This window comes from Chenopodium quinoa, unplaced genomic scaffold (assembly GCF_001683475.1).
Source record: "Chenopodium quinoa cultivar QQ74 unplaced genomic scaffold, ASM168347v1, whole genome shotgun sequence".
NCBI lineage: Eukaryota > Viridiplantae > Streptophyta > Magnoliopsida > Caryophyllales > Amaranthaceae > Chenopodium > Chenopodium quinoa.
Window position 1 is genome coordinate 185,352 of NW_018743616.1, and position 72,089 is coordinate 257,440.

The 72,089-nt window shown below is 34.5% G+C and overlaps 5 protein-coding genes across 7 annotated transcripts; 3 read left to right on the forward strand and 2 right to left on the reverse strand.

Moving 5' to 3' along the window:
• Positions 1-8,372: 8,372 nt before the first annotated feature.
• On the reverse strand, positions 8,373-17,212 carry LOC110682964 (tubulin--tyrosine ligase-like protein 12). 2 transcript variants are annotated; one of them, XM_021859303.1, is made up of 15 exons: positions 16,850-17,212; positions 14,950-15,204; positions 14,721-14,845; positions 14,216-14,426; positions 13,838-13,963; positions 13,493-13,749; positions 12,636-12,743; positions 12,012-12,153; positions 11,397-11,559; positions 10,620-10,777; positions 9,900-10,223; positions 9,707-9,781; positions 9,481-9,550; positions 9,207-9,364; positions 8,373-8,870 (listed from the first exon to the last, which is right to left on the reverse strand). In XM_021859303.1, the coding sequence occupies exons 1-15, from the start codon at positions 17,114-17,116 to the stop codon at positions 8,721-8,723; spliced, it is 2,589 nt and encodes an 862-aa protein (XP_021714995.1). In that variant the 5' UTR covers positions 17,117-17,212; the 3' UTR covers positions 8,373-8,720. The 2 variants fall into 2 exon arrangements, with proteins under 2 accessions (XP_021714995.1, XP_021714994.1); XM_021859302.1 differs by having other exon boundaries at positions 9,192-9,364.
• A 10,186-nt stretch (positions 17,213-27,398) lies between these two features.
• On the forward strand, positions 27,399-30,474 carry LOC110682965. Its single transcript, XM_021859304.1, has 5 exons — positions 27,399-27,616; positions 27,703-27,859; positions 29,396-29,548; positions 29,874-30,049; positions 30,172-30,474. The coding sequence occupies exons 2-5, from the start codon at positions 27,719-27,721 to the stop codon at positions 30,278-30,280; spliced, it is 579 nt and encodes a 192-aa protein (XP_021714996.1). The 5' UTR covers positions 27,399-27,616; positions 27,703-27,718; the 3' UTR covers positions 30,281-30,474.
• Positions 30,475-31,617: 1,143 nt separating this feature from the next.
• LOC110683101 lies at positions 31,618-32,256 on the forward strand. Its single transcript, XM_021859455.1, has one exon. The coding sequence runs from the start codon at positions 31,618-31,620 to the stop codon at positions 32,254-32,256; it is 639 nt and encodes a 212-aa protein (XP_021715147.1).
• A 7,511-nt stretch (positions 32,257-39,767) lies between these two features.
• On the forward strand, positions 39,768-42,575 carry LOC110682967. Of its 2 annotated transcripts, none has more exons than XM_021859306.1 (9): positions 39,768-40,331; positions 40,553-40,754; positions 40,864-40,916; positions 41,400-41,436; positions 41,528-41,593; positions 41,792-41,896; positions 41,982-42,135; positions 42,283-42,359; positions 42,443-42,575. In XM_021859306.1, exons 1-9 carry the CDS (start codon positions 40,225-40,227, stop codon positions 42,506-42,508), a joined length of 867 nt encoding a protein of 288 aa, XP_021714998.1. In that variant the 5' UTR covers positions 39,768-40,224; the 3' UTR covers positions 42,509-42,575. The 2 variants fall into 2 exon arrangements, with proteins under 2 accessions (XP_021714998.1, XP_021714999.1); XM_021859307.1 differs by having other exon boundaries at positions 40,232-40,331; positions 40,563-40,754.
• Positions 42,576-42,911: 336 nt separating this feature from the next.
• Positions 42,912-48,008, reverse strand: LOC110682966 (F-box/LRR-repeat protein 14-like). Its single transcript, XM_021859305.1, has 6 exons — positions 47,341-48,008; positions 46,131-46,558; positions 45,808-45,969; positions 44,952-45,027; positions 44,681-44,836; positions 42,912-43,372 (listed from the first exon to the last, which is right to left on the reverse strand). Exons 1-6 carry the CDS (start codon positions 47,980-47,982, stop codon positions 43,232-43,234), a joined length of 1,605 nt encoding a protein of 534 aa, XP_021714997.1. The 5' UTR covers positions 47,983-48,008; the 3' UTR covers positions 42,912-43,231.
• Between the last annotated feature and the right edge of the window lie 24,081 nt (positions 48,009-72,089).

The window sequence follows — 72,089 nt, forward strand, 5'->3', positions numbered from 1 at the left end:
GTGTGTGGGAACAATGAGATGGGTCAAAAAGGTGTGCCTTGACCCTCCCTAATTTTGGATAGCGCAATTTCGTCAAGCTAGTGACGTTAAAGAAGCGCTTCCGGGAGGCAACCCGAATATTTTTGTAGTGGATTAACTTAAAAAAAAAAAAAAAAAAAAAAAAAAAAACAAAAGAAGAAAAAAAAAACAGCACAAAGTGCATGTCTTCCAACAACAACCAACAGGAACAAAGGTACCAAGGAGGTTCAAGCGTCGAAGAAGACCCGATCCTTGAGTTAGTCTTCTTTCTCCTTTTTTTTATGAGCTTTTATTGCTTATCATTGAGGACAATGTTTATGATAACTTGGGGGGAGTCATTTGCATGCCTTCTTGCCATGTTGGTTTGTTTGGTTGCGTTTGTTTTGGTTGTTTCATTTCCCTAATATCCAAGACCCTTAATCCAATTTAGCTTCCTTGAAATCCAAATCTCTTGTCATGTGAATATTAGTGTTCCCTCTCTAGTTAGTAATGTGAATATTTTCGCTTTCTCTTCAAAAAAAAAAAATGATGAAAAAATTGAAAAATGAAAAAAAAAAAATTTCCCAAGGTTGAGACTCAAATGACAATGCTTATATGTTTTTCTTGCTTGACTCTTGAGCGATGAGTACTAGTTTTCTTAGAAGGGTGTATGCAAGAGATGGGGTCATTTAGAGGTCTATTAATCTTGATTGCATTAGTGTATATGAAATGAAAGCCAATGAATGCTCAATTGCACACCCAGTATAGGATATTGTCTAATTCGCTCAAGTAGGATATGTTTGAATTGAATTGCGGTCCCTTGTGCCCTTAATGTGCCTCCTTTCCTCCCCGAAATGAAACTCTATTAGGGAATTGGTTATACTTGTATTATGTGTAATAAGTGGCATAATAAGCCACACGTTTCGAATAAAGAAAGAGCCGCTCACAGTTAAAAGAGGCGAGGGCAATAATGTAAAAAAAATGAAAAAAAAATAAAAAAAATAAATAGAAAAGAAGGGAGAACAAAAAAAAAAAAAACTCCCCCAAAAATTCTCAAAATTTTGATTTTCTTTTCTTTAGAGGTCAACTTGTGGATGCCTCCCACACATTGTCGAATTTGTTGCTTATTGTTTCTTGTGAAATTCCCGAGTTAGAGTGTAATTAAGGGGCCTTGGGTGTGCATTTTGGGAGGTGGACTAGCATTTTGAGATTTTATAACCGAAAGAGGGCTCATTACAACTTTGGAATATCTAGGTGTGCTCTAATGAACTAGTAAAAGGCCAAAGGAAGTATCCTAGTGCAACCTTCTTTAGTTTTCCTCTCTACCCCCAACTCATGTGTACATTTGTATGATCGGTAATTCTTGAAAGTCGTTCACTTGTCTTGCTTGTGTCTCATATCCCGATGAGTTGACTTGGGCGAAAAATTGAACTTGTGCGATTTTTGGCGATGTGCTGTGGACTGCGTGAGTTGTGGGGCAAACTCATTGGAAACCCTCACGAGATAAAAACTCGTCCTCTAAGGCGACTTAGAGGTTTAAATTGCTTCTCACTTGTGCTAAAAGTGATGATGGTTGTCACCATGCGGATTTGTTTATGTATGCTTCCCCCTTGTTGCCTCTCCTTGGATTGATGATTAGCAATTTGTTTTCCTCCTTTGGTTTGACATTTTTGTTTTGCTCGAGGACGAGCAAAAGCTTAGCTTGGGGGGATTTGATAACTTGCTATTTGATACGATTTTAGGGTGTTTTGAACCTAGTTTACTTGATATAAATTGCGTTTTGGTTCATTTTTACTCTATTATTATGCAATTCTTGTGTATCCTATGCTTCACGGGTTGTTGGTGTTTTTGTTGAGATTCTAGGTTCAAAAGAACGACCAAATGGAGCCCATGGATACAAAGCCGAGGTTAGAAGCAAGAAGATGGATGAAAGAAGCCAAGGAAAGGAGCATTATAGAAGAAAAGATGAAAAAAAGGGGTTTAGAAGACCCTGCACGGCTGTGCCAGACCTTGCACGACCGTGCAGGAGGTTCCAGAAAGCTTCAGCAAGCTGCCAAGGCCTGCACGGCCGTGCTTAATCTGGCACGTCCGTGCAGAAGAGGGTGCACGACCGTGCCAGACTTTGCACGTCCGTGCAGAAGTGCTCCAGAAACTCAGAACATTCTGCCAAGGCCTGCATGGACGTGCCAAATTAAGCACGTCCGTGCAGATGTAGCTGCACGTCCGTGCCAATATCTGCACGTCCGTGCGAAACTGCTCGATTCTTAGCAGTACGTTCTGCCTCAATTCTGCCCCCTCTGCACGTCCGTGCCAAACTTGGCACGGCCGTGCTTAGCCTTGCACGTCCGTGCCAAATCTGGCACGTCCGTGCAGACCTGCAGTCGAACTCCTTCCTTGTTTTCTCCGTCCTTTTTATTTGGGGGTCATATAAATACCCCTTTAGAGCTCATTTGTACGGGGGAGGCAGTTTTTCAGAGCTTTTCTCTTAGTTTGTAGTCTTAGAACATTAAATTCTCAAATCATTAGTTAGTTCTCAATTATTAGCTTGGAATTATTCAAATTCAATCATTGTAGAAGACAAAATCCACCATTGTTGCTCACCTTGAAGCTTCATAGTAACCATTTCTTACTCATCTTTTCTACTTCTCTTTACTTTGTTGTTAATTATTTGCTAGTTCTTGCATGTTTTGGATTGTTAATTAGCTTAATCCTTAGTTTGAATTTGTTCATGAATTGCTTGAAATCTTTAATTGCTTTAACCCCCATGGATTGTGAGTAGTCTAAATTCTAGGGTTTGGGCAAAACCCTCAATGTAGTCACTAATTACTTGTTGCATGTGCTAATTTGGTTGTTGTGGGATGTTAATTAGTTGAGCTTAAGTGGTTTAATTGCTTAGTTCTTGTATATGGCCATTGCTAGAACTATTTATCCAAGCTTTCTCAACGAAGGATCGAGAGATGAACTTGAGTTAGCTCCCTTATGCTTGATTGACCCGAAATGCCATGAGAATAGGGATTACCGGTCAAGGGAATGTTTATGTCATCGTGATTATGCTTTAACACTTGTTTTATGCTATGTAACCACGAGAGTAGGTCGTATTCATGATTCAAGTAATCCCTCTAGCTTGAGAGAGTAGTTGGGTGCTTTAGATGACTTCCCCTAATTTATCCCATTAATTTACCTTGATTGTTGCATGCTAATTGTGATTTGTGATGAAGTTGAGTGGTATAACCCAAGCCCTAGATTCCTCTTAATATTGTTAACCTCCTCTTAGCTTAGTTGAATTGTGTTAGAAGAAGTTACTAAAAACCAACCCAATTTAGAATTCGTTTATCTTATTTAAACGGTAGTACTCGGTGGTTGATTCAACGCCTCTCTTGGGTTCGACCCTTTCTTACCCTTACTATTGTTAGTGAGACCAAGATAGGAATTATTATCTTTGGTAGGCTCGACGACGGCCTATCATTCACCATACTAGAGAAGTTGTTGATTGATCCAGGCTTTAGGTTGATCAGCCACTGGAGTGCAGGTCCTGATAAAGTAGCACCGAAGGACTTGCACATGGTGGGTTCAATAAGCTCCCACGGAATTGATAGCTCCACATTTTCTACTTGTACTGGGCCACATGATCTTGAGGGTTAGTAGTTCCATCGTACAGCTTAGAGAATGATGGAATATTTAACTTCGTGGGAATTCTAACTTTGGCAATTTCTTCCACGAAGGGGGATTCAGCAAATCCATCACGAGATTCATAGGCTACAGGTTTTGGCGCACTTGGTAGCCGGATCAAGAGCTTCATCATTTTCTAATTTTGGGCCTCAATAATAGCCACCTTGCCATGGGGTCAGGGTTTCCACTAAACTCCCTATCGTTCTTTTTGGGATCGTCTTCTTCCCCTTCAGATTCATCGGATGAAATCAGGGAGAACTGGGGAATATCACTAGTTTTGAACCTTCTTTTCTTGTTGCTCTTGACAGATTCAAGATCCTTGTTCAGCTTCTCCAAGGATGCCTGATGAGATTGAGATTCACTCTAGAGCTTCAGATTCTGCTCCCGAGCAGCTCTTAACTCTTTTCGGGTTTCCCGCAACTGCTCAGCAATTTCAGCCATGGTAGGATCTCGACTGGAACTTTCAGCCATGATGATTGATGGATCAAATGAGATGGGTAGAATGATCTAACTATGTCCCCACAGACGACGCCAAACTGTTAGGTCAGCTGACTTCCAGATAAGACCAGGCTCTATATGACAACGGCTAGATTAACAGGAATGCAAATGACAATGCATGTTCTAGAAATCAAGATAGAAGATATACAAAGAGTGAACAAAAAGGGAAAGGGGAGAAGAGACACAAAATGGTGACGCGGAAAACCCGGGAAGAAGGGTAAAAACTGCGGGTGGCAATGAGTCCACCAATCCACTAGGTTGTCAGGTTGAAACAAATACAATTTAGGTTTACAAGTAGATAATAACGATGCTAAGGATTGCTAAAGAATACTTAATTGCGATGAATAATAAGGCTGGAATATTTTAGATGCCTTTATACAATGCTTACTTTCCTATTTATAGCACAAGAATTAACTTGAAAGGCTTCAACGGCTTCATTCCGGATTCCATGGAATTAGGGGCTAGTGGGCTGAGGTTGGTCCTACTTCCTCGCCATTCTCCTTGAGTGCTTATCTATTGGAGTTTGAATTAGTCTTCATCAATGGCAAGCTGAGGTTTATGGTTCCTATTTTCTTGGCACCTTCTCTTGACTTGTTCAATTAAGATACCCTTGGAATATTCCTTGGAAAAGTCCTTATTTGACCTTGCTTATGGATCTGGGTAGCTGATCATATGACAACTTGCAACCTGTAACCTAACAACATGAGAACAAGCGAACCTGTGATGAAAATTTAGGCATAACACGAGATATTCACCATGTTAACAAATTGATGCTTTAAATAATTATAGTACACATGGCTGTTATATGCAAACTATAATATGGGTTTCCAATACAATTCAAATTCATAGTGTTACTAACAAACAAACAAACTTACAATCGTTTCGTTAATAATATCATTGAAAATTATTGCCCACAATATGTTTTAATTTCAATTTTAATTATCATAATAATGGACTTCAAATGTTTTATGGATTGAAAAGCCTGATGTTTTAATTTCAATTATCATAATAAGTGACTTCAAAAGCTTGATGGAATTCAAACATACTTCTTTTGTTCCACAACTATCGCAACAAGGATGAAATTATGCATCCCAAAGCACATTTTATATACTAAATATCTACAATTATATAAGAGTAAAAATTATAAAAAGTTGATATTGTGAAAGTATTTTACGAGACGAATCTAATAAGACCCCACATGTCTATATTTTACTTTACGTATAAATCATAATATGTGGTCAAACAAGCTTGATGAATAGTGTAAAAGTCCAGTTGTTGCAATATTACTAGAACGGAGGAAGTATTATGATAATTGTCGATTTGTGACCCGATCTTTCCCCTTGTCAAGCTTTGTCCGAGTAAATCCGCCTTAGTAGAGCTCCATATTTATTGTAACATCGCGGTTGGGAATTCATGACAAAATCTTCCTTCTTTTGCTTCTTATACATAGCCCTAAGGGTTATGTGTGTCATTTTCTTTTAATAAATTAAGATATGCCTAATGTCTATCCTTAACATTATTGATTGTATATTATTCTTTTTAATTTCTTTTTATTTTTTAAAAACATTGTATACGAGATCTTTACAATATATTATACCTTTTTTGTGTAAATATTGTATCATAGAATAAAATACAAATATATAATCAACAATCTCACAAATTTCTATATTTAATATTTTGTTGTTGAGAATTTTCTTATATGTTTTTGGTTAAAATATGATTATTGCTTTTGTTTCTTTAATTGATATTGTAATTTTGTGTGAAATTTACTTACATTTTACTAATAGTTTCCACATAAAAATAGTAACTACAAAAGATTTATATGTAACAAGTGTTGAAATAAAAGTTTAATTAAAACTAAATTAGTAACATGGAATCCCTTATTTTGAACTCAATTTTGTGTTTATTCAGTTATTGGGATAAATAAAAGAGATCAATGTTTTATGATTGTGATTACTACAACTTGGATCTTGTGTTACTAAAAAACAACCTAACTTATCAAACTTTGATGTTGAAAATAAGGAAAAACCGAAGAACATTGGAATTAACGATATTTCATTTTTCTTCAATGAAATATTATGTTTCAATTTATTTACATCACAATCGAAGTGGGTTGATGTGAAATAATTCATATAATGGAAAACGTCAAGTTTTATTATTAGAGGTCTATAATAAAAAAATGTTGAAGATTACAAATTTACATTTATTTTGCAAAAATAATTGTCCAGCAAATAAAAAAATCTTAAAAATTGACAAAATCGCCGAATTCGATCTCCAAATTGCTATGACACATGAAATTCTCTAGTTTAATTTGGATCATTGTGCCGGCGGTAATTGAACGATGAGGTTGAGGGCTTAAATTATCAGAATCTTCCTTTTTTCAGTACTGGAATTAAACTCCAATTTTGCGATTACGAACCCTAGAAATTGGGGATTTCAAGGGTTGTGAAAAGAAAACAAAAAAAAAACTTAAAAAATATGGAGCAAATTTTTTACACAAATCTAGAATATTAAAAATTATAAACATGTAATTTATTTTCACAAACAAATCTAGGAAAAAAATTAAAGAAGAAGAGATGAACATTAAGAACAATGGAGGAGATAGATGAACCCTAGAAATTGGGGATTTCAAGGGTTGTGAAACAAAAATAAAAAATAAAAATCGTAAAAAAATATCACAAATCCAGAATATTAAAAATTATAAAAATGTAATGTATCTTCACAAAAAAAAAAAAAAAAAAAAAAAAAAAAAAAAAAAAAAAAAAAAACTGGAAAAAAATAAAGAAGAGAATATGACCATGAAGAACAAAGGAGGAGAGAGAAAGACCCAAAAAAATTAGGTTTGTCGAAATGAGAGGAGAGAGAGTGGGGTGGTTGGGGAGAGTGGGGCCCAAGGAAAATTTGAATTTTGAATTGAAATTTCAAATGAAATTTCAGAATGTTGTTTGTTTGGGACCCAAATAAAGAGCCAATAAAATGACGACACATCACTGGTATATGTCTGGACCACATACACCTAGTGTGTGTGTAGCTTTTGCGATTTCTTTTCTAGAAAAATTTTGCCTACATTTTAGAAAATTTTATCCTCGTTTTTTTTTTCCCTCTAATTCAAGAATGAGTTGAATACAACAAAAATATTTATTGTTATATCTCCCTTGATATTGAATTGTGTGCTTTTCAACAAAAAATACAAATACAAATATACAAATTACATATTGATCTAAAACCTTTAGGCATTAAAATATGTTGATATTTCAAAAATACATATGAAAAGATTAAAAACATATAAAAGATCACATACACATGCATAAAGTTTATGATCACCAAGCTTTGATCTAGTGGAAAGGAAAGCACATTCTGGCCATAAGGTTTTGAAGGTTCAATCCCACTAATGACAATTTGGGGGATGAGATTCATTTCGCTTGCCTTCCTCCGAATCTCATCCCCCCCCTCCCAAATTGTCTAGCCCGATAACCCATGCCCCCCCCCCCCCGTCTCCCAAATTGTCTAGCCCGATAAGCCAAGCCAGGTTAACCCGTAAGGGGTTATGAGGCTCTATTCTTTTGAGCTTTTGGCAAGAGCAGAGCAGATTTCAGTAGAGCAGATTTCAACAGAGCAGGGTGAGCAGAGCAGATTTCATTATTATTATTATTATTATTATTATTATTATTATTATTATTATTATTATTATTTTATTATTATTATTATTATTATTATCGCATTATTTTATTATTATTATTTTTAATATTATTATTTTATTATTATTATCACTACTACTACTGCTACTATTATTATTATTATTATTATTATTTGGTTGTTTTTTTAGGTTTTTTTACTCTTTTAATATCATTAGAAAATGTGTTAAATAATATAAAATATTAATTATTATGATTAAATATTAGTTATTATTATCAATTAATATATTAATTATTATTATTATTATTAAATATTCATTATTATTATCTAAAAATATTAGTCATTATTATTAAATATTAATAATAATAATTATTAATAAATATTAATTATTATTATTAATATTATTATTATTATTATTATTTTTAAGCATAACAAAGCAGAACAGATTTCAGCAGAGCAAGGCAGGGCAGAGCAAAACAATTCAAAAGAACTAGGCCTGACTCGAAAAGACCCTATATCTTACATTAAAATAAAATGTATAATATTTAAGATCACATACATATACACATAAATTACTCCATGAGAGAACATCAACTGGAAGTAGGGAAATTATACATTTATACTGTCACAATTTTACGAGGTCACCACCCAAAGAAGAGATAATTACATGTAATGCTTTCATCTGAATAAGACTTCAGAGGTTATGATGACCCAGATCATAGTAAAGGATGAAATATGATTCTCATTTTTGAGACTTTGAGTATGCTATCCAGAGATCATGAACCAATACAAAAATAGTAAAATACACTTTTGAAGTACTCTTAATATCCCAAGAGCAATCAGATTAGCATACAAGCTACAAAACTCAGTGGACAACAATTATTTTATTATGAAGTCCAGCCCGAAAACCTCACTAGTCATTACAATGGTGTTACATTGGTTGTTTCATTCAAAAAGAGACAACCAAACACATTGTTGAAGAAGTCACGACCCTTGACTTCTGCTCCCTCACCAAACACGGGCTCCATGTCATATGTGCACGCTCTTGAGCAGTCAGGGCAATAAGTCACCTGCAAAAAATGGGAATAAACTGTAAAATGAAAATATTTTATGAATGTCATAATTTCCACTACAACAAGGTCACCTGTCGTAACCTATACTTGTTATTAAAAAAAACACCAATGTCTTCTTCTTTGGTTATGTTTATTAATCAGGGTTATTTCTTTTACAGATGAAAAATTGATGTATTGGTATTAGTGACAAAAAATCAACATTGTACACGACATTCTTGAAAAGTTTTCCTCAAGCATGCTGAATATATAAATGAAAGTAGAGATATTTGCTAAATCATAAACATATGATTAGAAGAAAACAAGCAAATTGTCACTGACCACTGTTCTACATACCTCCAATAGCTTAGGACAGAAAGAAGAATCAAGCATAACATCTACACCATAAATTGCCCTGGATTTTGGACTGTGCATCTCTGGATGCACAGCAACTGCTGCCTCAAAGACAGACCGGATCATATTTCTAATTCTTTGATGGATATCTAACCATTTTACTGCGATAAATAAAAATATTTTTAGATTAAAGTTGGCTCAATGGGAAAATACTATAGCTGAGATCTCACTTATAAGAAAGGCAAAGCCAGTATTGGATATGGCTAGGACCACTGACCTTGGTGCTCCTGCTCAAACTCTTTCACGAACTCTTGTGTTTGTAAATGATTTAATACCCCGCGATAGTTCTGCAACAATGATACAACAATTAAGACTTTCTCAATGCAATTAATACAAATTAAAAGCCCCCTTTTTTTTAATTTACTTTGAACTTTCTCAGGTCTTGTACTTCACTCTTTCAAGCCAATGAAAATTAACAGAAAAGGGTTGTCATCAGAACATACCATAACTGTAAAATGGGTCTCATACTCGTATAAGCTTCGCTCATCCAAAGAATATGCATTATTTGATAGCCTTACCTGGGAAAAGCCAAAGCAAGAATGAGATGCTGATAAGCAAATTGTAAACACCTACTATCATGTTTCATGTATTACAGTTGCTTGAGAATATTCATCCAAAGATTTCCAAGGAGCATACCCAAAAGACATTAGCAAGGAATATATCCAGAGGATTAATACTGCGAACAAGAACAATGTAGCGAAGATCGAACTTCTTCCCTCTGAACAAAGATGGATGTTCAATATACTTCTGGCATATTTTTGGACCAGTCTCCATTAGACGAATTATTGCAGATAAATTACTCGTGATTGTCGTATCTATAGTTCGAGCCATGTTCCAAGGTTTCAGTATCCATAAATTATCAAGACCTTCTCTTTCACGTACATAGTAATCTCCAATTAGCTCAGTCAAATGACTTTCTAAATCATATGTAGGCTGCAACCACTCAGGAGTTCCATGTGCCTGTCAGATAAGATGAAAGTTAATGCTGAAGCATATACTATGGATAACTTTCAGAGATTTGACAGCCACAAGCAGAGATTGAATATTGAATTAGATGTAAAAAATTTGTATATCGAATATTGGATTAGAAAGCTGCAACAGTCTCTTAACAAAAATAATGCATTTTTTTTAATGAGTTGTCCCAATTAAAATTTACACTTCCAATGTAAGTACAGTTTTCCTCTTTCTTCATCATACCATCTCAAATCTTTTATTCACATATAATGATTGTTTTAATATCTGTGCCAAACTCAAATGTAAAATTTTTTGAAGGACGGAGAGATTACTACAGAACAAAAATTAGTAGGTAATGTTGCTTTTTGGGTGCTAAGTACAGAAGATGAAAAAAAATCTGACCTCTTGCATAGTTTCAGCCAGATGATGTTTCATAACAAGACAGGCTTCGTGAGGAAATTGGTTTATGTACTGATCGTCTCTTATTCCAACAGCCTTTTTAGTCTCCTCATCCACCTGCATGCTGGTCCACAGAATATCTGCTTCTTTTGGTTCACAAGCTGCATGTTACACAAAAATCTTAACTTTAAAAACAGATGCACAATATGCAAAAAGATATTTTATACCAAGCACTTGCACACTTGTACGGTGTGGCAACTGCAGCCTGGATGCATGGAAAAACAAAATCACTAATATTTTTTAGTTGTTCAAGGGCCACGTTGTATCATATATGATTAACATACTCATGTAACAACAATTGTAGGTGATTTTCTAGCAGCTATAAGTATGGTCTTTTACAATTTAAACAAATTATGATATATTAGTCAATTTAACACTTGAATCTAATAGCCAGTCAAAGTATACACAGGGAACAAATTGTAGGAGCTAAGATGCAAGCAAAAGAAGACAGCGTTGGGAAGCCAGCAGCTACTACCGAACACCAAGCTGAGAGCTGACTGACCTCAAAGTTTTGCCAAAAAAAATTAAAATGAACTAAAGACAACAACCATGAGGATTATAATGAACATCACTGGCATCAAATTTCTAATACCAGAATCCAAATTGACACACATCTTAAAACCATTAGTAATCAGGAATATTAATGTGGGACAGATATTTTCCAAGGAAATTTTGAAATAGAGATACGAGAATAAACTATATGGAAAAGGCAACACTTACTGATTGCAAATTCAGGACGAGTCAAAAACTCCTGTACATGGGGTATATCAGTATATACTTGTAAAGGATTTTGATTACAGAGCAGACTTGAAGGTTTCAGTGATCCCATAGAAGGCGGTGTAAAGCGTTTCGATTGCAACTTTTGATGATACTTCTCATATCCCTAGTCAAAACATGATTTATTAACAAATTTGCAATTTCTTCCAGAACATAGGCCATGTTTGGTAAATGGCTTTTTGGTGGCTTTTTGGTTAGCTTTTGGCTTTTGGCTTTTTTATGTGTTCAAACAGCCAAAAAAAGTGTTTGGTAATTGGTTTTTCATTCAGCGAAAAAGCTGGCTTTTAAGCCAAAATGAAAAGGCTTCTTTGAGTAGCTTTTTGTGTTGGCTTTTGGCTTGTTGGCCCACAAATTATCTAATAAACAACCAATAGCCAACAGCCAACAGCTAAATTTACCAAACACTTTTATAAACATCCAGCTTAAACAGCCAATTTCAAAAGCCATTATAAACAGCCAAACATTCCATCGAGTCAAACAAGCCAAGTGAACCAGCCAACCGCCGACAGCCATTTGCCAAATAAGGCCATTATTCACCAAACTTATACTTAAACATACTTTGATGAAATAATTCTTTGGTGTGTGGAACCAAGCACTCAGTCTTGCAGACCGCTGTTTATCCTCTCCTATACCTAATAGAAAGTCACGTGTGCACTCATCTCCTTTCTCAACATCTTGGGTTGGCCACAAAATAGAGAAGCTGAGAATTGAAAGTTGGATTAGAGGCGGTACTATGCATGGAGAACAGAGACTTTCACTAGTAAAAACTAACCAATCAAGAAAGTAAAAGTTTGTTTAAACTTTAAAGGCATGTTTAGTTTATGCTTCTCCACAGCTGGTGAAAAGGATTCAAAATGACCTTTTAAGGCAACATAATAGCAACTATAGTTGCCTTAATAACTTGCTTCCTCTTTCAAAATAGTTGCACCATTTTGTTTTTCACGGTCGCCAATGTATTATTTTGACAATTGTGAATTGGTATAAATTATAACAAAATTAAAAAATAAACACACACACAAACATATTGAGATGCAATTTATGAGATCCCAACAGACTATAATTAATAAGTTTTTTAAGTTTGACCTTCAAAAGAGAAATGCTAAAACTATTCTTAAACAAAGTAATAAATACTCCATGTCTCCATGTAAGAGGATCATAAAGAAAAATTCTTAGGAAAAAAACCTGACAGCTGATGATAAATTCCCATCACGCATGTATAGAAAAGGTGCAACTTGAAAGTTTGGTACATCACTGTGTCGCAGAGCTGAACCCAGTTCATCCATCACATAACTAAAAGAAAAATTCAGAGACAATTAGTCACTTCATACAGAGTGCATGAGAAAGCTGAATATTACTAATATGATCTGATCCGATATTTTTTCTGATCTAAACTGAACTGTGGTTCGATCATAATTTTTAGAATAGATATGATAATATACATTATAACGATTTTTATTTTATAAGTCATAAATTAATACTGTACTATTTTGTAAGAAAGTTTTTGGTTCTGATATATTCTGGTCTAGTCTGAAAATATGCAACAAGGTCTTGATATTAGATGAATTAAACAGGGCCTTAGTAAGCATACACAGGCTAAGTGAAAGTCTTGCATAAAGGTAAGGTTTGTGCTCATGCCTGAGTATAGCAAGTCCTAGTGGCAGCAAAAGGCATCTAACAAATTGCATATATACCAAACAGAATTGGTTGTTGGTGTAGCAACTCCCAACATCCCACATCAGGAGGGAGGAAGTTAAGAGGTAATGCATCATTAACTAATTAACTAGGAAATAATTTTGCCAAAAGTACAAAGATCAAAAGCAACCTAGATTTTGGTATCCATATAGCATTTGTGTTTTTACCTAAACCATATTAACAGATTTTGTAGGTCAGGCACTGACTTCTACGTTCTATGCACCAGGCACTTCGCAGGAATAGATGGCGCTCTTACTGAGTTGCTCTTTAAGGCAGTCAGCAGTGAAGACATAAAATAATATGGTATGAAATAAACAAATCGTGAACAGAAGGGGGGAGTGGCCTACCATACAGAGGTTTCATCAATCTTTTCCTCATCTGCAAGTCTGTAAGTCATTAAATACAACCACATAGCATTGAGTACACGATCTGCAAGGGGGTCATCAGGGTTCCACTCAGGAAGACGTGGCTGCAACACTGAGTCGACCACATGCTTATCCATATCAAAGATCTTTGTTGCTTTGGTACCATTAAGTAAAAAGAGATTAGGAAGAGAATCGAGAATCTCTAGCGCACTTTCTCCAAGGGGGCCTGGTATATCAACCTGAAAAACACCTTTATGGTTTTATTACATTCAAAAATCCAGCAGAGCATCAATGTAGTATGCAAAAAATTTTGAGAGGGTGGTTTACCTCCAGAGAATTAAGTGAAGGAAAGTTCTTTAAGATTTCCAGCAACTCAGGGACAGAATTTTCTTCTATTGGATTTCCACGAATATTCAAGTGTGAAAGATGAGGAAGTTTTAAAGGTGAGAGTGCCTGAACAGAGGAAAACAATAGATTAGGTATCAGAGAAATAAACGAACGCAATTGTGTATGAATACTTAAAGCATACACAATACTTGTGGATAAAAATTGTAGTATACTATCAACCCTATGATAGATATACAGATAATAATGATGACAATTACAGAGTATATAAAAATCTACAAATAGCTATGAAGAGAAAAAAAAATAAAAAATAAATAAAAAATAAATAAAAAAAAACATTCAATTAAAAACTACTACAACCTTATTGTTTAGATTGTGGATGCATCTATCTGAAAGGTCCAGAGAGGTAATGTTCGGCTGTTGTTCTTCACCGTCATTCCCAGGGTTATCCTTCCCATAAATTTCTCCACAGAATCCTAATGCCCACTCACCATAATTACATGTAAAGTGTGAATTGAAAATCTCTAATTTTGGGAATGCCTGAAGAACAGCTTCTTCCATGTTGCTAGCACTGGTACACCAAATCTCATATTAAATGAAGTAACAGCAACAGAAAGTTTGGTAATTAAGCAACTAAAATTAGACTCCCACCGATGAAAATAAGTGTTGTACTTTTATCTTAAAGTCTTATTCAATGTTCAAAACAAGTGTTTAATTACAAAACTCCAACTTTGCTCTGATATATTAATCACTTATAACGTCAATTATCATCTTTATCTATATCTACTTTCAGAAAGGGATACTCAATTTCTTATATATTGAGAAAAGTCCTTAAAACATTAGAGGGAGTAATAAATAAACTCACCAATTCTTCAAAACATGGTTATCATTTAGCCAGAGGGCACGTAGGTTTTTCAGTTTTGAAATTTCCTCCAGAACAGTTTCTAACTTTTCTATCTTGTTCCCAAGTAGACTAAGAGCAACTAGATTCTGTATCAGTGACAAAAATAGTCTATTAGAAGCTAACAAAGCATAATTTGAGGCGGTTAATCAAAAGGTACAGAAAGATATAGAGGTAGAAGTGCAAGCACAACCGGACATTTAGTAGGTAAATCCAAGGCCAAAAGCTTGGCATCATCTATATCGAACTCCTCTAGCTCCAGCCACTGAACCCCGTCGTTACCTGACTCTTTTGCCCTACAAATTTCGATTTCCAATATTTCTTCTGCAGTCATTTTTCCATTTTTATTATCCAAATCTTCATTGCCATCTCCACCATCTGCATGGCAATCAGCATCAACACACATCAAGGAAGCCATTCTTTCAACCAAACCTGGCACTTCCTCAAGCTGAAACAACCAAGATGCAAAATAAACAATCAAGTTCAAATGATATAAACATGTGTTATACATCACGTACACACATCTGATCTTCATTAGAGTTCACTAGTACAAGCAACAATGAAAAAACTGATTCTTAAATATGGAAATAGTGTGAAGGAAAGTGGATTACTTTAGTAATAATTCTTTATATAGGAAGAAAAGGTTCTTGCTTCTAGCAGCCAGGAGATTCAAACATGCTCACATATTTATCCATCGGTCAAAACTAGATATGTAATATTGATACAAATTATGTTTAAAGAATCTCAAATTATGAGTCATATGGCTTAGATTTGTAGTCAAGTCAACCTTTTACATCTTTAACAAGTTTTACTTATTATCTGAAACACTAAAAACATTTGTAGAAAGTTCAAGAGTTTTCTTTCCACCTTAAGAAGATATTCAAAATCAGTTAAAAAAATTAAGTTCAACAAAATACATTTAAGATCAGCAAATATCATGTGAAGAGAGCATGACCTTAGTTCATTACTCTTAAAAGTGTGCACAAATGCAAGGACTTTGACAAGCCCATAATGGCCACAAACGAGCTTTACATTTTGAGCTTCCATGCTTATTAGTACTCACTCCGTCCTTTTATTAAGAGCATGTATTCCATTTTGGGGTAACCAAAATTAAGAGCCTATTTCTATTTAAAGGTTGTAGATTTAGACAATATTATTCTCTTTTTGATGATTTGTCATCCTTTCCTTTTTTTTTTTTTCTTTTTTTTGTACTTTTGACATCAATTTCCAATACTATCTCCCTCTCATCGATAATTCTCAACCACTTTTTCTTTCTCTCTATCTCTCTCTAACCCCACATGCATATTTGTAATTCCAATTATTATTTTTAAGGAATCTACAACTTCCTTAATTTCCATGAAAAACCCAAATAGGCTCTTAATAAAAGGACAGAGTATTTAATTGTCCATGAAAGCTCAACTGCAAAACACCAATTGGTTGACAGGTTGAAAACTAGCCAACTAAACTTAATATAAGTATACAAAGTAGGAAAAAGCCGTTTTCATTCTTGCTAGCATGTTCAATAAACACACGATTCTGCCAAGCAAAACATAGGTAGAGCAAAGATTATGCCCCAGCAGATCATAGGAGAAACTAGCTTGATCAACCCGAAATCATGGGATAACTCACCAATAATTTTGTTCATTTCAATCTAACACCAATATAATCATATAAACTCTTGAAAGTAAGCTCCTATTATTAATTCACTGAAGAAAAAAATCATGCAACTTCCAAAAAATTGGAAAAGTTTAGAATTCCTGCCAAAAGATTAATCCTTCCAGTTAATTACAAATTAACTTCTAATTGACAACCCCATTTCCTCAAAACCGAAACCCAACAAAATTTTAACAACCCAATATCAACATTCAAATCAAATTACACTAGCAATCAGCTCCCATTTTTTTTTTTTTTAAAAAAATATCACTTGCCCAATAATGCTAACTACTTACCGAATACTCTACAACTACGGGATCAAATATCGTCTGCATCATTGCCCTTCGCGCACTATTTATGCAAATAAAAGAACTAAACAAATACCCACAATTACCCATATTTAAACAGAGAAATTGAGACAGGGGAAGATAGAAAAAGACCTGTTTGGGGGCATCAGAAAGGCGGAAAGTCCAAGCATGATCAACAAGAAAGACATTGGAGTTTTTGGGCATGAAATCAGAGGTTTGAATAAGCTTTCTTTGACGACCATCTTCAGAAGGCTCAATCTGAAAGAACTCACCGGCGTCAAAAGTTTCAGAAGAAAGCTTGCGAAAGAGTTGAGGGTAAAGCGGCTGCGGCAACCCAGTTGCGGCTAATAGCATGCTATGAACTTGCAGGAAATCATTGTAGTTTTTTATTTCCACCATTTTTGGTAGCTTGTTTTTGTGATAAATGCCGGCGCTAATTCAGTGAATAAGTAATGAGAGTGAAGAAGGATGAGAGAGAAGGTTTTAGAGTACAAATTTTTCCCTAAACTCTAGTGCATGCATTTTCCCCTACACCTCCCTTTCTATACTACGTCGTTTTATCTAGTAATACTTTTTGTGAAAATTAGATAATACACCCGGGTGCATCATGCTCATGGTGCACCCGGGTAAATAAAAAAAGGCGGAAAGAACATATAGTGTTTGATAAAGAACATACATATGTTTGACAAAGAACATACCTTTAATATGTTTTTTGAGTGTGATCAGTGTGTTCTTTGAGTAAAATTATATGTTCTTTATATTATAGTTTATGTTATTTAACATATGTTGATAAACATATATTTTTTTTGGGTTTAATAATACAAATTATGTTCTTTGAATTTGGCGTGTATGTTTTTTAAGGTCGTAGTGACTCCCAAATTCTATTTTTTATTATCATATGTCATATTTAAATTACTTTTATTATCGTATATTCTTTGAGTTTGATTAGTGTGTTATTTAGGTATTAACTATATGTACTTTACAATATAAATTATGTTCTTTTAACATATGGTATTTTGAAATTTGATATTGAAATCTTAAATTATTTTTAATTGAAAATAATGTTAGAGTAAAAAAAAAACTAAATTATTATGGGAAGTTGAATTTTTTTTGGAGAGATAGAAAACTATTTTTTGGGGAAATGATATCTTTGGTAAGGATTTTTTAAGAGGTGATCAACATTGGCATGACTCGCATCCCGACCCGATCCGGCCCGAAATAGGGTGGGTTTGGGCAAACCTAAAAATACATTTTTAGTTAAAACTCGAACCGGGTTCGAAAAAAGCCCGAAAATCCGCTACTTTTCTACGGGTTTGGGCACAAGAAATTATGATATGGCCCGGCCCTACTCGATTTTTTATCACCTCTAAATTTTTCCCGTTAATAATGTGTAATTTTTCAGAAAATTTTATCAAGTTTTTATCTCGTTCTTTTTATTATATCTTTATGTTCTTTGGTAATGCATGTTTTTGTCAAATACAAACATGTTCTTTGTCAAATACATGTATGTTCTTTATGAAACACAGGATGTTCTTTCCGCCTTTTTTTTTTATTTATCCGGGTGTACGATGAGCACTGTACACCCGTGTGTATAAACCACGGATTATACTTTTTGCATGTTTTTTTTTTCCTTTCCTTCTTCGCTTTCCATTCAAATAAGTACGAGTATATAAATATTGTTACAAATAGGGATGTCAATATTAAGTGGATATCCACTAACTCGCTCCACCCGCAATAAATAAATGGATGAAAACCTGAATTAAATGGATGAAAAGCGGGTGACGGATGAAGCGGATGATGGATCGGATTGGATATGGATGATACTTTTTTCACCCGCTAATCATCCACCCACCCGTTTAACACATATTAATTTTTTAATCTAAGAATTTTAATAATAAAATCTGAAATGTGCAAGAAAATTATATGTATTTTTTTGTTGCAAATTAATTTTTCAAACTATATATTGTTATTGTTTCCTTTTTAATTAATAAAATTAATAAAACTATTGTACAAATAACCGAAAATTAAAGTTATGTGAGTTTTTTTCAACTTTAATACTCATCCATTAGTCATCCGCTCCACCCGTTTCATCCGCGGATGATGGACGGATGGATATGGATGATGGGTGAAGCGGATGATGGATGGATGTGGATGGAGCGATTAGAGTAATGGATGGATGCGGGTGAAGCTCCACCCGATCCGAATCCGATCCTTTGCCATCTCTAGTTATAAACCTCATTTGCTTCATTTTCTCTCTCCTCTTTTTCACCAATTTTATTTTTTCTCTCCTCTTTTTCATTGATATCATTTTCTCTCTCCTGTTTTTTTCTTTTTATTATTGTTTTTCAATTTTCTCTCTCTTCTTTCATGGAGATCAATGTAACTAATTCGTACTTTTAATGATAATCAGTCAATCGATTTTGATAATGATCTGTTTTACGATTGTCATTGTACGATTATAAGGTTTTGATTTCATAGTTTTTGTTGTATTGATTTTAGTTTTGATAATGCTCTTGTTTAGCTATTGTTATTGTTGTTATTAGTTGATTAATAATTTAGATTGTATTGTTCTTCTAATTCGATTGTTATTTTTTTTTTTTGTATTTTTGATTGTAAAGTTATTATTTGATTGTTGTTTTTTTTCCAGTTTTGTGTGTTTTATATGAGCATCTATTGTTGTTTTAATTTTGCTAATCGATTATTTTTACCAGTTTTGTGCGTCGTATAAAAATAATTTTAGTTGAAATAATGATCACTTTTGTAATAGTAAATGTTCATTTATATTTAATGTATGTATTATGTAGTAAACTATATGTTTATTGTAGTTGTATTTGAATATATATGTTATATATGTGAATTTTAATTATTTTCATTGTTTTGTAAACGCTCATATACATTTTAACTAGTGAATATATTTTAATCTTTGTTGTATCGTAATAATATTCATTTATGTAATTATAAATGTTCATTTATATATATACTTGTATTTATGGAATTATATGTTGTACATGTGACTTTTAATGATTATTACTATATTGTAGTTTCAAAAATAATGTTTAGTTATGTAACGATAGATGATCATTTTTATTTTTACATATGGTAATTTAACTTTAATTGACCAAGTGCATCGTTATAATTGAACATTATTGCTAATGTATTTGTTTATTTATTGCATGTTACATTATTGCAGTGGGGAAAGGATATTATTATTTTTGAAGAAAAGTAAGTTTGAGTTAGTGGGGAAACAATTTAAATCTGCCGAGGAAGTTTATGAAATGTGTTCAATTCCAATTATGTGGTCAAGTCAATGATCAAGTTGCTTCTAGTGTTCAAAAGATCGAGTGCTCAAATTCCTTCCATTAGCTTCCAGAAATGTACAAATTCCTATAAATGCTCAAGTGGCTCCTAATATATATAAGAATACCTTTAACCTTTTGCTATTAAGTACTATTTTTCTTATTGAAATATTAAAAAAAAAAATTTAATTCTTCTATAAGTGAATATTTTAGTATTTGAAACTGATCATTTAGTTCTAAAAGTGATCATTAAGTTTTTGTAAAGAATCATTTAGTCTTTGTAAATGATCAAAATTGACAAACATAATACTTTACATAAAACCCGTACTTTTCATATAAAATTGTAAGAATTATTCTGTAAACAAATAATATTTATCAAACTTTAAACGTACAAAATCAAAAATTAAACAACATAGAGTAATTCTATTAACAAATAATATGTATAAATTTTATCAACCAGCTATGGACATATATCTATCCATAAGTGAACATATTATATTATGCCTTTGCAAATCTTCTTGCTGATATTCTATTATTCTTAGACTCGTGGTTTTTCTTCAGTAGCATTAGTTAAGCAATGTATTGCATCCTCAGCCTTCTGATTTGGCCTACCTATTAATAAAAATAAATTGTTATTAAATTGAACATTAAGTGCTATATAAATGATCGTTATGTGCTACAAAATTGAACACTAGATAATATAACTTGTTTATTAAATTTTACTTAAACTATTAGCTTTAAAGGCACAAACCTAGATTTCTTACTTTTGTTCTCTTTTTGCCTAGCTTTTGAAGAAATTTTAAAGTTGAATTGCTGGTTTATATATACCTCCTTTATTTTATGACTAGAATGTATAAGTATAACTAAGCTTTATATTTATGAACATTTAGTTATCTATATTTGAACATACTTTTTTATTATGTATGAATGTGTGTCTTGAGTTAGTTCAAAAAAAAGAAAAAAATGTGTGTCTTGAGTTGTAGTTACATCATCTCCTGCTTGTACTTGATATTCACTTAGCTTATGTGCACTTCAACTGATTCAAATCATTTAAATGGAAATCAATAAAGATGTTTATTATCAACTAATATGAAAATGAACATATAATTCATTAAAAGTAAACATTACAGAAATCATACTCTGAATTTACTAATTCAGGTTGAATTTTGTCATTAGTATTTGGATTATTCGTCTCTTATTCACTGAAAAATTATTTAAATGTCAACATATAATATTATTTAAAATATCTATGAATAAATGAACATATATCAATTTATAAATGCACATACAAATACTACTCTTTTGCAAATTTCCTTGCTAATCTTCTGTTGATCCTACATTTAGTGTTTTCTTCAAAAAAGCATTAGTTGAGTTGTGTATTGCATCCTCAACTTCCTGCTTTGGTCTACCTATTGATAAAAATGAATAATAATGTTAATTGTTATTTAGTAATATATAAATGAACAATATAAAGTAAATAAACATTTAATGAACAATATATAAATAAACATTGTTTGGTTCTAAGTCACAACCCATTTTTCATTTTGATTAGAAGTGAATGTTTTCATGTGTTTCATTATGTAAACTCCATAGTTTGTGTAATCCGCATTGCTATGCCACTTTAAATGGCACATCACTACAATATAGATTAATTTTGTATATCAGTTTATATACAAAAAGAGAAAAAAAAATGTTAAGTATGTATTTCATAAATGTTCATATATGTATGTACAAATGAACATTATATTTGAAGAGAAATGAGCATATTTTTATAGGTAAATGCTCATATATGAACTATTAAATATGAATAGCATATCCATCTCTAAATTCCATCAAGTGTTTCACTTAATTAAAATGGTATAAAAATTACAATCCAGTTTTGTTTATTATGCATTTTATAAATGTTCATATATGTAGAAATGCTCATTATATTTAAAAATAATGAACACATTAATAAATGTAAATGCACATATATAAACTATTAAATAAACATTAAAATGTATGGTATTTCAAATTTTGTATGCATTCATAATATTTTATACAAATCACTATTAGTACATGTTTAAAAAATAATCAAATTAGAATATGTTAATGAACACATATTAACATATAATTATAGGTAAACATGTAAATAATTTTATAATATAGAAATTAACATATAGTGCTTTGTGATTGTTCATTTTACCTATGCATCCGAGATATTTTTTTTTCAATTGTAGAACTCTACGCTTGTATATCTTTTAAAAGTGTTGGATCTACAATAGGGCATTTTTGTTCATGGTTTTTTTTTTTTTTTTTTTTTTTTTTGTATTTTTTCCAATGAGGTGTTTTATCATCATCACTGTTTTTACATTATATATTTTCTATTAATAATTTTTTTACAGAAATACTTGTAAATTTAAAAAGTTTGAGTAAATATATACTTACATTTCAGAAGAATCGTTGTTTTTCATCTCTGAAATAGATTTCTCCGAACTGAAAATTAAATTGAAACAAGTAGATGTTGATTTTACTAATTATTCAAAATAGTCACTTTGAAATTGATCAATAATTAACATAAATACTTACATTGATCCATTTTCAACGATTGAACTATCAATTTGTTTCCCGAAACACAATCACAAACAAATTCTCAAAAAATTAGGGTTTGTATTTATTTTTATTTATTTTTTTGCTATAAACATGAACATTAATACTTACTCTTTTGATTTCCGCTTGTTTTTTTTTTTTGGTGAAATTTGCTTCGATTGTTTGATTTCGTCTCTAATGTCCGCCATTGTTGAAGTTTTAGAGCTTTAAATGAGAGAGAAAATGAAGAGAGATCGAGATGAAATGACAGTTTATGATTTTTTTTTTTTTTGTGGGGTAGGGGAGGTTACTGACAACTTTTTTAATTTGGATAGTGGGGTGTATTGTGGGGAGTAGTGGTATGCTGCATTTTGTGGGGGTGTAGGGATAGTTCCCTACCATAGGGTCTAGCCACAAATAATTAGGTTTTAGAGTGTTCTTGAGTTCAAACAGGAGTTGAGGTTTTGCACTCAAAGGATTTAGCCCAACCCGTTTGTTGGTTATGATTGTAGGATTAGTAAAGAATGTGCATCATGTTTTTGAATTTAGACGCTTATTATTGAATTATATTAAAATCTCGTGCAATGCACGGTTGTTAAATATTTTTGACAATAATATTACAAAATATAAAGTATATAAAAGATATTTAGAAATATTTTATTTGGGTATATATGAAATATGATTGTCAAATTGGAAAAAAAAAATATCATAATGTATAATTAGTTTACTTAAAGAATTTGCAAAAAAAAAAAAAAAAAAAAAAAAAAAAAAAAAAAAAAAAGTGAAAAAGGCGGGAAAATTTTTACAAGGTAATGACAAGTGTCATGGAAGAATTTGCTTTTAGTATAGGTTAACTAGTTTAAGTCTCGTGCCATGCACGGTTTTACTAAATTTTATAATTAATGAATTATATTGCAACAATTATGTACCAAAAAAATATTACGAAGTATATTTTTAAAGAAAACAAAATATCTAGAACTTTAATTTATACCCATGCCAAAGATGTCAATATTATTGATGCAAAAGACTTAATTAATAAAATAAAATGAAAAAAATTTATGGACTATGAGGTTTTATATTAACCCTATAAAAAATAAAAATTTTAGATTACTACCCATATGATACATACACATAGATGGATATACCCTTCATCCCTAATTTGTTAATATACTTTGTTCGACACAATGTATTATGCAAATTTATTCAATTTTATTTTACTTTGTGATAATTAATAAACGATATGATTGATATGTTTACTATGTATATATTTCCTTATATTAGTTTATTTAATAATAATATTAGCCTAAAAAGCATAATTGACGTGTTAGAACTTAGAAGGGTTGGAAGAGGGTGGAATGATTACATTTTGATCCCCCTTAATTATAAATAATACTTTGATAATAATAAAAATAAGGGTTACCCCAAATAATGTGGAGTATCTACTAATTGAGATATTATAGCTTAGCTATTGGCATATGCTCATAATGAATCACTCAATTGTTTTAATTAAGATTATGGGTCCCTTCAAAAAAAAATTAAAAAAAATAAGTATTGCGGGAGATTTATGGGTATATGTTAGATTATCATTCTTTGATTTTATGGATACATTTTAGATCATCATGCATCAATCATAAGATTTATTGATTTATATCCATAGTTAATCACGCATAATATGTAATAGAATCTAATGATTGATAATATTATGTAATAGAATCAATTACAGTAAGAAATAAGCAACACATTATACACTAACCAAAATATTGCGGCAATCCTTTCTCAAAAAAAAAAATTGCATCGATGAAGATTTATATCCTAGTTAATCACGCATATTATGTAATAAAATCTTATGATTGATAATATCATGTAATAGAATCATACATATATAATATAATAGTATAAGAATATAATAAAATATAATAAGGAAATAATGAAAGTGGCGGGAAAATAATTAATGACATTGTGACAAGTGTCATTTTAGGTTTGCTTTTAGTATAGGTTAATTGATTAATAGATGAAATTATTTTTATTAATTAAATTTATTTTTTAAGGTAGTTATATCAAAATGTTTTAATAGGTAATTCTAATAAAAAAAAAACACAATTGAATATGGATGTCAATTATTATGAGTCTGTGATTGAAAATTAGCTCTTGTAGCTAATGGACAAAAATAAATAGAACAAAATATGTTAGTACTTCTAGATAAATGCTTTAGTTAAGTGGTTTAAATAAAAAGTGTTTTCTCCTCTCTTCTAGGGTTTTTTTTAAAAGTTTGGTCGTTTAGGTCGAATATAGTCCAATTTCTTCAAAAATTAGGCTAATTTCGACCATTTTCCCTTATTTTTCTTTGGTTTTGCAATTTAGGTATCAATAAATTTACATACATAACGTAGATGTTCGTCCATCTCCCTATTGTGGAGTGTCTCCCAATGGTGGAGTCGTTAGTTTTTGTTACTTTTGTTGTTTGTTTTTGTTTAAGATTTGTTTGTGTATTAGGATTTATCAAAAACGTAATTATCTTTTGCTCTATTTTCAATTCATTGGTAAAAATTTGTTCGAAAAAGCAACGATTGTCAAATTTTCAAAAACGTTCAAGTGTATTAGATGAAAATCATCCTCACGGCTATAACAAATCGTTAGACCGTCTCTCCAAAAAGGTTGTATATTAGTTACCCCAAATAATCGAAATTTTGACTTTTTGTTGACTTTTCTTGACTTTGACCAAGCGAATTGGGTCTTAGAGTCAATAGAAGGCTTTCGGGCTGAACTAGTAGAGATATAATGAGAATTGGGCTAATATCATCCAAAGGCCCAATATTAAAACCGGTTTTGAGGCAAAGTGGGTAATTTAAGTTTTGAAGAGAGTTGGCGCCAAGAAGCATAACCGCACAACAGTTATAGGAGTCAGCTATAACCGCTCCAATTTGCCTATAAATAGAGGCGTGAAGATTAAAGGAATGACATCGGCAAATCAATCAACAACAAGCATTTTATTTCTTTTAAGCTTTCTTCTTAGCTTTCGTGGTTTCCCTTGGCTTAGTAACCAAGCGATAGTTTAGTTTTCTCTTAGCATGTATTGAAGATCGTTCGTCTTTTCCAATTGTATGATCATGGAGGTAACCTCTCCTTCGACTAATACAATTGTAGACCTGACTTTATCCTTTAATTAATGGAATGCATTTGTATCTTTTGTCATATGTTTATTTGATCTACTCGTTTCTTTAAGCAATCTAATTTATTTTACTTTCTTTGGGAAAGCTTCCTTATTGTTGGGTTGTTACATTAGCAATGTTATCAATCTTTGAAACCGGTAACTCAATGGGGACCCCCTAATACTATAAAACAAGATAGAGTATTTAACTTGTTGGCAAAGAACAATATTTGCCTCAACAATATTCCAGCGATGTGTGCGAGGGATGTACCACAGTGCAAAATCTACTTAACAATCGTAGCTTTGATGAAGGAAACCCTTAATTGATTCATTTATATGTATTTGTTAATTTAGATCTCTTTTGTAGATGCCGTTTGACTTTTTATTAATGAATTGATTTAGTTCAAAAAAAAAAAAATGTTAGTACTTCATATGGACAAATATTGTATCATATGTGATAGTGTTGGTTTGTTTTTGCCAATTGCCTCTTCAAAGTCTTTATTTTTCTTTAATCGTGTGTGTGTTGGATTAAAGGAAGTAGAGGGAAAGGAAGGGAAGGGAAATGGAGAGATGGTGTATCTTTCTTTGTATAACAATTGATTAAGGGAAGGAATACAAGGGGAGAGAAATGAAATGCTTAAATTGTAAGAAATTAATTTCTCTAAAAATGAAAAGATTTGGAAGGAAATTTTGAAGGAAAATCCTTCATTTCTCTCCTCTTCCCCACTTCCCATCCTTTTCTTCCCCTTTCTCTATAGCTTTGCTTTCTTGGACACTCATAAGACTTATGTCCAACTTCCCCACATTTGTAACAATTAATTTGGTAATGACCCTTACCATCATAACCTAGATGATTATCTTCACTTATCTTAGAAAAAATAAGTCCAATAAATTCTAATACTGCTTATTAGTTTAGATAAGGTAAGTTTAAGAAGAATTTAATGAGCTTGTTTGGTTGCATTTGTTTAACGCTTTAACATAAGCAATAGAAATTCCTAGGAAATGCTTAGATCCCTTGTTGTTTGGTTAACATGAAATCTGTAAATGGGGGAATTGTAATTTCCTAGGAATTTTGAGTTCCTACATTATGGGAAGTTAATTACCTAACCTCCCCTAAGGCATTAACAATTCACATGTAATGCAAATTTCCCAGCAAATTCCCTCATGTCAATCAAACAAGTTTGGCAAATTTATAGGAAATACATGAAGGTTTATTTCCTATGAAATGTAAATTACCATGGGAATTTAATTCCCAATGCAGCCAAACAATCGCTAAAAGTTCAATAAATCAAATAACTATAACGCACCTTAATTCATATCTCGTCAAAACTCACTAGTCGCTTGGCTCTGAGGGCAGCGTGGTTTTATTTTTACACCAAAAAAACTAACGCTTGCTTTTAAAATAGACCTGATCAACATGGATCCGACCCGATTTTGAGCGGGCCATGGACGTAAAATTGGGCCCGACTCCCCACTCGAAATTATTATTTTTTAGGGCGGACCTTGGACAAGAACATTACACATTTTTAGTTGTTTTTTTTTGTCTGGCATGCTCGCTAGGCCCGACCAAAGTTTAGGAATTTAGGTTACTAATAGTATTTTCACCCCAAACCTCAACCCGACCCAGCCCGACTAGACGGGCTATTTCAAGCCTTAGGCCAGGCTCGCCCAAATGATCTATCTCTATTTTCAAACAAAGAACATATCCTAGATAGTAGAGAGTCCCAGGGCTCGACTCTGAGTGCCCACCCCTCGGCCAATTTATCGAGTCGGTTCTTTCACACAACCGACTGCAACAACAACAAGATATGCTTCCTTTGAGTTAATGGAGTTTTAGTTTCCCATCGAACACTCTACTACTTCCTACTTCAAATTGGTGACTAAAAGGTGAACAATTTTACATTTTGTTTTCTTCAATTTTTCTTTACAATTCAAAATGGTTGGTTTCTATTACATTATGCTCATGAATTCAGGATAATTCGTTTGAAAATGGATACAAATCCGGGTGTTGCAAATGTCGAGGAACCAGCTTCATGGGATGAACTTTACAACATAAACTTGATTCCCTCAGAATTATTTGTCAAATTCCGCAAAGAATATGAAGGGTTTAGACTTGGTGTTAATTTAGAGGTATTTTTACTTTTTTTTTGTAAGGGGTTTATAAGATTCACCTAATTTTATATGTTTAAATTATACATGGTTTCAAATTTAAAGTTTAATACTTTTTAATTTTCTCGGTGATATAATTGTTGCGTCTAATTTATAAATTTATAAAGATGCTGATTGTTATGAATGAAATGGTAATTGAAATTGATGTGTTTGGTTTGGATTGACATGGATTTTGTGGTTGTGGGTGTCATTGACTCATTGTATGACAGTATGAGGTTGAATTATGCAATGTTCTTTGATAGGCATTGGGATGTGTAATACTATAATGTATTTTTAGATTGTTGATTAGTTGTTTCTTTGGGAATTTTATTCTTCAAGGCTGGATTATTTGAATTTTGCTCGTTGTGAATTTTCGGAGTATCACTCTAGTAGTCTCAACCAGTTCAAGACCACCCCGAGTCACATAATCGAAGTAATTTAGGCTATGGTTGGAGTAAACAGAATGGAATAGAATATTGGAATTGAATGAGAGATGGAAAGAGTAATGACAACCATTATTTTTTTATAGATTGGATGTTAATACAATGGATTGGAATGGAATCAATTGTGAGAGGAAGAGGAAGAGACATGGTATGGTCATATGGGTGCGTTCTATTCACCTACATTTCACTTATTTAAACTTATTTTAGTTCATTGTAAATTAATTAATGTAACCCTTATTAAATTTTATCTTTACTTATATTACTAAACTTTTCTTATGTGAACTTATCTTTCCTAACTTATCTTATCTAAACTTATTGTTTCTAATAAAGTGAAAATCAAGTCAATAGAACATGACCTTTTAAGTAAGGGAGGGTTACAAGTGGGTGAAATCAAATTAATCAGATACCCCCATGGCCTCAACTAAAGTAAGGAAAACTATCACCATACCCCTTGAACTAGGCAACCTATAACAAGCTCTTTTGTGATACCATTTCAAATCCCAAAATTTCTTCATACCAATTATGGGGATGGTTGTTCTTCAGTTCTTGAAATAATAGCTTTTTACTATTAGTGGATTGTTCTTGACTTGACATTTTATACGAGGTTGTTTCTGGACTTTTGATGCTGCAAGTATCATTTTGGAAATGTATGCAAGTTGAGACCATATAATATACCATTGTACTAGTATTAAGTAGGATTTCACCAGGTCTTAGGACGTAGGGTTACCACATTTACTAGTTGATACAGAACAACAATCAGAATTTTGCTTAGTGTGTGTTTCCTGCATGAAATGGAGTACTAGTTTATGCTTCTCTTGGGAAGTGTATCTGTGGAACCAGGCATGGCAGCTGAGTTAGTAGATCGGAATTTACCAACTTGATGGTCAATTTTTGTAAATTAGAGTTTGATGGATGCCAGGATTATGGATAGAAATACAATCGAAATTGTTCTTTGTGGGCAGTGGAAGTTCTAGAAAGTTTTCTCCTTTCTATGCTATTTTCTGGTAAGGAGGGGGAATAGAATTGTAACTCATCCGAAAGAGCACGTGGCTAATGCACTGATATTTTGATGCAGTTTTATAATTCACCAATCAATGATTTCCAGACAAAGCTTGTACTAAAGCCTTTGTCTAATGAGAGAAGATGGAAGTTCATATATGAGCCCATACATCAAGATGTGCGCGTTCTTTCTAAGAAGATTCCCATAACAAAATTCCTTAATCTTCAGGTTTAATTTTTTTTTCTTCTGAGAATAATTTTGTTAAATCTTAAGCATCATAAATCTTCATGTTTTACTTTTGCTCAGCAGATCCTTATCTTTTATTAGACCTTAAGCATCAGTAATTTGCAGGTTTAATTTCCTTCCTCTCAGCATACTTCAGCTTTGTTAGACCTTAAGCATCATTAGTTTTATGTTGTGAGTTGTGAGTCATGTGAGCATTAAAGTCTACTGCCATCATAAGACAGTTGCATGTCTTTTCATTATCTGATTTCATGAATTGATATAGTGTACACCTGTACGGAGTAGGAAATTAAGTTTCTGAATTGTGCAGGTAGGCATTGGTCATAACTTTTCATTAGGTGCTATCGGGTGGAAATGGAAGCTTACTTCATGTTTGGGAGGAGATAATATATCTCGGATTCGGAATAAGACATCACTTGGATTGTGTGAGGGTGTGGATTTCCGGTTTGGCTGGAGGGCTGATTATGTTCTTCCAGAAATTACCGGGTGAGTACAATATTCTGCATTATACCATTATTGAATGCATTATTGTGGTGGTTTGTCTGCACTGTTGTTAGACTTGTTACTTTCGGTCTTGTATTAATAATTCCTTTGGTGTGTTTTCATAGTGCTCTAGGCACAGGAGAACCGTTATTCAACATGAACTCAGGACGCCTGGAAGCATCACTTGACAGAGTTGAGGCTATCTTCACACACGGAAATGAACAATATCCCTGAGGGAAATGTCAGGGCAGTATGAAAATCCTTCTATGTCTTGTATTCATAGTTACAGACTTTACAGTTGCTCTTGTATATCTTTGTTTTCATCCTTCACTTTCCCCCCTGTTTTTCTTCAGATTAAGTCTGTTTTTTATTTGTTGAGAAATAAGCATATAGAAGTATTAATTTGACCTATAATTTAAGCTGGTTCATGTTCTTGACAATTTGTTCCAAGTTCAGACAGCTCCGTCACAGTATATGGCCATACCATAGGCTTCACATTCACTATATAAACTAGTCTCGCAGTAGATGTCTAGATGATACTGTCTTCACTTTAGAGAATTTTCAACACTCGGCCACTTTGTGCTTACTTTGCAAGAATCAATATAAGCCATCAATTTTGCATTCTTAATTTCCTGAATTAAGCAAAAACTGTGGAAGTACTGGATAAGCAGAACATGTCGATGTTGTAAAAGAATATATGATGGTCAACTTGTCTTAATCTATCTCTATTAGTCGTGTGGCCAATCGTTAGTTGTACAGCTGAATCGCCTGACTGAATGGCATGTGAATGTTTATCTGCTGTCAATGTCCTATATTCTTGCCTCGAACTTTCCTCTCTTGTATTTTCTGGGAGTTATTCTCTCTATTTTTACATGTTATTATGTTAGATGTTACTTGCACTTCCTAGGCACGGTTTTGTAGCTTTCATCAGAATGATGAAAACTTTCATTGTCCATGAGATTTTTTTGTTAATCTTGAAGCTTCTCCGTCCTCTTTAGTAAGCCCGTAATCTCAATTTGGCTTTACAAACTAGGTCCAAGCCCCATTAATATTCAGTTTGTTCGGTTATTATGGATCCAAATTCTTTCAATCTGATTGTTCCGAAAATCCAATAATGAAATTTAATTCAATATGAATTTGATACGGAGTAATTCAGTTTGGATTGGATTGAATTTTAAATTTCAAGTACTTGAATTTAGAATTAGAATGGTTAAATTTGAACATCGTACGACTCTTGATTTATAAATTATAATCCGTGAACCAAAATTCCTTATAAAAAGCCACGTATACACACATGACACATCTAAATTGAAAATTCTAATAATATTGCTGTCTCAAACAGTTTAAAATTCCTAATGACATTTCAAACTTTGAACCAAAAAGGAGGTAATGAACGTTACACAAAGTCCATAACATTACATTACATGCATGGGTCCCTAAAATACATATCCGTTACATCTTCAACGGCAAATAAAAATTTCCCCAAATTCTTATAAAAACAATTCAAAATTTACGACATTCATTATCAACTTAAACCATTTAATTTCTCGCCAAAAAATTTACAAGAAAAAATGGCAGCATCAAGTTCTAAGCTAAGAAATTCATTTTCTTTTCCAAATCTTTTACTTTCATGCTTAAACTTGATCTTATTCATACTTTCTACTGCTTCACTTGCTCCTATACTTCTCCTTAAAACACCCCCTTCTTCCTTAGGCTATGCTATTATTATATCTTCTTCTATTTCTCTTTTATCCTCTTTTATCGGGTTTTACTCTCGCCTTACTCACTTGTGTTTTGTGACATACATTTCCTTCCTACTCGCCTCGCTTGCTAGCCAAGTGCTTAGCTTCATGGCCTTGTTTTTGAAGGAGAAAATGAGCCTATCGATCCTCAATTCACCAAGGGATCCTAAAGAGGCGAAGGTGTTGGTGAGGTTGGAATGTGGGATTTTGATGGTTATGTTTGTGTTGCAAGTTGTGGTTTTGGTGGTGAGTTGTCTTATTCATAGGTGTTGGGTGAGGGAGTATCAAGGGTTGGAGGAGGAGAGGGAGAAGATTTCGAGGAAGCGGAGTAGGAGGATAGCCGGAATCGATGAGGAATCGGTGGCAAATGGGGCGGCTAAGGTATCCGAGGACAAGGCTAAGGAGTTCGATGAGAAGGTGAAGAGTAAATTTGGTGAGAAATGGGTTAAAAATGATTTTGAAGGATAAGATGGTTTGTTTAAGGTTTATGTTGTGTAATTAGTTATTTTATTTGCACTTTAATTCCGGTTTGAATTATGTATTACTACTAGTAATCTCTAGTCAGCTCTAAAACAAAATGTTCTATTCTCTCTTTGAGTAGATTGACATATTATACCTTCCAAGGTAACAATGCTTTGTCAAGTAGACCATAGTTGCAAGTCAGCATAGTCGATTAATATGTTTCTTTTTTATTTTTTTAATCTAATCGGCATATAATTCCTTCATTTCAAATTAGTTGAAATGTTTCTTTTATCCATTTGTCAATGTATAAATTCTTTTATTCATTTGTCAATGTATAAATTCAATTGAAATTATACCCTATCTTTAACTATATTATTGTAAAAAAAAAAAAATGCAAAACAGTAGGCATTAAGACGAAGATAGAAACTTTAACTACCAAATAAATCTTGAGTGCAACAAATAAATAGTAATAGTATTGACAGACCTAAGATTATTAACTACCTAATTTATAATAATAATTATAAAAAAAAAACATATTGTAGTGTATTATATAAAGACAGAGGTGAACGCGCTCCACGCGCGAGAAATCAAAACCCCAAAACCAGACTATTCGTCTAGGATTTATCTTTTTAACCATAGGTATTCTTTCAGGAGCAGTATGGGCCAATGAGGCATGGGGATCATATGGAATTGGGACCCAAAGAAAACTTGGGCATTTATTACTTGGACCATATTTGCAATTTATTTACATATTCGAACAAATAAAAATTTTCGAGGTGCAAATTCTGCAATTGTGGCTTTTATAGGCTTTCTTATAATTTGGATATGCTATTTTGGGGTTAATCTATTAGGAATAGGGCTACATAGTTATGGCCTTATGAATACATATTATAGTACAAGTCATAAGCAAGTTTCTTAGAAACAGGTGAGAACCATTTAAATTATGATTTAAATGGTTCTCACAAACATAAAAAATGACTGATTAGAATTCCAATTTTGTCTTGCTTCGTCTTATGTAAAGAAGATTGTTTTTTTCATTTCATTAAATGAAAGGAAATCTATCTATAAAAATAATTGGATAAAATAGCTTTTACTTTTTCAACTGATAGCGAGAGAACGAAATCCGGGTAAATCCCAATACCTATTACTGGTAAAAAGATAGCAGTTGAAACAAACAACTCTCGCGGCCCAAAATTAAAAAAAAAAAAGAAAAGAGTTGGAAATGTTAAATAATTTATAACCATAGAAAATTTGACGTGACATAGATAATGAATAAATAGGAGTTAATAGGATTCCAATTGCCATTCCAAAAGTAATTAGTATTTTTGGTATTAAAAGATATTTTTGGTTGGTAATTAGTCCAAAAAATACTATTAATTCCGCAATGAAACCACTCATGTCGGGTAATACAATAGATGCCATTGAAAAGCTACTGAAGAGTGTGAATATTTTTGGCATTGGAATTGCTATTCCACCCATTTCATCGAGAAAAACAAGGCGTATTCTATCGTAACTAGTTCGTGCTAAGAAAAAAAGCGCAGCACTAATAAATCCATGCGAAATTATTTGTAAAATGGTCCCATTAAGGCCGGTATCGGTTATAGAACTAATTCCTATAATTATGAAACCCATGTGAGATACGGAAGAATAGGCTATTCTTTTTTTTTTAAAATTACGTTGCCCAAGAGATGTTGAAGTTGCATAGATTATTTGTATTGTGCCTATTATCATCAACGAAGGAGAAAATATAGAATGAGCGTGAGGTAATAATTCCATATTGATCCAAACTAGCCCATACACCCCCATTTTTAATAAGATTCCGGCTAGAAGCATACAAGTACTATAATGTGCTTCTCCGTGGGTATCTAGTAACCATGTATGTAAAGGTATAATCGGTAATTTGACAGCAAACGCAATAAAAAAAATCCAATATAGAATATTATTTCTAATGACACATGATACGATTAATTAACTAATGTTTCCAAATTTAATGTTGGTTCATTGGAACCATATAAACCAACACCCAGAACTCCCATTAATAGAAAAATAGAACCCCACGCAGTATACAAAATAAATTTCGTAGCGGAGTAGAGACGTTTCTTTTCCCCCCACATGGATAAAAGTAGATAAACAGGAATTAATTCTAATTCCCACATTATGAAAAAAAGTAAAAGATCTCGGGACGAAAATAATCCTATTTGACCATTGTACATTGCTAACATCAAGAAATGGAATAATCAAGAATCTCGAGTAACTGGCCAAGCGGCTAGAGTAGCTAAAGTCGTAATGAATCCTGTTAGTAAAACAGGTCCTATCGAAAGTCCATCGATTCCTAATCGCCAATGGAAATCAAAAAAGTTGATCCATTTATAATCTTCGGCCAGTTGGATTAATGGTCATCTGGTGGGAAATGATAACAAAATGCATAAGTTATTAGAAGGAGCTCCAAAACCGAAATGCATATAGTATACCACCTTATAATCTTATTCCCTCTCTGAGGAAATACGGAAATTAAAGAACCTGCAAATATGGGCAAAATTACAATTGTTGTTAACCAGGGAAAATAATTCGTGGTAAAGACAAGATATACTTGAACAAAAAACCCGTGCCCCAAAAGAAATAAATTTCGTCATGGTACGGATTTTTGTCGGTAAAAAAAATCCAAATAGAATGAATGGATTCAAATGGAATTTTCTGACTATATCAATAACCTGACCCATACTGCGAGTGGTTTCATGCCATAGATAAACTCAAACGCTTAAAAAATTCGTTGGACAAGCGGATTCACATCTCTTACAACCGACACAATCTTCCGTTCTTGGAGCAGAAGCTATTTGTTTCGCTTTACATCCATCCCAAGGTATCATTTCTAATACATCCATGGGACAAGCTCGGACACATTGAGTACACCCTATACATGTATCATAAATTTTAACTGACTGCGACATTGGGTCTAGAATTTTTTTCACTTGATTAATTGTCGATCTAGTTCTAGTAAAATAAATGAAATACATATTCAAATACTAGACGAATCAATAATTTCCTAGAATTTTTGAAATCAACCTATTTTTGGATAGAAAATGGAAAAGAGATCCAAAAAATACTTTGATTTATTACACTTTATGAAAGTATATATATCTTAAGGTGCAAGATCTAGTAATCTAATTTGAATTGCTAAATATTCAAATTTTAATTTCTAAAATCGAATTTGTGAAATTTCTAATAAAATTAAAAAAAAGAAATACTATTTATTTAATAAATTTGATTGTTTGATTCGAGTTGATTTTCTGTTACGATAAATTGAAGAAACAATAGCCGGTCCAATAGCTGCTTCAGCGACTGCAATGGCTATAACAAAAATTGAGAAAATGCTTCCTTTTAATTGGCGATTATCAAAAAAATCAGAAAATGTTACAAAATTTAGATTAACTGCATTCAATATAAGTTCAAGACACATAAGAGCTCGAACCAAATTGCGGCTCATGACTAATCCATAAATCCCGACAGAAAATAAAAAAGCACTCAAAACAAGTACATGCTCGAGTATCATTGACCAACCCCTTATGAATCATGAAAGGCCCCTAGTTTTAACAAAACCAATTCCTCGTCTTGCGTCCTCAGGTGGACCGCCGTCGATCGGAGCAGGCAACTTTACCTTTCGTTCGCCGGCGGGACCTTCTTCTACCTTTTCCGATCAACTCGCGGGAGACCCCCGGGTTTTAGACGCTGAATCACTCATCCTTGTTGTTCGAGGTAGCACAATATTTGTGACGGTGACTCGATCGTCGGTCGGCTGTCCCGCCGCGGTTTTTCCCCAGCTGCCTTTTCTTGTGACCTGTCGGTCTTCTGAGTGGGGATCCAAGGTGGTTCTGTAGCCAATTTAATGGCTTTGGTGGTGGTGCTCTGATAGCACCTGTTTTTGCGATTGACCCCCCACCCCTCGTCTCTTGCTGCGGGTTGGGCTCAAATCTCCGACCGATAGCGGCTCCTTTGTTTCAGCTTATAGTTATGTTCTTTTAATTGGGTTTTTCCCTCAATTCTGTTCTTTTTTGTCCGTTTACTTCTTGGTGCTGTTCGTGACTTCCTTTTAGTGAAGTTCTTAGTCCTTTCCTTTTCTCTTTAGAAGTTTGTTATGGATTGCCAAACATTGAGTAGTGCCCTCACGCACACACGCTTGAACGACGATTATGATGAAAGAATTTTCAACTTTGCTACTAACAATTGCCCCCGAAATATCCTAAATCAAGCTAAGGTCGTGAAGGAAGGGAGTAATATCCTTTTCAAGAAGGGTTGAAATTATTGTGTTTTGTACTGCCGTGAAATGAAGATGACTGTGTTCTTCTATGGAACCTTGCCATATCCCTTGAATTAAACCTTACAGCTTCCGCCCTAAAGGTTCCTGATTATGAACAAACTAAGGAGCTTTGCTCGTTTGTCATTATGCTTGATGGAAACAACACTAAAGCCTTTTACAGAAGAGCTTTAGCCGAGATCAAGCTCAATGAAGACCTTGGTTAATAAGCAGCCAAGGCTGAGCCTAACAACCAAGACATCCTCGTGAGATGGAAACAATGGAGGGTCTAAGAAGCAGAGCTAGCAAGCTCAAGGGCAAGAGGGACTAAGGATTCCAGCCAGTCCCACGCCCTTTTCAACAAAAAAGGAAAGATTAGAAAGCCTTCTGTCAATCTAGAATCTAACAAGTTGCCTAGTAGCGATGTTGAGAGTGGTGTTACAAACTTAACCACCATGGATGCTACTAGTGAGATGATGGTAGAAAGCCTTAAGGGGGATTATGATGCCACTAGCCCCCCTAACTTTCAGGATTCTAGACAGGCTAAGGATAAGGATCAGTGAGAACCCATATCTTCTTCAACAGTTTAAGAGTTAATCAGTCCCTTAAGATTTTCGCTTTGTCTTACTCGGATCTCAATCAAAGGAAAACCTTGATTTTCCTCAAAGGTTTTGCTATTTCATGGATGACTGTACGAGTGAAAGAAAAGACCACTCATGATGGGCATCTGGAAGCTCACAAGGCAAAGGAATCCAAAGGTCATGTTACTTTGTTCATGCCCACTAAGATGGTGGGTCCGAAAAAGAAGAATCACGTCAGGAAGTGCCAAAAGGAAAAGGCTATGCGATTTATGGATGCCGCCGTGGTCAACGATGTTGTTGGGCTTACCAAGTCCAGCACCGCCGCCGTTGAGAATTAGATGATCATATATCTACTTGCCTTACTTCTAGCAGCAATAAGGGTTCAAGTATCGAGGTGGGGAGTGAGAAGCCTGCGAGAGTTTTAACTTCCGCTGACATCGCTGAATTGGAATCCGTAAGCTCTAATGAAGAAGACCCCAAGAATTTTGCCAGGTGCAGTCCTTTGCACTCTCTACCTTCAAGTTCTCTGCCTTGTCAAGGAAGCATGGACGACCAATCAGGTCAAGGGTGAAGAACAAGAAAGGTAAAAGGTATTACAGAGTTTGTTTTTGCAGGATCAAAAAACGCAAGGGATCAAGTGTGGAACATCTTATGGCTAGTACTAGTGATGAATCCCCTCAACCCCCTTATTTGTATTTACAAGCAATCCACAATGTTTGTACCCCAATCCCCTTTTTAGCACTTGTATTAGTATGGTTTAGAGAGTCAAGTTGTCTCATTGTAATATCGAGTCAATTGGGAGCTAGACTCTTTTTTGGACCGTTATAAAAAATAAATAAAAAAATTGTAAACAATGTTAAAATTGAAATTTTAATTGAAGTACATATTGTTTCCACACAAAAAAAAAAAAAAAAAAAAAAAAATATTAAGTGCATATTGAAACGGATTTAACAAGAAAACTATATTTTTTAATATATATAATTCACGAACATTAGTTAAAATAAAGTTTATGAATATTATCAAAAGTCAAAACGTGTCAATTAATTTGAAACGTAATCAAATCGATTGAATCTTACTAGACCACCCATTTTTTTTTTCTTTATAAATACAAGCCTAGTAGCCTACTCAATTGTAGATATTCTTCTGTCATTCTAAGCCATTTTAATATGCAGTCCTTGCTGAATATAGTATTAAATTAGACATTCCATTTTGATTAAATATGTGATATTATTTCTGCAAACAATTTGAACACCCTACACTACAATCAGAAACATAACTTTTTTTTAATAAAAAAAATTAAATCCCCCATAAGAATATGGTAAGAAATAATATAGTATGCCTGAAAAAGAATAAGAGACAAATGTGAAAGATTCAAAATTTCAGTTTCAACTTGGATTATTACAATTAACTTAATATGTGTTAAAGAAAATTACTTAATATGAAAGTTAGAAGCATTACAATTGTTCGAGTAAGTTACAATATACTCGAATATGACTCGGCCTAATAAAATCCAATTCAAACGACCTATTTGTCACATGCTTTTGTAAATTATATATTATTGGCATTCCAAGCCCATGCCCAATAAGGGACATATATAGAGAAAATGGACTAGCTCATTGGCAGCGTGAACAAAAATAGGAGTAAGAGAGCGTCAAAGGTCAAGAAGTCAATAATTGTTGCATATCAGTGAAAGCAATCACATTAATGATTAATACGTACTACTTTGTATAAAATAATTAGCAAATTGTAAAGGAATAAGATACCGTGGGCAATGGCTGCTACCTGAAAAAATCAACTTATGTTTCAGATTTTTAGCAATTAGTTTTTAGGTTAGAAACAATGTACTAATTATAATTATGTCTTTCTTAGTTTTGGGTCAACATTATGAAACTCACTTAGTCAATCCCCTCTCAATGTCTTTTCTTGAGGAAGTTTATAGCACAATTTCAATATAGGTATAAATCATTCAAGTACAAGACAATAATCATGTATCATCATCACACCCTCTTATAATTTTCAATTGCGTATCTTGTGCACGCATAAAGTTGTATCTCTAAAGCACCGTGGTGAGATGCAACACATCAGCGAACCCCGTTATGCTCACATGTCATAAAACGCCTTACTTGATGATCTAAACTTCGTCACATACCCGTCAATAATCAATAAGAGGGTGCTTGTTTAGTGGAGTTAAAAGGAAGAGAAAGATATAAAGGGGTAGATTGATGAAATTCAGTGTTTTTTTAGAAACAATAGAGATTTAAAATGAGATAAAGATAGGAATAAAACACAACCTATTTGCCCCTAGTCCCCTATAATTTAGTACCTAGGAAAGAGTAGGGAGATGGTATATTAAGGGATAAGTAAGTTTAAAAAATAAAATTGCCCTTAATATAATAGGAAGGCATGGTAAATTCATATAACTTTACCACTTATCTCAATCTTATCCCCAACTCATACTAAACAACACAAACAATTTATTATATGATTATCTCTTTTCATTTCTGTATTTCTATCCCTTCCTTTTATCTCTATCTCGAATATCAAATGTCTATAAATTCTAAACGCTTTACACCATAAAACCTCATAAAGTCACACCTAACAAACTTCCAAAAAACCATCCTTAAGACCTTAAACCATATCATCAACCATAATCATTGAATTAAAAATAAAATAAAAAAACACAAAATAAATGCCACAACCAAAGAGGATCACATGAAACTTCCACTTCAATTGAATCAAGTGGAGATGAGATTAAGACAATAATTTCTCTCTCTTCAATTGATGGGAAAGTATTAACTGCGCCACCATTCAATCCACATGCCCATACAAAATCCATTTACAAATCCAGCTAAAACTTATGGTCATTTCTATTAAAATCTCAATATAAATCTCATTTTTGGGTCCCACAAAACTCCCCTTAAACTTGACTGGCTTGTAGTTCAAAACGTTGCCATTTCTTCCTCCATCACATTACTTCTTTTTGGCATTTTTCCTGCAGTTTAATATGTATGCAATATGCATCTAATCCACTAAAAACATTTCATTCTTTCAATCCAGTTTTTTAGCTTAAAGTTTCATTTTATTCATAAAACTTTGTACAACATGTTTTCAAAGCTTGCTTTATCCTCTCAACCTGCCTTCTGCACGTATTATTCAACATGTACCGAACCATGCCGTGGAAGAACCCGGCCCGACATGATCTGTAGAATGTAAGTCATACATCATCCTTTAGTCTTTCTTATAATGAACTCGAATGAAAATCAAGCCCCTGATGGCTGATGCTTATATTATATATTCCCTCTATCCCATAATAAAACTCGTACTTGTATTTTCAAGGTCAAAGACCATATATTAATAATAGAAAATATATATCATACATCATTAAGTGTGACATGTAAAAATGTAAGATGAATCATGGTTTTATCATCAGGGAAATGCAGGCAACACCCTCTCTAGGAGTAGAAGAAGAAGGTGTAACAAGGCGAACACAATCGCCTTGTTTCGATACAAGGATAGAGAGATCAGACCTTCAGTTTACGAAAATGCAGCAATTAGAAACAGAGATTAACCAAGAAAGCAGAAGTTTTGGGGTGTTTGTGGCTAGAGAAGCAGAGCTTAATGAAGAATATTGGGTATGTTAATTACTTACATTATATAAGAATTAATAATGTAGGGCATGATTATTACATGAGATATTTTGGAATTTATATAAATTCGGTTGTCCAATTGTATTTGTGGTAGACTGCAGCCTGGCTTCGTGCCGAAAGTCACTGGGAGGATCGACCAAATGAAAGGTACGTTTAACTGTAGTTAGGTGGAATATATATAAGAAAAATTAAACCTTAATAAAATCCAAATTTATTTTGCATAATACTTTATGTTAATATATATGCAAGTTAAATATTTGATTAAGTTATTAGGTGTATAAATAGAACCGAGATTAAGAGAATTTCAGTTTATAATTGTGATATGCTAGTGAGACATCGTAATCTTCAATTGCTGATAGCTACTCAAAAATTAAAAGCTAACAGACACATCTAATTTTGCCGAATATGACCTTAGGATATTAGATTCTCGAAAATGAAATTCTAAAAAATGCCACCAACATATACCTTCGAATATGTATATTAAACATATAAGGATTAATGGATAGACTTTAACCTAACTTTCTTATGTTGTGATCAATTATGAGATAACATATAAAAGTTGAAACTAAACACGGTTATTTAGCCATGTAACTAATGACAAATACTAACATTATTGTCTTCAATAATCAGATATGCTGAGAGCTACAAAAGGAAATTCGCAGACCAGGTATATGTTTAAATCAATGAATGATACCACTTACAACAAAATGTATCACAATAGTCCTAATACTAATGCTTCTTGTATTCATTTTAACTAGGAATACAATGCTTTGAAAAGAAGATGCAGAGGATACCAAGGCCAACAGTCTTCATGCATTATCGCGGTATATACTCCATACAATGAAAGATTGAAATTATACATCGATAATATGATTCTTCTATTATCTTATGTCATAATAATTCAATTATAATCTCACAATTGACAACGTACTTACCATATGTACCACATAATACTCTGTATAACCTTTTGTTATTTCATGTAAAATCGATATTAATTAAGAAGCTGTCCTATTGCAATGCAGGTAAAGAAGGAAGCTAATAACGTTAAACATACCATACTCAAAAGTGTGGTAGGAACTTTGGATTTGAGTATTCGATACTTGCTACAAGGAGAATCATTTCCTGGGGTAACAAAAATTAGCCTTAAACTCTTATATTAATCCAGAAGTTAATCGTACGAAATTTTCTGAGAAACAAGAAGTTATATTCTAGGAAAGAGTTCAGGCACCTTTATTCTGCAGCATTGAGAGGAAGGAAGCAAGCAGATACGGTTATGTTGCAAACCTATGCGTTGCAAAATCAGCTCGGCGCAAGGGCATTGCCCTCAACATGTTGAAGTTTGCAATAGAATCTGCAAAATCAAAGGGTAACACATGATAAATATTGAAGATTTTAATAAGAAAAGAACAAAGCAATCTAGATAATTAGTTAGTATTTACAAACTTGAAGATTAGTTTTACGAAATTTGATTTCTAATGGTCTTTGTTGAATGTTGATTTTCGACTTGTAACAGGTGCAGAAATGATATTTGTTCACGTTCATAAAAAGAACACACCAGCTCGGAAACTGTATCAGAGATTGGGTTTTGAGGTGAAAATATTGAAATTAAATAGGTTGTTATATGTTAAGTTCTTGATTAAAAGCTCAACCGATTTGTTACATCATTTCATCAGATTGTAGAAGTTGCAAACAAGCAATTAGTAGAGGAACAGATGTACCTGCTTAGTTGCAAGACGTAAACCAAAATCGGAGATATTCCCCTGCTTACGTCTTATAACCTACATTCATACTACAAATTATTTCTTACACCCGAGCATACCAAGAACCGTGCTCCCAGTAAGGCGCGTGCACATATACTACAATCATATGTAAATTTTATTGCAACAAATTACTGCGTTTGTTGCATTATGCAAAACTTGTCCGATTGCAATAGCCTCATAGAAAATCTCCATTGCAAAAATTATAACCTGTTGATACATTAAAAATATGCTCTCCAATGATGGTCAAAGCTATTATTGTGTATATATGTTGATACATTGAATACGTGCTCTGAACAAACCACCAAAGATAGTCAAAGTATTCATTGTAAATAATTCAAAGTTCAAATTGTTGCAAGTATTAAGAAACGATTACAAAAACAAAAAGAACGAAAGGAAGCATTTGCTTGCTATATTACTGAGGTAACATTATACTGTCAAAGACATTGACAAAAACATTAGCAACATGTGCTAAAATGTGATCCCTGTATTCTGATCACAAAATCTACCATTAGTCTAGCTATTGACTTCTCTGTACAAAAATAAAATGTTGTAATGGCAAATACAAGTCACAAAATTGCCAAGGGTGTTTTAAAATTGCCATAAGTATGGGTTGAACATTTAACAAAGTTAGATTGAAACAAAAAAAAATATTAGAGAATTGTTGCCCTATAATGAAGCAATGTGAGCCACCAAATTCAAGAATCAATATGGGGTGAAGGTGGAATAATGCAATGGTCCTTGTTGGAAATCTGGTCTCTTGATATGTTCCAGAATTGGAGTCAGCTTCAACCCAACAATATGTAAATGTTGGTTTGAGTGGCCGTCCACAAAAACCTCCGTAACCTGGCCAAAGTAAATCATAGAGATATTAGAGTGACAATCACTAACACCTGAAACACCACAAAACCTACTTCATATTTCTAAAAAGATCAGATGATTGAGCGTTTGTGCACCAAAACACAGAGTGTATATTCTAGTCCCAAAAGAAAAATAAAATCTATTTTGTGGTAAATATCAGAAATGCAAATATAATCTGACTGTTCCCCTGGAGCTGGGACCTTGGGGGTAATTTTTATACTCTGACAAAGAAACTTATCTTCTTCAGTAAAAGTGTGTTTTCCATAACTTATTTGGACTTAACCTGAAAGCTAATAGCTTATTGAAACTCATTTGTCTAGACTTACCAGATCTTTTAAGAGTACTTTGTCTGAGACCTCTGAGTTGATATTACCCAACACTTATTATGGTTAAGAATAATGTGAAAGAGCACCATGAGAGCATTGACATGTTTATCTAAAGACATCCTGAGAACATTGACATGCCACCCTCAGCAACGAATGATATCACTGAAAACATACTCTCTCTCTCTCTCTCTCTCTCTCTCTCTCTCTCCGTCCCTAAATAACATGCCACTTCCGTATCTAAAGACATCCAAATTATAAGAACTTCCTAAATTTAGGAAGTTAAATTTTATAATTAAAAAAAAAAAAGAGGAAGTTAAACTTTGATTTCCCTATATACCTTTAACAAAAAATTCGAACAAAAGACTACTTGTGGCATGGACATGCAAAATACTCTCACAGAGAAGGATAGTTATAATATTTCAGCTCGATTCTTTTGATCCCAAATCAAATGTGGCCAACCTCACAAGAGGAGAGAGTAACAAAAAATAATTGCTCACCGATATGTATGCTAGACGCCATAGCCATGTGCCTAAAAAATTCTCACTTACACATTGTTTGGATAGGAGGAAATGAAGAGAAAGGAAGGGAAGAGAAGAGAAAGGGAGGGGAACAAATCAGTTTGTTTGGATAATGGATTGAGGGAAGGAAGGGGAGGGAGGAGGGACATTTTCCCTCCTCTTTTAATAAATACAATCCTTTCAAAATTGGAGAGATTTGGAGGGAAAATGAAGCTCCACTTTCCCTCTCCCTTTCTTTCCCCTTCCCTTCCTCCTATTTCCTTCCCCTAATAAATTTGTTATCCAAACATAGTGTAAATCTAATACATTCAAGCACACAAACACACGTATAAAGCCAGTACACACACACCTGGTTTTGTTAATATTATGGTGTAACCAAAGGTAATAGGAAATCAGGCCAAATAATTCCCAATAGGTCGTTACAAGTTATGAGCAAAAAATTAATGTACCTGTGTGCAACCAAAAAGTTTGAGCAACCTGAGAGACAAGCAGCTGTCTGCAATTAATCCTAGTGCCTCGTTTGTAAGGAGACGGCACCAGGAGAGATCCAAGCTCTCGAGATTTTTGCAACGCCTAGCAAGAGAAATGGTGGTATTCTGACCAACCTGTAGAAACAAACATATTCTAAGAATCCAAACTATACATGGATCCTCCGTTCAGATATCTCAAGAACGACATGCAAAAGAAAGAATGGGAATCAGCCACAAGTTAGATTGATACCTTGGATATGTTATTAAGAGATAATTCTATCAAAGATTCTCTAGAGGTTTCAAGGAATGCAGCAATAGCATCATCACTGTCACAGAAAAGATGCAGTAATCAGGGGATTTTGCCCTTGAGATTAACCAAAATGAAGACAAATCAAAGACTTCAATATTCTACAAATTTATAAGATACTGCTAACAAAGTTGATGATCAGAGATCAAAAAAAAAAAAAAAAAAAAAAAGGCAATGTGCTTGTTAGAGATCATCATATCGTGGATCCATGGGGTTGAATTGAGGACTCTTAAGATTCTATTAAGAATATTGTGTTCAAGCCAACCAAATAAAGGAAATCGAGAAATTTACTCCCTCCACATTCTTCCACACTTCCCTTCAACAGCTGTCCATATTATTTGCAGAGGCCTTTGCAAGTAAACTATCTCTCTCCAACACCACACTTTTCTCCTAATTTTCAACTCTATCCATTACTCTTAGGATTGTGCCTAAGGCAAGTGTGCATATACAACAGATAGAGAGATAACAAATCATGAATAAGCAATTAATACACATATCAATCATAATTTATGCACCAACATTGAAAGTAAATCAACCAGCAAAAATGGAATAAAAAACCTTCACAAGCATGAAGACCCTGAACAATCCCACAAGACCCTGATACACCTACCCAGATCTACCAAAAAAAAAAAAAAACCCAAGCCTCTCCAGATAATTTCCTACATTTATTCTTATAGTCTAAACTGAAGTACAACTGAGAACAAAAGAGTGTTATTTGAAGAATTACACTAAAAGCTCAACAAAATTGATGAGATAGCAACAGGGTCAAGCATTAAATAACTGAAGCACCAAAAATTACCTGAATGGAGAACGACAAAGTTTCAAATCTTGAATACTGCGACAGCCATTTGTAATATATGCCATGCCAATATCAGACAACTTCCCCAGATAGCTAGGATCGAGGACACGTAACTGAGGACACGTATTGGCAATGACCTTTAAAGAAGAATCAGTCAAATTTCTGCACAAAGAAAAGAAGGTGGTGAGCAGGACATGCTAATTAGTTGAAAGACCACAATGGAGGGAAAATATTGCCACATATGTTTGACAAGAAAAGCATAGCAAGTTGAAGATATCGATTCAATTACAGAAAGACAAGTAAAAAAAAAAAACAAAACTTACACACAGTTGGCCAAAACAAGCTCCTTCATGTTCTGACCATTTTCCTCAAATAGGTTTTTGATAAATTTGTCAGAAACACTGACTACGCCCCTGAGTGACAAAACTTCCAATGCTTTCAGCTGCCTAAGTTTAGGAAGGATACGCATTGCATCTAAAGTCTCACAATCATCAAGGTATAATTCTTGCAAAATCAACCCCAGTGAATTAGCAATACTTTCAATGCCAACATCGGTCAAAAGAGAGCATTGACTGAGATTCATAGATCTCAGGGCAGGGGCGGATGAAACAAGTGCAGCAAGCCCAGCATCTGAAATACGACAAGCACCTTTCAACGAAATAGTTGTCAGTGCTTCCAATCCTTTTGGTACTAAGGCCTTGCGCAACGAAGAGTCAGATACACAATGTCCGCACAGATCAAGTTGTAAAACCTAATTTTATATAGAAAATAATAATTAGCATTACAATACTTGCTTAATGGAAAAAGATGTGATAATGAAATGCAGAGCTGCTTGTCTTCCCATTGCAGAGTATATCAGGACTAAAACAAATTTACTTATCATTTTCAAGCAGAAACCAGATTTTTTGCTTAACTCCCAATGGTCAAGTTAATAACATCTCACATTCTCACATAATAAAGATGAATATGCCATTGCTTTTAAGAATCAAGTCTAGCATAGTCAACTGTGGCATGCCTCAGGTACATGTATTACAGTTAATAATAAGAAAATAGTCACCAACCACTTGTTATATATTCCTCCTTCAGCATGAGTACTTTCCAGTTTACACGTAATATCATCATTCAAAACAACACTATCTACTATCTAGACACCTGACATGAAGCTGCACAACAGAAGGGCTTGCAGTCTAGCAAAAAAGCAACTTTTCCAAATATATACACACAGGCAGCTATAGTACACTAGAAATATCTCACCAAAACCATGAAGGCAAAGGAAACATGCAATCGCAGATACCAAATAGTATGCTTATAACCAACAGCTAAAGCTTAACTTCTAATATTATGGCCATGGCACAAGTTCAAACATAAGTAGTAACCTAACAGTATGAATGTATGATAAAGTCCAAATTAAGCTCATCTCACACATTTGGAAAAGAACTAAGGATATACAAGCTACTAAAGCTAAGAAAATCAACTTCAATTTCACCAATACATTAAAAACAAAAAGAAAGCATAAGGAAAAAGCAATCATACCGTCATGATTTTAAAGTCACAAGCTTCAAACAACTTCTCAAACACGTGCTCTTCTAGCCACGAACAATCACTAAGGCGTATCTCTGAAGGAGACCCATCAAGAAGAAGACTGAGAAAATGCGGATTCATCTTCCTAGAATCACAAAACAATCGACTAAGCTTGTTCCTCAATGCATCTGGGACACTGTCAAGAGAAGTGATTGCATCAACATTCTCTGCCAGGACATTCAAGCACAAACTTATCAATGCAGGCGCCTCTCGCTTGCTGCACTCAAGGTAACTTTCTTTCCTAGGAGTCCAAGATACTAATGGAAACCCTTCTTTAACAGAACTCAAATCACGTACTTGACGATTCGAGTTCTTCTCTCTGTCCCTTATAATTTCCATGGCAGTTGAAAATGGTCCAGGCCAATCTTCAACATTCCCAACTGGTTCTTCTGCTACCATTTCTTCTTCATCATCATCATCATCCTCATCATTCTCTTCTTCCCGAGCATCAAAAAAAGCATATCTCGAAGCATTTTGCCTCGCTATATCTTTATGTTGAGCCCTCAAATCCTTAGGACGCTGCTCAATTACTACATTCTCATGACCATCATCATCCATCTTATTCACCAAACCACCCATCTCACTACCAGCCATAGAAAGTTGAACAGCTAAATCCAATTCTACATCATCCAATTCACAATCGCTTTCGGACTTTACACCTTTCCCCTTCTCCTCTCTACTAAACCTTCCTGAAATTACACCTTTCCCTTCTCTTCTCTACTAAACCTTCTCCTTGAGCTCTTCAATCTCTCATTCTCAAAATCATCATCTTCCTTATTCAAAACAGCCTTTCCCTTTCCCTTCCCCTTTCCCTTTCCAGTAAGGCAATCGCACTCTTCCAATAAATTCTTCAACTTTTCCATCGCTGACATGAAACCAACAGGCAAATTTCCCTCCATCTTCCCCTCATTCTCACAATCACCCTCTTCTTCAATCAAAATATCATTTTCCATTCCCTCCTTAACGGTATCGTTTTCGCGCTCATTCGACAAATTCTTCACTACTTTCGTCCCTGACCTTAAACTCAAACACCCATTTTCCTCCATCATTGCCTCATCCTCAAAACCACCACCTTTTTCAATCAAAACATCATTTTCCATTCCCTCTTTTCTGGAATCGATTTCGCGCTCATCCCCCAAATTCTTCGCTACTTTCGTCCCTGACCTTAAACTCAACCACCCATTTTCTTCCTCCGAACAATCAAAATCCTCCCTCTTCAACTTCTTCAGACACTCTTCCACAATCGAATCAGAATCAGAAACCCTAACACTATTCTCATCAACTGAACCCAACCCTAAACCATCAAAACAATTCACATCTTTAACTTCATCACCCTCCAAATGAAATTGCATCGTCTTACCAACACTCCCCTTTCTCCGACGCTTAGAGGTGTAATCAGAAGCCAAACCCCGGGAATTATCGTCGGATTTCGGCTTCGAAGCGAGACGATTACTTCGACGAATAGGTGGGGCCGACATAGAAGTGAAATTGGACTCAAAATCGAGAGAATTAGGGGTAGAATTGGTTGAATTTGCTAATGATTGAATGGTTTTGGAAGGAGTAGTTGGTTCAATAAACCCATTAATTTCTAGGGTTTTGGGAGAAGATTGAGGGTTTGGAAATGGGGGAATATCTCGGGACCTGAGAAACGGCATTTGGGAAGTGAGGAGAGAGAAAATGGGGGAGTGAAGAAGAGAGAAAGGCGGTTTTGGAAGAATGACCGGAAAACGGCTCAGGAATGTTGGGGGATTTTGAAGTGAAGTTGTAAATGGGGGTGTGTTGGTTTCTTCCTCTAGAAGCTTGTTTTATTTCCCGCCAAGTATTGTGAGGGTTCATGTTTTTTTTGGGTGGTTTTGTATAAATAAATAAATAAATAAATTTAAAGGATTTTTTATTTTTTGATTTTTTTTTTAAAACCATACCTACTAAATTTTAATTGAACTGGAATGGATTAAATTTTTTAAAATTTTGAATTTTCGGATTGGATTGACATTGATTGGAACCAAAAATCAAAAATAATAAATCGTGTATTTATAATTATAGAGTGTTTATATTAATCAGGTAAAACTATGTTTTAAAATTTGTATAAATCATGCAAAACTAGTTTTGGAACATTTTTTTTAATAAACGCATTAGTCTCTAAAATTTTACAACATATTTTTAGTTCAAATTGGAAAAAATTAGATTTAGTGAGAAATTCGGATCGAATTACATTGAAAAATTGAAAACCTAATTTATTTTGAATTGAATTATATTAGATCTGGCCTAAATCATAACCAATAATAAAGGACACCCCTGAAAACTACTACAAGTATGTAGTTTGGATAATACATACAAGGTTTCGATTACCTTAATTTGCTCCTCTAAACTTGACATATTTTTTTCTTATAAAATTGGCTACATGTTGTAAGAAATAAATTTTACTCTTTGTATATTACATCATTTAAAATATTTATGACGGTAAAATAAAGACATTTAGTAAAATGGAGTACTATATTAATTATAAAAAAAATATTATTATCATGTAATATGAAGTACTCTATTGATTATAAAAACACTATGACATTGAAATTGGTTATCCCTTCTCTATGTCCCAAATTGTCATTTATTACACTCCCTTATCTCTATAACTAAAGATATACTTGAAGTCTTTGCACAAAAGTTTGATTAATATTAATTGTCAAAGTATATAACATGATTACATGATACAAAAGGAGGGAGCAACTCACAGTTTATTCACAATCGTAAAATAACTTCAAAAGACTTCTAATGAAATTTGCTAAAGTGTAAACTAATGACAACAATACCAAATATAATTCAATAAAAATAACTTTTAAAAATTAGGAAAAATTCATGGGAATAATCCCACCTTTCACCAGTTCGTTTTAATAATCCCACCTTTCGATTATTATTTAATAATCCGACCTTTGGGGGTCTTTAATTTTTATTGGTCCCAACCGGTCATGTAACCTGTTATAACAGGTTACCTGACACGTGACGGCCTGTGATTGGTAAAAAAAAAATTAAAAAAAAAAACTTTAAAAAATTGAAAAAAAACTTAAAAAAATTGAAAAAAAAAACTTAAAAAAATAAAATAAAAACACCATTCGCCCCCACCGCACTGCCACTGTACCCACGCCCAGCCTACCCCCTGCCTCCGGCGGTGATTTCCGCCCATTCTTTCTTTCATCAACATTCAACAATTCACTGTCAAAACAGCTTCTCACGCCCATCATCCACCACCTTGCAAGCTTTTCAGGCCACAAGCTTCTCACGCAACGCCGATCCTTCTCACGTCAACTAGAGTAACAAAACAGCCACCATCGAGCCATGAATTATCAAGCGTCGAACAACGAGCCATCATGGAACCCACCGCCGTCGCAAGACAAAACACGTTTTTGTTATCGCTTTTAATTCAAATTTCTAATTACAATTAATTTGTTGATATAATTGTAATTTAAGGTTATATATATTTTTAGATAATTGTATATTTGTATGATTGCGAATTTGTGAATTTTTTTGATGTTTTTAGTACTATTACTTAGATCTGATTTTAGACATTCTTTAAGTTCATGATTTTTGTTGTTCATGTTAGTACTTAGATTTGATTTTACTTTTTGTTATTTTTGAGACAACTGTTTGTGTTAATTTTGGGTAGTGTGGCGGTTTTTCGTGGCTGTGAGCGGTGGTGTAGGTGTTGTGGGCGGTGTTTAAGATGCGTGGTGCTGGGTTTTGTTTTTAGGGGTCGAGGTAAGGGGTCGCCGGAGACAGCGCGATTTCAGGGGTGTGGCCGAGGTGGGGAGCAGGGTGGCGAGGGTGGGGGCAGGCCGGCAGGTGGCTGGGGTCTTGGGTTGGGTGGCTGTTTTTTTTTTTTGGTTTAAAATACACGTATTGGCCGGAAAGAGAGGGAAGGGGGACTAGTTGGCCGGAAAAGGGGAATTGAGGCTGCCGGAATCCATGGGGGACTTGGTTGCTGTCGGTGGTGGGGGTTGCTGCTAGGGGAGGGGAAAAGGGAGTAGGTGGCTGGTTGGTGGTGGGGGTGGTGGGGATAATGGCTGAATTATTTGGGTTTTATAATTATTTTTTTTGACCAATTATGTAATGACACGTGTATTTTAAACCAAAAAAAAAAATTAACTCTTCAACCGGTTTCTGGTCAAATGGGACCAATAAAAATTAAAGACCCCCAAAGGTCGGATTATTAAATAATAATCGAAAGGTGGGATTATTAAAAACGAACGGGTGAAAGGTGGGATTATTCCCATGAATTTTTCCTAAAAATTACTCCCTATTAAAATTCAATCAAAACCAAGAAATTACATAATAAAGACTTACAATGGCACTTCAGAGAAAAAGGGTGGTACTTGGGAGCAATCATCAATACAACGTACGAAATCATAATTTTCAAGCAAAACTTCTCTTGCGTATTGAATCCAAAATGTAAGTAAATACCTTGCACTTACTTTAGATTCTTCTGAAATCTTCTTGTAAATAATTAGATAAAAAGTATTAGAGCAACTCCAATGATTGGGAAAAGGGACTAGCTTGCAAATATAAAAAATCTTAAGCTAATAGCTATACCATTGTTGCATATCTTGTTGATTAGCTTTGTCAAGCAAATCAACTTTTTAGAGCTAATTAGCTTGGTAAATATTTATTAGATAAAAGTTATTATTAAATTAAAAATAAATTAATTTACAACTACTAGCTTTACCATTGGAGCAACAAATAGCTAGAATTGTTATAACTTAAGAAGATGATGTGGCATGACAAGCTATTAAAAGAATTAGCCAACCATTGTAGTTGCTCTTCTTAATTTAAAAATAAATTTATTTACAACTAGTTTAACCATTAGAGCAACAAATAGCTAGAATTATTGTAGCTTGAGAAGATGATGTGGCATGACAAGCTATTAAAATAATTAGCTAACCATTGTAGTTGCTCTAAAGTAAAAAAAAAAAAAAATAAATAAAATATAAAAAAATAATAATAAAAGCTTATTTTTATGATGACAATTTTTTAAAAAAATGATTTCATTAATCAAATTACCCTTAAATACTTCCTTAACTGTATTACTTTCTAGGAAATAAGATTTTGGATAAAGGGTATTTTTGGAAAGGGAAAATTCCCAACCAAAAAAGAGTGTTCACTTTAAAGTGTAACATAGATTAACTTTTTATTTAACTATGAAAACCCTTTTTAATTTTTTTACTTTTCTATTTTTTTAATGTTAAAAGAGGAACGTAGTGGGGATTGAGGAATGATATTGTTTGTAGGTTTTTTTATTTATTTTTTTTTATTTTTTTAATAAAGGGTATTTTTGGAAAGGGAAAAGTCCCAACCAAAAAAGGGAATTCCCTTTAAAGATTAACATAGATTGATATACCTCGTATTAAAAAGTGTTGATCTTGTGGCTTCAAGTTATACATTAAAATCTTAACCATAATTCATACTTCATATATGTTTAATTGTGTGTTCGATTTACCTTTTAAAAAAAATAAGTTTCATGGTTAATCAAGTTTAATTGGGGTTGATCATGTTCAATAAAGTTTACATATAACATAGAAAATCAGGGTAATCAGGTCTAATAAATTAGGTTCAGATGAGTTCAGGTGAAGTGAATTACACCTTAAACGTCTATAAATGTAAAATATTTATAAGTGAAAATGACTCAAGGCATCGCCAGAGACCAAAAACTAATATATACATCCTACAAGATTCGACACACTAAACTTCAATAATATAAGGTCACATTACTTACCATCTTAGCCAATAGTAATTTATATTCTCTATATAAATAAGGCAAAATTGGCCACAATGACACCACCTATTAATGAGGTGCATAAAATAGCACTATCTTTTCGTTAGATACCCTATAGCACCATCTATTATCTTGGGTGCGTACAATGACGTTATTGACACCAGAGGCCAGAGATTCCACCAAAAAAGTAAAATCTTGCTTATTTTATTATTTTTTATATTTCTCTCACTTTTTTAATTCCTTTTAAAAAAAATACACCCCAAGTAACTTTTGTTATTCCTTCTTTATTTCATTATACCCCACCTAACCTCGAATTCCCAATTAAACTTTTTCACCCTCCACTATTCGTCTAATCATATTCAAACATGAAGAATCACCATTATTAGCGAGATGAAAGCAAGATTTTCACCCAAATTTGCATTTTTGCAACCTTTGTTACATGATTTTTATGGTATATAGGTGGGGTATAAAGTATAATGAAATAAAGCACTATAAGCTAAGAAAAATACCTTTTCGTAGCGATTATTTTAACATTTCGTATCGATTGTAATTGCTACAAAAAAAAAAATCCCAACGAATGGTTATTCGATACAATATCCGCCATTACCATAGCCTTTAGTTGTGTTTTTTTCGCTTTCACTGGGGTTGTCCTCATTAATCGATATGAAAAACTACATTCAATTATGGTGATTATTGTAGCGATTATAATCGCTACAAATGTTGAACTCATTTTCTACAAAAAATAATCACTACAAATGTTGAACTCATTTTCTATATATAAAAAAAAATTTTAAAAAATAAATCCCTACATATAATCTATACAAGATTCGAACATGAAACCTCAAGCTCTAATATTAAATGTTTATCCAATAAGCCATGATATATTTTATGTTCTCTTAGTCAAACAAATTTTTAAAATCTAATGTAAAAAAGGTTTTTCGTATTGATTTTTGGATTTTAATAGCGATTGTAAACGATACGATTTTCCATAATTTTATAAATGTGAAGAAAAAAGGTGAATAAATATTATTATGTTTTTCGTATCGATGTCATATGGGTTTACTATGTTGATTGTAAAATGATACGGATTCCTCTACTATTTTACAAACACATGTGCATATTGTAAAGAATGTACAATCGCTACGAAAAGACAATTTTCTTACAGTGAAGTATGATTTTCATTTTTACAGCCTTTGTTTGCATCTTTACAGTCTTCCTCAACAATGGTGATTTTTCATATATGGTTGAATATGAATATAGTGGAGGGTGGGAAATTAGATTGGGAATTAGAGGTTTAGTGATGGGGTATAAAATATAATGAAATAAAGAAAGAAATAACCAAAGTCACGTGAGGGTTGTAAAAAATTTTAATAAAGGAATTAAAATAAAGAGAGAAATTTTAAAAAATTATGAACTAAGCAAAATTTTACTTTTCCAGTGGAATGTCCAGCCTCCGGTATCATTAATTTCATTCAAGACAATAGGTGATGCTATAAAGAATAATTATGTAGCCTATAAAAAAAATAAAGAGAATAGTTTTAACAATTCCAAGACCATGGAAAATTATTCTATCTAATTTTTTTTTACTAACATTATGTTTCAAAGTAGCAATCCGGTGCAACGCCTAGGCAACACACTAGTTTTATGATTTAAATCAAGTTAAATCAATTTTAAAAGTCGATACAAACGTTTTGATATGATCATTAGAGTGTGTTCTCTTTACCTTATTGGACTTGTATTTATAAATGAACTTACCTGAACTTATTAGACCTTATTCAACTTATTAGGGCTTATTGAACATTAGAATTAGGGCTAGAATTGAATTTGCTAGTGATTGAACGATTTTAGAAGGAGTAGTGCGTTCAATAAACCCATTAGTTTCTAGGGTTTTGGAAGAAGATCGAGGATTTAGAAATGGGGGAATTTCACGAGACCTGAGAATTGACATTTGGGAAAGGAGGAGAGAGAAAATGGGGGGAATAAAGAAGAAAAGGAAAGGCGGTTTTGGAAGAATAATGACCGGAAAACAGCTAATGGAATGTTTGGGGATTTTGGATTGAAGTTGTAAAGAGGTTTGTTGGTTATGCTTCCTTTAGAAGCTTTAATATTTCCCACCAAAGTATTGTGACGGTTCATAATTTTTTGTATCAAAGTTACGAGATCAGAGATCCTACCTTGTATTTTTTTTAATGTTCCCTACTGGTATATATTAGTAAAATTTTATAATAATATTCCAATATTTGTCCCATTCTACCAAAATTAACTCAACCTTTCAATTAACCCTAAATAATCCTAAATTTGCTATGCATTTTCCAATCTTTTTAACGATCATCCTTTTTTCAATCATTCAGACAGCCCCTAAAGCCATTTTCCCCACTTGTAAAAATATGGGAATCAATGTTAATATTACAATTACCATTTTTTTTGTGTTTAGCGAGCCACAAGGGCGGGATGAAAATCGATCCCAGATCTCCTGAAACCGAGAGAAAAGCTCTAATTACTTGAGTTATCCCTCACTCTCACCATTACCATTATTCACTAGGTATTCGAACATATTCATCCTTTGATAAAGCTCTCTTCTAACAAGTAATTCACATTTATTCTAACCCCCAATAACTTAGATAAAATCAAAGTTGCACTAAATGTGAACACCCTAAAATCATAGGTAACCTATCTTGGGGTTTTGATTTTCCTATGATTTTTAATATTTTTTGTAGGGGTTGTTAGGAGAAATATAAAGGCAAGACAAGTAGTAAAAAAATGGACACACAATATTTAACGTGGGAAAAATAATCAAAATAAACCCACGAACTATGAGCCCCGAAATAATCCACTATATGAAAATAAGAGAGTACAAGAACACTTGAAAGGGGGTAAGTAGTACAAGAAAACTCTCACTATAAGAATTCACAAAGGAGTAATACAAAAATAGGAATAGTGAATTCAATTCATAGAGAGACGGTAAATAATTAGTAGAGAATTATAAGGAGGTGAAAGGCTTATGTGTATGGTATGGCTTCTTGTGTGTATGTACCTTGATTGAATGCACATGACTCATATTTATAGTTGTAAATTTGTAATGGAGCTTGGAAAAAATGGCCGAAAGATTCTAGAAATTCCTTCACAATTCTTGTATCCATGATGTTTCAGAAAATTCACTAACCATATTTTTAGTTACTTCAAATCCAATGTTAAGAATTCTCTAGATCATTTTAGTGGCTTGCATGATACAAGCTAGTAGAAAAATCTAGAGAATTGAGAGCAATACCAACCATAATATATGTATCCAGAAGTTTCTAGAACATGAACCAATACTCCATCAAAATAATGGGCGTATTAAAATTTGGGCCACACCCAATAGGGGTTTTCTTAGAAAATTAGATCAAGCCACAAAATCTTAGGATATTCTATGATGGGTGAATAAGAATATAACAATAGTAGCGGTTGTCAAATCAATAATCAATTCATCAATAATCAATAATTAGTAATCAATAACATACAACGAAAACAAACACTAGGAATGACACATGTCACCTAGGAATGACACATGTCACTTCTTGGTGCTGTTTTTTTCCCTCCAAAACCCCCTCTTTTTTTCCCCCTTTTTCTCCTTTTTTTTTTTAAATCCAATGTCATCAACTATTTACTATATAATACACACAAAATATTCACCAAATCTTATAATTGTAATAAATTTGATTCTCTTATTTTCTATTTATGTAATAAAATAAATTACATATCTATTAATTCGTATCTTACAAGTATTAAATCGTATGTCGTTATTCTCATATCTTTTAATAGCACAATACAACCTACTTTATTCCTTCAAATTATTAATCAATTTTAAATATGATAATATTTTTTTGGAATTAAATATGATAATTTTTAAACAACATTTTATTCCTTGAAATTATTGTTCTTCCATTATTTTTCAGAGAAATCTTAAAATTCTTTTCTTATTAGGAATTTCCACTAATAGCATATTTTTTTGGACACAAATAACAATATTCTATTTTTAAAAAATTTCATAAATTTATGTACGACGAAGTATTACTTATTTACGTTTTTTTACTATCACAAAGTGTATTAAATGCACAATATTTTACATTTTGGTGTAATTTTTATCGTTTCAAATTATTTTTTTATTAGAATATTTTTTATTATAAAATTGAAATTTCGGTTTAGTAATGCTTTAATTAGAAGAACAAAAAAAAACGAAAGGAGTATAACAATATAATTTAACATTATAAACCTTTAATCTATAAATAATATATGCATGTAATTATGTAAAAAGTAAGACAATTTGATTAAAATTTCATACTTTTTTTTATCTCCAATGTTCTCATATTATCATATTTTGTGAAGAAAAAAAATTAACCAAAACATCATTAAACAGGGGTTCTTTATAATTTCTACCCGTTGGATATAATATATAATTTTAAAATGCTTATTTAGTTAATATAAAAAGAAACAATACTCATTTATTATTGAATTTTTTAAACACTCATATGGGTTGTTGGGCTAAGCCGTAGTTTAATATATTAATTGGTCTAATCGACTCTGTCACTGTATTATTCCATGTTTAATTTTACTATATGTGCAAAATAAGAATAAAATAAATGTGAAATATGTTATAGTTGTATTTTGTCCATGTTATTTTTATTAAAAAAAATTAATTGGTTGTAGTGAAATTATCGTGCATGGCACAAGACTTAATCTATCTAGTCTAGTATATACGAAAAGACACACCCGCAATGACACATGTCGTCTCCTGGTGTGTCCTTAGTTTTTTTTTTCTGTATAAATTTCTATTAAGGAAATAAATATTATACAAAAATAATTCCTAATCTTATACGATATAAATACTTAAAATAAAAAGATTTGACATACGTTTAACACAAATATTTATAGCTATTAGAAAAACCCCTAATCTCATACAATATAATTATTTAAAATAAAAAGATTTGACATATGTTTAACACAAATATTTATAACTATTAAAAAATCATTCTTAACATAATAATTTGCAATACATTCTACTATTCATTTTTTTTCCTGAGAAAACATTTACAGTTATGGATTAGAATCCATCATTTTACTACAAGAAAGTATTCATATAACAAATCAATGCTTAATAGAAAATTAACAACACATATTTCTATTATCTCTTCGATAACTTATATTCAAAATAATTATAATTAGTCAATAATCTATTAATCTATACATATACTAAAATAGAGGTACTTAATTTAAATAATGACACATATCACTATTTCATTATAAATCTCATTTTTTACCATTTTCTTATTAAAATGATTTGTTTAGAATCACATGCATCATTAATATAGTTAGAATATAATATTACATAGGCACAAAAAATCTAATGGAGCGTAAGATCTGTTTTATTTGTTAAATTAATTTATTTTACTGTATTAATCTTCCTGTTAATTAACACATTTTTCTTACACAAACTGTTTCGGAGTTTTTTGATGTCCTGCGGGAGAGTTACAATTCCGGGACTGGTATCCTTGCGCCTGTACCTGCAAAAACAACGGAGACTCCGGGTGGTGGGAGCTCCGCCTCCGACGGTCAAGTTAGTATTTGTATGTGGAGTAAAAAGGTGCGGAAAGTAAAGGGTGATCTGGTTCCTCGGGGGAGGAGTGATCAGGAAGTGCAATTAATTGCTAAGTCAGGTTGAGCAATCAGAAAGCACGTGTGTTTTGGCTCCTCTCCGTGAGAGTAATTAATTCTGAATCCCTTTTTACTGAGGATTAATGAATGTATTTATAGTCTTGGGAAGCGTGCCCAATACTAGGTTTAGGTCAACCTAGGGCTGATTGGGCCTTTCCCGAAAACCGGGCCTAGAGGCCGTTTTCTAGGTTGGCAGATAGCAGGCCACGTGGCGTGGCGCGATTGGTCCATGCTGGACTAATTGTTGCTTGACACGTGTCAGGTCCTTGCTTGTCCATGTGGCGGACACAGGGCAGGACCTGATTGGTCCACGTAGCAGACTGTGATTGGGCGGGGAAAATCCCCTAATCATTTGCCCCTCACAGGTGGCACGTGACTGGTCACATACATGTCACCTGTGACAGGTGTCAACCTGCAACAGGCGATTGCCTGCTACAGGTGTCGGCCTGGGATAGGCCGAGAGTTTTTCCCGCCTTATTTCAAATTTGGAAGTGACCCTTCACATTCTCATTTTACCCTATATAGGAGCCTTGACCAAAGTCTTATGTTCACACTTTTGCAAAATTTTTGAAAGAGAACTCTCAGACCCCTGAACTTGAGCTCTGATTTTCTGGACGACTGATTTTACCAACCGCTTGCTTTTATTTGACGCCTGTTCGACCAAGCTTCTTCTTAGAACTTAATTTTCAGGTAACCGTTTGTTTCTTTATCCTTTCAGTGTGTTTTTTTTTTTGCATTTTTTCTTTCTTTTTGAAAATGAGACCTCAAAAGCATCCGGCACGACCTAGGTTAGCAATCAGCCGGTCACCGGGGACGGCTGAGTCTAGGATCAGGGGTGCCGACTACCCTGCAGTACTTCAATCTTTGCACAAGTCCCGGAATCCAACTGTCTTTGTATCTATGCAGGACAGTATGGCAAGAACCAAAAGAACAAATAGGATTGAAAACTCTGATGACTCTTCATTCCGGGTCCAAATTAGTGAGCTATCGGACCAGATGCCTGATACCGCTGGTACACCGGGTGACTCTGTCACAGGGGGCTCTGAGGAGGGGGCTAAGGTGACCCCTTCTAATGCTTTGTTGACTTAGCTAGTCAGCAGTCGGCTCCTTTTGAAGAAGAGGGGTTGGCCCCCTCTGGGAGAGGGGAGTCGGACTCTTCTGATAGTGAGTCCGAATCCAGCTCTTCAAGCCATCTTTCTCCTAGTTCGGAAGAAAGGCATTCACGCTTACATGAGGCGAGACGATCTCATTCAGTTGAAAAAGGGGTCGACTAGTCAGAACCATCCGCCTCCCATAGGGAGTTGAACACCCCTTATTACAGTCACGTCCCAAAAGGCCGAATCAAGGCCATGAAGGAGCGAATGGGAACTTTTCTAACGGACCATGTGATGGGTCTGGATTTTAATTTATTTGTGCCGGATTCGTCTGGCCTGCGGGGTCTAGTTACGGGGACGTCTGTTTTGGCTGCTACGAGACGGCCATTAAGGCTGGACTCCGATTTCCCCTGTATCCGACAGTTCAACAAATCCTCGACGGGTACGAGGTGGGGCTATTGAAAGGAATGGTGTCCTTTCAACAAGTGTATTATTATGATAGAGGGTTCAGAATTATTACAGAGCTAATTCTTCAGTAAGGTCAAGTGATCGAAATGCCTAGGTCGAGGCCGCTTCCGATCAGTAATATTAAGGTATAATTAATATTACAACTTAATCTTAACTGAACCCTTTGGGTCGAACCCAATCGAAAAACCGATCTGAGACGACGAATTAATCCGAAGGATTTAATGAGTTGTCGGAGTTTTACGAACACAGACGTCGGATATCAAGCCTAGGGCGTCGAGATCGAGCGTCGCAAAATCACAAGCAACAAGTACGAGCATAGCCGTAGCATCACATTGGCCTAGCCATGTGAAGTGCTAGGCTAGGCTAGCTCATCGCAAGCCTAGGCGCACCATGTGTGTGCTAGGCGCGCCCTAGGTGTTATCGCAGCCCATCGCACAAGCACAACACTATCGCATGGCTAGGCCTATGCGTGTGTGCGTGTGCATGTGCCTAGGGCTATCGCACCATCGCAGCACAAGCACAACACTATCGCATGGCTAGGCCTATGCGTGTGTGCGTGTGCATGTGCTTAGGGGATGTCGCACCATCGCAGCACACAGCATAGCACCATCGCAGTGCTGGGCACTTGCGTGTGTGTGTGTGCGTGTGTGCCTAGGACTATCGCCAAGCATCAAGCCATCCAGCATGCGTGGCTCGCTAGCAGCACGCATGCTAGGCCTTGCGTACGTGTGCGCTATGGCTGGGCTTGCGTGTGCGTGTGCGATGGCTGGGCAGCAGCGCCCAGCGCCTAACAAGCAGCAGCAGCGTAGGCACTGCCCAGCACAGCCACACGCATCATGCTTGTGCTAGCTGGGCTTGCTAGCTGGCTGGGCTTACTGGCACTGCTAGCTGGCTGCCAGCCCAGCAGCCCCTTGATGCCGGTTTTGTGAGGAGGTGGGGACCAACCCTTGGGCAAAGCCTCGGGGAGCAAGACAATGGTCCCCCCACCTACTCTTGGTCCTCACCTAACTCTCTTTCTCTCCTTGACACTTGTTGCATAGTGATTGCCTTGATTAATTATTTAATTTAGAATTAAATAAATTATCAAAATTGCACATGATCCCACATTGATAATGAACAAGGGTTTCAAGTCCCTTTTCCCTATAAAATACCAAGGGTATGGAATTTGGGAAAGAAAACACTTGAGTGGAATAGTAAAGGAAACTCCATTATTGAGTATACCTTGAAATTCGTAAAACTCCAAGTTTATATTTTGTCCGGGCCTCGACTAACCTTCGAGGCTTAGGACGATCGGGTCGGGTTCGAGGGTACGATCCCGTTGGAGGCCTCGCATAATCGAGGTTGAAGTAGGAGCTCGTTGTAAGAGCGAAGCACGCGTCGAGGGTATATTTCTTATCCTTACTCTTAATTATGTTTTAATTATGTTTTGCTTGTATTAGTTGCATTAATTATGGGGGCGGGTCTTGGGGGGTTTCCTTCCGCGTAGTGAGGGTCACTACGAAACCCTACAGCGGTATCGGAGCCATGCTCCTTTTAATTTTTGCAATTATTTATTAATTAAGGTGTTCTAAAAGAAGATTTATATTCTGGTTTTTCTTTTCTAATTGGATTAGAAGCTTGTTTTAATTTATTTAAAACTCGTTATTTTCTCGTTTTGGCCGTCGAACCGAAATTTTTGCTCAAAAATAGTTTTTTTTGGGTGGAATCGACATTCTGAATCAGATTCAACCCTTTTAAAGGACTGTCCAGAAGCCAAATTCGAACCAGAAACCCATTTATTTGGGGTTTTTTTGTTTTTAACGAAAGTTTTAAATATTTTAAGCCTTGATTAATGCAAGCATTTCAACGATAGATTAAATGCATTATTGCATCCCTAATCGACTGCTTTTTATAAATATCTTTAAGCATAATTATGGAGTTGTAATTAGTGCTTGAATTGATATGCTCTTTTTCACAATTATGCAAATAAATTGCATTAATGTGTGAATGTTTGATGTGAATGTGTAATTTTAAGTTTCTAAGTATGTTAAAGATCCAATATTTAAATGTTTAAATGATTGGAACTTTAACCCTAAATTCCATGATTGAACTAAGTTTGGATTTTTTTTTTTCATTTTGGTTGATTAAAATCCTTGAAGTTCAAATGCTTGTGAGTAAATTTTGATTAATCTTCATATTGGAAGATGTAATCTTGTTATTTTACACAAGTATGAAAGTTGGAAAATTTTATCATTAGATGATTAATTTATTTTTCCAAACTCCCATTTGTCAAATCCATTATTAATTTGCATATTGGTTAAATTAATTATGGACATAGCTCTTTTCAATTTTAAGCATAAAGGAAGACCTAAATTATTTCAAAAGAAATTTTGGATGATTTAGGCTTGTGCCCCATTAAAAATGAATTTAATTAAGTTGGACTTATTTTATTTTCATTTTGCCCTAAATTAATTCTAAAATAAATTTAGATTAATTTTACGTCGCATGTAAATCGGGATTAAAATCCCGAGAAAAATGCACGCAAATCGAGGCAAAAACCCCAAGCGTCGCCAAGGCCAGCCGGGCTGCCCAGCAGCCCGCATGTAGGCTACCTATGGTGCGCACAGGGGCTAAGCCTCGAAGCGTGCAACTGTGCGTTGCTGTGTGGCGAGGAGGCTGTTGCGTGATGCCTGTGCTGGGTGCGTGGGCCTTAGGCTGCTGGCGTGCTTGTGCTGCTGCTGGGCAGCGAGGCAGCAAGCCCTAGCCAGCCAGCCCACTGCTGCCAGCGCAAGCAAGCAGCTAGCATGTGTAGCATGCGTAGCGTGCTGCTGGTGCTAGCTAGCAGAGCAGGCTACGCTAGGCGTGCTTGCTAGCAGCCAGCACCACACGCACAGGCCATGGGCTGCCTAGCAGCCATGGTGCGCAACCCACTAGGCGTTGTGTGGGCTATTTTGCTAAATTTTGAGCTATGTATTTTGCGAAAATTTTGCCGTTTTAAATTATTTATGTAATTATTTTTAATGAGGTTAAACCTCAATTTTTCGGTTTTTGCAAAATTTTGACAAATTATAGGTTAAGCTAACTTAATTAATTGGATTGATTAAGTATGGATGCGAAATTTAGTGGGAGCTTAGTTAATTTCGTGAGCAATTTTGCACCTTAGAAATAATGGATTAAACAAATTTGACTAGTTTTAATTAGGCGCGTTAATCGGATTAACCACCTAAGTTAGTTACTAGTTTTGAGTGTTTAATTATGTATCTCGTAATGTGCATGGGCCATTCACAAATAGTGAATGGGTGAATGAAAGATTGTTTTCAAAACAGGTTTTGAGAAAATGGCAACTAGTGGGACCCGACTAGGATAGAAAATACGGTCTGCGTTCCGTTATGTATTTTTGTATATCTAAATACGGTATGCGAACTGTTAAGTATTTTTGTACTTTAGATTAATCTTAGTCATAGTAGCTAGTTATTTTATTTTGGCAAAGATGTCTTAAGACGGCGTTTCGATGAAGATGAGCCAAAATGAAGACCTTTGAAGATTTGAAGATTTCAAGGGGTCATGCTAGTTGTCGAATGCATCAAATTTATGCTTTATATATATTATTGTTATATGTGAATGTTAGATGCATGTCTTAAATTCCATATGTTGCGACGATTAGTTAAGTTCACTTAAATCAACCAACATAGAAACCCTAGGTCCCTTAAAATATTGAGCTAAAATTTGCCGTTCCAAGAACAACACTTACCGAACTAATGCGCGTATGTGATGGGCTACGCCAAAGCGAGGCATCACTACTTCCCTAAGAACGTAAGGTATACTAGGTATATATACAAGTTGTCTTGGTTAAGCTCAACGATATTAGTAAGGGGTCCTTAGATGTCGTGGCAAAAGAGATAAAATGTCAAGAGTGCATTAGATGCGACATTTTATCAAACCGAGAGTAGCTTGGAGCTATTAGCAATTGGATTGCTTACCTTAATATATTTAATGTTAAGACAAGCCAAAGCATGCTTAACCATTTCTTGATCTTTAGGATCTCGAGATCATTTTATTCTTGGCTAAAAGGGACAAATTTATTAATGCGTGGATGATGGGCGTTAGAACGGTCGTACATTCCACACTCAATCAAACACATTTATTAACAAACACCTTACAAACCAAGCATAATGACAAGTAAGAGTTCGGTCCACAAGGAACAGGATATGATTGCCAAAGATCTTTACACTTAAGCTAACTAGAAGTCAATTGGTGAATTGGGGTTCGTCAAGAAGACAAACAAACTATGGTTCTAAATCAATGAATTAAAGATACTAGGGAATGAGATCCACTCAACCAAGGCAAATAGGCAAACGGGGAGTAAAATAGACAAGATATAGCAAGGACTATATGTAAAATCAACCTCATGCAATTAGAAAACAACTCACACTACTAAACTTAGATTCCTCATTAGTTTAGCAATAGATGATACATAATCAAATTACAATAAGTAATGACGTACTCAATTTACACTTCCATGTCAAATTAGGCATATCATACTATCAAGCTCCTTAGTCAAGGGTAGCTAAACCTATCATGAGGAACTAACAAGCAATCTCATATAATCAATTTAATTGCAATACAAACATCAATGCTTCTCCCACATTTGCATAGTTAACCCAAAAGGTCGAGCTTCACCCAACCCCTAGCAAGAAAACTACTCACAACTCATGTTTATCAACATGCCATCAAGAATTAGGGTTCTAAATACTTCAATAATTGGGGAAAAGTGGTTAACAATTGAAATAACTATCATCCAATAACAAATTACCAAGAACTAAGAAGATTTAAATAACATGCAAATACCAAATAAAATCTGAAATTAAAAGGAAGAAGGTTGGAGAAATTACTAATTGAAGCTTCAAATGTTGAATACAAATTGCCAAACTTTGAGAATAATTCTTGAATTTCACTAATACAATGATTTGATTTGATGAAAACTAAGCTAAATTAATCCTAAGGAATGTTTCAAACTAAGAGAGGTTTCTGAAAACTAGGCTACTGTCCTCCTTCTCCTTATTTTTTTAAACGATCTCAAAAGGACCTTAAATAGTCCGTACAAAATTGGCTGAGATCGGGAAAAGGTCCGACCGAACTCTGGGTAGGTTCGGTCGGACTTAGGGTAGGTTCGGTCGAACCCTGTGTAGGTTCGGTCGAACCTCCCTGATCCTTGTTTGGTCGAACTTTTGAGGTTCGACCTCTCCTGCAAAATTGCTGAAAACTGGTTTGACACTGCCTTCACTGCACCCTGGAGGTTCGGTCAAACTTTTCAAAAGTTTGACCACACCAAGGTTCGACCGGACCTTTCAGAGGTTCGGCCACACCTCCTCTTGCACTTCCTTTTCTTGCTTCCTCTCCTTCCCTTTTGCTCCTCTTGCCTTTGTCCATGGCTTCCATACTTGGCCAAGGGGCCTCCCACCGTGCATAGGACCGTCACGGAACCTGCAGAAGATACCAAAGTTCACGAGAGCATGGGGATGATAAAATAATGCATAAAGATTATCAAAATAAGCATTACTTTTCATCAACACAAAAAGAAGCCATAAGAGGATAATGAGGTGGAAAAACCTAAGAAAAATTAGAGGAAAAAGACCTAAATACTACCCCTAAGAGTGACATAAATGTCACTCATCAAACTCCCCCACGCTAAGCCTTTGCTCGCCCTCGAGCAAAGCAAAGGAAAAAGAACAAGGGAGAAAGAATTAGTTATTCAAACATGCAAGGAACAAAAGAAAAACCGAAATTGCTTTTAGCAAAAGCAACAAGCCATTTAAACCCCAAGGTCGCCGATGAGGACGAGTTGTGATCTCGTGAGGGTTTCCAGAGAGCATACCCCACAACTCTTACAAAATTGCGTTCAAGACAAACCAAAAACAAGGGAAAGAGAAACAACAAATCTAACACAAATCATAGCCAAATCGAGCTTTTGGAGATAACAAACATGAATGAGTGTCAAACTTTCTGAGTAGTAGAAGTGAGCATGCAAGGGGATGCCGAAAGTTGATTGAAGGATAAGCTATGCTAAGCATAGAGAACTCAAACATGCACCACTCCCCCCGCATTCCATACAATCTTACCGCGTTCCCTCATCTAGATTCAAATCCGCCCTTGGAGATAGCATCAAGTGAACATGAGTGAGCCTCCCTTTAAAAGTGATTTTGAACAAGAGAGAGAGCAAAACCATGAGAATGAAAAGGATGTTCCTTTTGGTTGAAGTGTACATAGGAGGGTAGTGTGGTAGGATGGTAGGTTGTGCATATGGAGAACCATCACGGATAATGAATTTATTGTAGTTAGAGATGATTTTTGGTTGGTAATATTCTTATGATGATGATGTTATGAACCATTTAAAAAAAAAAAAAAAAAAAAAAATTTGAAGTTGTTTTTCCCTCTTCTCTCTTGATCCCATAATCCAAATCCCAAAATCCAAATCTCAAAATCCAAATCCCAAAATCCAAATCCCTTAATCCAAATTTTGTAGATAGCTTTTTGTCAATCTTTTTCTTTTGTTTATAATTCTAGTCTTTTCCTTTTGTTCACTAACTTTTCTTTGTATAGTTGTAGTGTTTCTTTTCTTTTGGCTCACTTTCCTTGTAGCTTGAAAACGGAAGCACAAAATGATGGGATAAGGAGCAACTCAAGCTCCGGAAACCTTGGTGAGATCGCAATTTTGCCTTGTGTTCTATTTCAAGCAGCATTTGGTGAGATCTTTCCCTACTTTCCTTTATTTTTCTTTGTGTGCATAGTTAGTTTAGACTAAAATGGAGTTGATTGTTCGAGGTTGTTTGCATTTGATTCCTCGGAATCTGGTGATCGTTGGTATTGATGCCGAACGATCTTTGTTTGTCGATTGAGAATTATATGTTTACTAGCCTCTTATCTCTCTTGTACTCCTTGCATTAAAAAAAAAAAAAAATTCGAAAAATATGAAAAAAAAAAAAAAAAATGAAAAAGATTTTCCTTTTTATTCATGGCAAACCACGAAAAGCTTAGTTGTTTCATTTTCATTTCGAGCATAATAATGTTGACTCGTGTGTTTGAATGCTTTGCTTCTTGAGTGTTATAAGTTTGCATGCTTCAGGATTGCCATTGGTTGACTCTGGGACATGTTCATGCTAAGGTAGTTGTTCTAGAACTCGTTAGGCCCATCGAACCCAAATTCACTTGTTTGTGGTAAGAAGGTGTTGCTCTCATTAGGGGATTTGAAGCCCTAGAGATGGTTTTTGTAACCCGATGTGAGCTTTATTGTTCAAGCCTCCAACATTACTTGTATGAGCGGCGTAGGATCCTCACCAAGGCATGCTTAGATCTAGAACTTGGCGTCTGGCTCCCGAGATCGAGACCGAACTAACCTACGAATGACAAAGGCATTCTTCATTCGGTGACTATTTTTGTTTTCTAGTATTAGTTTTTTTTTTTTTTTTTTTCTTTTGTATTTTTGGGTTGCATTTGCCCTTACCATGTTGAATCTTCCCCTCCTTGATTATAGCACATTGCTAGCCCATGGCCCTTTTGTTTTACTTTCACCCTTAGAATCGTGAAGCTCAAGCCATGAGGGCTTATTGTAGTTTTGATTTGAAATTTGGAAGGGAATGGTTCTACTTGGAAAGTGAAGCAGTGTTTTTGTGAATATATGTTCAAGAAAAGAAAATGTAAATCCTAGAAAAAGCCTTTGAAGCTTAAAAAAAAAAAAAAAAAAAAAAAAAGAGAATGTGACAAACGAAGAGTTGATGAATGAAGATGTAAGAGGAAAGCGAAAGCTCAAAAGTGTTTGGCATTGTAGTTCAAGATTGTGGCAACGTAGTTTGAAAATTGGTTGATGATTGATTTTGAAAAAGAGGCTTGATCACCCTTTTCTTCACGGTTAGGCTAAGCACCAATTTCCAAATTCCTCCACACCCTTACCCCCTAGCCATCGTTATAACCCTTTCAATGCCCTGTTGACCTAGGTTGGTTGAGTCACCAATCGGTGGAGGGAGCTGGAACTCAAGCATATGGAGAAGGCATGACTTGGTGAGATGTCGGGTTCCCCTATTTTGCAGTGTTTTATCTTTGTTCCGGCTCCTTCGAGGAGTCACTTGATGCTATCTCCAAGGGCGGATTTGAATCTAGATGAGGGAACGCGGTAAGATTGTATGGAATGCGGGGGGAGTGGTGCATGTTTGAGTTCTCTATGCTTAGCATAGCTTATCCTTCAATCAACTTTCGGCATCCCCTTGCATGCTCACTTCTACTACTCAGAAAGTTTGACACTCATTCATGTTTGTTATCTCCAAAAGCTCGATTTGGCTATGATTTGTGTTAGATTTGTTGTTTCTCTTTCCCTTGTTTTTGGTTTGTCTTGAACGCAATTTTGTAAGAGTTGTGGGGTATGCTCTCTGGAAACCCTCACGAGATCACAACTCGTCCTCATCGGCGACCTTGGGGTTTAAATGGCTTGTTGCTTTTGCTAAAAGCAATTTCGGTTTTTCTTTTGTTCCTTGCATGTTTGAATAACTAATTCTTTCTCCCTTGTTTAGAGAATCTCTCTCTCCTTCTTTCCAATCCATGTGGTGCCTCACCACATCCTCAATTATCTCTATGACTTGCTCCTCCGTCTTGTTCATAATCGGGCCACCCGCTCCTGCATCCAAGCTAGTCTTTCCTTGTGGGCTCAAACCCCCATAGAAAATTTGAAGCACTTGATATGACGGAATGCCATGATGAGGGCACTCCCTTTGATATTCCTTGTATCGTTCCCATGCTTCATAAATGGTTTCACTAGCTTTTTGACGGAAACCTTGGATCAAAGCTCTTGCCTCGGTCGTCTTCTTTTGGGAATAGAATCTTCCTAAGAAAGCCGTGGTGACCTCGTCCCAAGTTCTCAAGGAGTTAGGCCTCACCTCCTTCTCAAGCCATTCAAGAGCTCTTCCTATCAAAGAAAAAGGAAACAACTTTAGTCTCACAAACTCTTGAGTTACCCCATTTACCTTGATCGTGTTACAATATTTTTCGAACTCGTTCAAGTGTGCAAGAGGGCTCTCATGTTTTGCTCCACTATATTGCCTCCTTTCAATCAAATTAATCATTGCGGGCCGAATCTCGAAGTCATTGGCTTGAGTAACGGGTGGAGCAATGCTTCTTGAAGCTCTATAAGCTCCCGGAGTTCCCAACTCCTTTAAAGGTCTTTGAGGTGGTGGTTCCGCGTCACCCATTTGATCTCGATCCTCCTCGAAATTGGTCTCTCTAGCTGGGGGAGTAGTAAACGGCCTAGAATCGGCTCTTTTTCTCCTTCTATAAGTTTGCTCAATCTCGGGATCGTAAGGTACCAAGATCCTGTTATGAGTTCTGCGCATACACTCTCAACAAACGCAATTAGTACCAAGGCTACAAGTGTAGCCAAAAAGAGACAATCTTTTTGAAATTTTTTATGGTGAACTAGACTCAAGTAATCAATTAGCTATCAACAACACCATTCCCCGGCAACGGCGCCATTTTGATGGGTGTTAGAACGGTCGTACATTCCACACTCAATCAAACACATTTATTAACAAACACCTTACAAACCAAGCATAATGACAAGTAAGAGTTCGGTCCACAAGGAACAGGATATGATTGCCAAAGATCTTTACACTTAAGCTAACTCGAAGTCAATTGGTGAATTGGGGTTCGTCAAGAAGACAAACAAACTATGGTTCTAAATCAATGAATTAAAGATACTAGGGAATGAGATCCACTCAACCAAGGCAAATAGGCAAACGGGGAGTAAAATAGTCAAGATATAGCAAGGACTATATGTAAAATCAACCTCATGCAATTAGAAAACAACTCACACTACTAAACTTAGATTCCTCATTAGTTTAGCAATAGATGATACATAATCAAATTACAATAAGTAATGACGTACTCAATTTACACTTCCATGTCAAATTAGGCATATCATACTATCAAGCTCCTTAGTCAAGGGTAGCTAAACCTATCATGAGGAACTAACAAGCAATCTCATATAATCAATTTAATTGCAATACAAACATCAATGCTTCTCCCACATTTGCATAGTTAACCCAAAAGGTCGAGCTTCACCCAACCCCTAGCAAGAAAACTACTCACAACTCATGTTTATCAACATGCCATCAAGAATTAGGGTTCTAAATACTTCAATAATTGGGGAAAAGTGGTTAACAATTGAAATAACTATCATCCAATAACAAATTACCAAGAACTAAGAAGATTTAAATAACATGCAAATACCAAATAAAATCTGAAATTAAAAGGAAGAAGGTTGGAGAAATTACTAATTGAAGCTTCAAATGTTGAATACAAATTGCCAAACTTTGAGAATAATTCTTGAATTTCACTAATACAATGATTTGATTTGATGAAAACTAAGCTAAATTAATCCTAAGGAATGTTTCAAACTAAGAGAGGTTTCTGAAAACTAGGCTACTGTCCTCCTTCTCCTTCTTTTTTTAAACGATCTCAAAAGGACCTTAAATAGTCCGTACAAAATTGGCTGAGATCGGGAAAAGGTCCGACCGAACTCTGGGTAGGTTCGGTCGGACTCAGGGTAGGTTCGGTCGAACCCTGTGTAGGTTCGGTCGAACCTCCCTGATCCTTGTTTGGTCGAACTTTTGAGGTTCGACCTCTCCTGCAAAATTGCTGAAAACTGGTTTGACACTGCCTTCACTGCACCCTGGAGGTTCGGTCAAACTTTTCAAAAGTTTGACCACACCAAGGTTCGACCGGACCTTTCAGAGGTTCGGCCACACCTCCTCTTGCACTTCCTTTTCTTGCTTCCTCTCCTTCCCTTTTGCTCCTCTTGCCTTTGTCCATGGCTTCCATACTTGGCCAAGGGGCCTCCCACCGTGCATAGGACCGTCACGGAACCTGCAGAAGATACCAAAGTTCACGAGAGCATGGGGATGATAAAATAATGCATAAAGATTATCAAAATAAGCATTACTTTTCATCAACACAAAAAGAAGCCATAAGAGGATAATGAGGTGGAAAAACCTAAGAAAAATAAGAGGAAAAAGACCTAAATACTACCCCTAAGAGTGACATAAATGTCACTCATCAGTGGATAAAATGCTCAATAAGATTGAAAATATGCATGAACGTTTTTAAATTTCAAACTTATTGGTTATATGAATGGTTTTCCATTTCAAATTCTTTCAATTGTAGAACAATGTCTGCAAGTAACTCAAACAACAACCAATTCTCTTTACGCTCAATTCTCGACAAGGAGAAGTTGAGCGGGCCAAACTTTCTTGATTGGCAAAGAAATCTGCGCATTGTACTAATGCAAGAGCAAAAGGAATACGTCCTTGATGAGGAAATGCCCGTCGCTCCAAATGAGGAGGTCACTCAGGCTGCCCTTAACCGATGGCAAAATGCCAATCGGGATGTCAAATGCATCATGTTGGCCACCATGTCTCCGGACCTTCAAAAGACTTTCTTTGAAAAGGAGACGACATTTTGAGATCATTTATGAGCTTCAGAATATGTTTCAAGAGCAGGCCCGAACTGAAAGGTTCGAAACCCACAGGCAAATCCTTGAGAGCAAGCTCAAGAAAGGAGAGCCAGTCAGCCCACATGTCCTCAAAATGATTGGATTATTTGAGAACATGGAAAGGCTTGATGCTGGGTATTCAACCGAGATGGCAATTGACATCATTCTCCACTCG

Bases quoted from the DNA above. Each gene is read 5' to 3' on its own strand.
- LOC110682964 (XM_021859302.1), bottom strand. From the start codon at position 17,116: ATGGTGGAAATAAAAAACTACAATGATTTCCTGCAAGTTCATAGCATG. The intron at 13,750-13,837 runs GTAAACCACCCT...GGTGTTTTTCAG, and splicing joins CTTCACTTAATTCTCTGGAG to GTTGATATACCAGGCCCCCT. The intron at 11,560-12,011 runs GTATGTTTAAGT...TGTTTTGACTAG, and splicing joins CAAAGAATTATTTCATCAAA to GGATATGAGAAGTATCATCA.
- LOC110682965 (XM_021859304.1), top strand. From the start codon at position 27,719: ATGGATACAAATCCGGGTGTTGCAAATGTCGAGGAACCAGCTTCATGG. The intron at 29,549-29,873 runs GTTTAATTTTTT...TGAATTGTGCAG, and splicing joins CAAAATTCCTTAATCTTCAG to GTAGGCATTGGTCATAACTT. The intron at 30,050-30,171 runs GTGAGTACAATA...GTGTTTTCATAG, and splicing joins GTTCTTCCAGAAATTACCGG to TGCTCTAGGCACAGGAGAAC.
- LOC110683101 (XM_021859455.1), top strand. From the start codon at position 31,618: ATGGCAGCATCAAGTTCTAAGCTAAGAAATTCATTTTCTTTTCCAAAT.
- LOC110682967 (XM_021859306.1), top strand. From the start codon at position 40,225: ATGTTTTCAAAGCTTGCTTTATCCTCTCAACCTGCCTTCTGCACGTAT. The intron at 40,755-40,863 runs GTATGTTAATTA...TATTTGTGGTAG, and splicing joins AGCTTAATGAAGAATATTGG to ACTGCAGCCTGGCTTCGTGC. The intron at 42,136-42,282 runs GTAACACATGAT...GACTTGTAACAG, and splicing joins AGAATCTGCAAAATCAAAGG to GTGCAGAAATGATATTTGTT.
- LOC110682966 (XM_021859305.1), bottom strand. From the start codon at position 47,982: ATGGCTGGTAGTGAGATGGGTGGTTTGGTGAATAAGATGGATGATGAT. The intron at 45,970-46,130 runs GTAAGTTTTGTT...TTCTTTGTGCAG, and splicing joins CTTGTTTTGGCCAACTGTGT to AAATTTGACTGATTCTTCTT. The intron at 43,373-44,680 runs GTACATTAATTT...TACTTTGGCCAG, and splicing joins AACTTTTTGGTTGCACACAG to GTTACGGAGGTTTTTGTGGA.